We start from the raw sequence: 72,089 nt of genomic DNA, 5'->3' as shown, positions 1-72,089 counted from the left end.
GGGACTTATAAGATTTGGTAAAAGGGGAAAATTAAGTCCAAGGTTTATTGGACCGTTTAAAGTTCTTCAGAGGATTGGGAACCAAGCTTACAAGCTCAAACTACCAGAAGAATTGAATGGAATTCATAACACTTTCCATGTGTGTTATTTGAGGAAGTTCACGGGAGAAGTTCCCGACATGATTCCACTTTCGGAGTTGGGAATCGATGAGAACAAAAGGTTGATTGAAGAACCAGAGGCAATTGTTGACCGAAATACTAAGAAGTTGCGACGCAAGATGGTCGATTTAGTACTTGTCCGATGGAAACACACGAATGGGCCGAATCTCACCTGGGAGACAGAGAGTGACATGATGGGTCGCTATCCGCATTTGTTTGTTAATGTGTGATTCCAGGGACGGAATCATTCTAAGGTGGAGAGAATTGTAACGCCTGTGTTTCTGGTCTTTTCATTAATGTTGATATAATAGTCTAGGTTAACCTTTGTAACCCGTTTTGAAATAATAGAAGTGTATTATTTGAGTATTATGTGTTATGTGCTTAATTGTGTGTCTTAACTTAATTAAGAATAAAAATAAGCGTCAAAATGAAATGTTAGATAAATTCGATATCTATGGATAATGTTGTAGTAGTTGAAACGAGGTTTCCGAATATATAAAGAATGCCGAAATCCGAGTTATAACGAAGAAGTTATGACCTGTCGAAGTTTCGCGACAGAACCGGCAACGCAGAATGACGTAAAAAGTGAAATTTCTGTTAGTGCAATATTTAGCCTTAGTGATCTAAGCGAATGTTGTAGAGTTCCTTAAACCGAGAGCATTCATGAAAAGAACGCCCAAATCTGACTTCGTATGAGGAAGTTATGATTTTTCGAAGTTTCGACTTAGCGGTATGCAGCCCGAATACTCGAAATAGAGATCGAGTGATATTTAGCCAAAAAATTTCTAAATGAGAATTTAAGATCTCATTGATAGTAGTCCAACGATAAAAAGATAGACGAAAACGGAGTTCAGATGAAGGAGTTATGAATTTCGAATAGAGTTTTCCTGTCCCGGCCAACTAAAAATAATATATAAGTAATATACTTATAATATATTAAAATATGAAGTCAAAATTAGCCAATGGAGTCTAAACGAGAGTTGTAGAGCATAATCTCAACTTCGCGTCGATATAAAGAACGTCGAATACGGAGTTCGTATGCGAAAGTTGTGAATTTCTGAAGTTCGGGGCGTGAAACCCCAAAACTGTCAGATACCACGATGTAGCAAGCATTGCCACGACGTGGCAAGTCTTCTAACACCTCCGGGAGTCTCCCAGATGCAACTTGGGATGACGCATGCAGTGACGACCAAGCCCACGACGTGGAAAAAGGGTGCCACGACGTGGCAAGGGCCAATTTTGCCCTATAAATAGATTTAAAGGGCCAGCCGTTTAGGGTTGCTCATTCTCTCATCTCTCTCCCATATTACCTCGATTTACGTGCAAAGAAGTACCCCCGAAGCCCCGGTATCAACCCCAAGACCCAAAGCAAGTCCCGAAGCCCGAAGATCCCGAGAAGAAAAGAGTTTCCGAGCCGAAACTCTGCCCGCGAGAAACCCGGTGTGTGAAGTGATCCCGGTTTCACCGAAGAATACTACTTCTACAAGCCGTAGTGCTGTCCGATCATCTTCTGATCAAGTGAGTGTGTAGTTACTTTCTTCTAACGCATAAATATGAAGTATTTTATACGATATACGTGTTATTTGTATATTTTGTTGTTATATGTGTGAATGTATATTCACTTTATTCTATCTCATAGATATGATTTATTCTCTATGAAATACGTGTTATGTGTATGTGCCTCATCTGTTATGTGGAATATGTATTGAATGAGAATGCTATACAGGTTTTAAACTATGTATAAAATATATATATATATATATATATATATATATATATATATATATATATATATATATATATATATATATATATTTATCTACTAATATGTTGAGTAGAACATAGGTAGATAGTTGGTGTGTAATAAACAGATGAGAGGCCTCGATGTTGTTGTTGTTGATCTAGTTATTCAACGGAGTATGGATAACAACCACAGACTCCTTCTAGATAGTCTTGTGGAACGCTAGCAGGTTCATAACCTGTAGGTGTTGTGAACGATGTGTTCACCGGTGTACCCTATCCCCCTCATGGTTGCCTTTAGGATATCTATTGTTGAGGAAACCCCTTAGCAGTAATGTCCGTCCCGATGAAAATACTAGATTAGGTCCCTTGAAATAGATGTTGTTTTAGGGACGTAAAGTGAGGATAACGGGAACGGGTAATCGGGATAGTGTTGGTTGGTGAAATTAAATATAATTTATTTATTGTGGGTTGAAAACCCTATATGCTCACCAGGCTCCCAAGCCTGACCCACTCAGTTTTATTTGTATTACAGGAAGTGGCGCAAGGGCATAAGATGGATGAATCATCGAGTTGTTTTGTTTACAAGTCTGTATATGTATATATTTGTTGAATGACTTGTAATGTTATCGTTTATGCTTTATGGTCTGTATCGGAACATGACATCCCGAGTTTTGATTATATAATGAAAATACATTTCTTTTATGAAATGCTTTGATAAATATTATTTTACCATGTTTTGTTTTGGGAACAAATTCCGCAACACTTTTAAATCAAAAGGATTTACTCTGAAATTATTTTAAAAAGCATAAATGAAATCGATCTTTTCTGGCCGTGATTTTGGGGATGTCACAATAATGAGCTTAAATAAGGTCTAAGACCCTAAAATAGGGTTCAAGTCTGATTGGCGTACGCCCAGCATACCCCGAAGAACATTCGCTACCATCCTAGTCAGTACGCCCAGCGTACTCTCTGTGTACGCCCAACGTACCCGGCTAAGCTTGAAACCACTAAACTTCCGAAGGCCATAACTTCTTCATTATAAATCCGTTTTCGACGATCCTTATATCCCCGAAAAGGTAACGAGAATCCCTACATGTCTATCAGCTCATATACTCCTTAAGACCTTCCGAACAAAAGTCCATTTTCCCACAAAAGCCCAAAGTATCACTTTACCAAAATACCCCTAGGCTCCAAAACACAAACCGAACATCCGAATCGCTTCTAATACATCACTCGCATCCAAAATGGCCTAGATCTTACCCTTTTCAAAAGCCATAATCCTTATGATGACCAACCTTCAGGCCATAGCCTCGGACTAGGAGTCAATTCAGAACATGGCGTTACAACTTTCCCTCACTTAAACTAGATTTCGTCCTTGAAATCATTCGTTGCCATCCCCGATATACCAGACGACCTGAACAATACGGCCACAAACCTGAAAATACCATAGCCTTCCCAAGGTCTGAGTTCCATGATGGTCTATTTTCCTGACGGACCGCTTATGCCCTAACTACCATGCCAAAACCTCATCGAGTAACTGACCAATGCACATTCCCCATTGCTGAATATCTCAATGCTATCATCAAAAACAAAATCCTTGTCCGTAACTAGTGGTAGTGTACTTGTACTTGACAGAAGACTCATATAATCCTTCGAGTAGACGATTCATCCTTGTAACGGTTAGACTCATACGAGAGCTGCGCAACAGGTTCAAATCAACTACTCTGAGATTATTTAATCCCACTACAAACGACAAGTCACTTCCAAATCATTAAGTTGCTTCACCTGAACCGGAAATCCTAAGACACCAATACTGTCTGATATTCTGAACTACCCGCAACACAGAATTGCCTGAAAACACTGAACTGCTGGAAACACTGAACTGCCTGAAACACTGAACTGCCTGAAAAACGCGTTGCTACATGGCTGCTTCCCCAAGGTCCATCTGGACCTCCCTGGTTCCAGTCTATCTAGAATACGGACGCCCCGTCCGGTTGCTGAGTCAAGAGTAATCTCACAGTCGCCCCACACGACTTCCAAGCGTAATCCTTTTTATCAACAATTGCCATAAGTTCTCTTTCCACTGTGGCTCTAACGACCTGATGATCTATTGATCAATTCCATACGTCGAGTCCTGACATCAACAAATTCCAAAGCTAATAGTGATTGCTACACGACCAATGGTAGCCTTATATCTCAAACGACCTTAAACGGCCCATTACTTCCTTGATCTCATAGTTGTAGTGGTGATCCCATGGTTTCATCACTGGCTCAAACAAGTCTAATTCATCTGGAGAAATCTGTAACCAATTTGTGGATTTGCCACACCCTCACTGCTACACCCGAACCGGTGGGTACTACTATTCTCCTCGTGATTTGCCATCACTACCAGCCAACCTAGTGAAATTCATGCCATCCATCGCAGGTTTACAACACTCTAATTCTATATGACAACTTGGTGAATGCTACGGCTGCACCCGCACACTTACAACATTCTAACACTATTTGGCTGCTAGTGAATGCTACGACTACACCCACAGACTTACAACACTCTAACACTATCTGGCTGCTAGTGAATGTTAAGGCTATACTCGCAGACTTACAACACTCTAAGACTATTTGGCTGCTAGTGAATTCTTCGGCTACAACCGCAGACTTACAACACTCTAACACTATCTGGTTGCTAGTGAATGCTACGACTACACCGGCAGACTTACAACACTCTAACACTGTGTCGAACACACACTAGACCTAACACTCAACTGCACTAGAGTCTTAACTGGGGCTCTAACCTGGTTCCTGAAACCTGCTTCCCAAAGCCAAGGAAAAGCGTAAACCAATTGTTGGAACATTTTTTGAACTCTTAGCTCATCCAATCCTCAATCAAGGCGACCACTTGAACGTCTCCCGTTCTGACAGAGAAATATCTAGCCTGGTTTCCCAACCAGTCATCAGCTAATCGTGCATACACGAACTCAACTTCGGGAAGTTTTCCCCAATTCCCTGCTCACGTGCTCCTCCATCCGAACAGCCACTTGGGCTGCTTTCCTCAACAATGATGCAAACCCAATCCAGTCTCGCACTTACTTCTGCTTCTGACCACTCGGGTGGTTCTCCCCCACTTTGATTCCACTAGCTCCATACAGCTTATAGCTTGAAAAGGATTCTTAATCCTTTTCTCCATCAAATGGTCGATCTGCTGACAACCAATACTTACTATTTCTAGTGCTCCAAAACTAACCAATACCGAATCTGAACCACTCTGAAAGACTAACAAAATACCTCCCGATCCCCTCTCAAACTTGTTACAGTGACTGCATTGTAACATCCGGATTCCCAGGTATATTATTTATTCATTTATTTTAGATTTTGTGGAGGGACTCGACGAGTTGGTGCTTAGACTCGCTGAGTAGGGACGCGAATTCTTATCCGGATAATGACCCGACTCGGCGAGTCCATGCTGTTTAATGAAACCCTAATTTCTGGGGTTTGAGACCTATTTAAAGGCCCTTATGGCCTTCATTTGCGGCTACCAGTTGATTGAGAGAGACCCAAGAGTGTGTGAGTGTTTTGAGAGAGAAAGGAAGCCATTTTTTATCCTTGTGTGGGTGATTTTGCAAGAAGAAGGTGACCAAGGCAAGAGGAAACTGAAGAGGGTGCTAATCTGTGGATTTCAAAGCTTAGGGACTTCATCTTGAGGTATATATTCGATCCCCTTTCAGTTTTGGTGTAAGTTTTGAGACTTAGGGTTTCTAGCCCCTTTTTGAGTAAGATTTGTGAAGAAATTGGTCCCTTCTTGTGTTGAGGCTTCGAATCTGGATCCAAAGAGGTCTAGAGACCTTAACTTCTTGATCTTTATGGGTGTCATGGAGAATTATGAGCTTGGGGTGGCATATTGAGGCCATTTTTACAAATAGAGACATTGGGTCGTTGCATGGGCATCAAGATCCAAACTTTACGTGTTTATATTGCTTAAGGAGGCCAGATCTATGAGTTAGAGGAACGGATCTGACCTCAGGAGCTCATTTGAGCTCGAGCATGGCATGAACTCGCCGAGTACCAAGAGCAGACTCGGCGAGTAGGGTTGGGGTTCCCCATAGTTCACTCAGTGAGTGCTTACTGAGTTGGGAGAATGACTCAGTGAGTCAGAAGGAATTAGAGGACTAGAGTTCAAGGCGGAACTCGTCGAGTTCATAATGGGACTCGGCGAGTTGATTCAGGGTGGCCCCGTGACTCATGCCAGGTGGGACCCGTCGAGCAGGGGAAAGACTCGACGTGTCATGCGGGGCTAGAGGGATAGTGGACACGTGTAGACTCGTCGAGTCGCCCAAGTGCACTCGACGAGTCGGGTCAAAGTTTGAATGTTGACTTTTGTTGACTTTTAGGGTTTGGTCAACAATGGAGCCTTTGAGTTCAGAGAGGGGTAAAATGGTCTTTTACCCTTCCGAGGGTGCCAAGAGAGGGTTGAGTCTAGTCTCGAGAGTTATATTTATGAGAGTATTTACTTTATGTGATTAGGCGGAGGCTAGACCATATTTCTACCGAGTCAGAGATTTACTAAGACATCTAAGGTGAGTCTTCTCACTATACTTTACCTACAGTGGTAACAGAGTTATGCGACAGTGTATTTTAGAGTTATGTGCCAGTGTATTTGTATGCTATTTATGTGTTGAGATTTATTGTGATATGTGATATGCATGATTCAGAGTAGGGATGAGCTTTGGAACCGGACCGGTTCGGAACCGGAACCGGTTTTCCTATATTATAAGAACCGGGAACCGGACCGCCGGTTCTAGTGCCGGTTCCAGTTCCGGTTTCGGTCCCGGTTTTTCGATTATTTTTCAAAATAGAACCAGTTGAAATACTATAGATTATATGCTATCTTCTAGAACTTGTAAATGATTCAATATTTAACCAAATTATGACTTTTTACATTCTAAATTGAAGTACAAACACTAAATTACATGATAAAAAAATGCCGAAACAGAAAAAACGCAACATTGATATGTTGTCTTCCGGGGTCTATAACTGATTCAATATCTAACCAAAATATGTGTTTTTATAGTCTAAAATGAACTACAAACACCAAATTACGTGCTGGAAAAAAATTAAATAATTTCGACGTTATATGAATGAGTTATACACATTTAAAAAATGGGACATATTCAAAAAAACAAAAAAATAATGCTGAAATAAAAAAAAACGCAACATCGATATGTTTTCTTTCGGGGCATGTATCTAATTCCATATCTAACAAAAACATATGTTTGTACCGTCAAAAATGAATTACAAACTCCAAATTACATGTTGGAAAAAAATCAAATAATTTCGACTTCATATGAGCGAGTTATACGCATTTTAAAAAATGAAAAAAAATGTCAAACCGATTCCGGTTTTCATAAAAATGGAGAACCGGTAACCAGACCTATCACCAATTCCGGTTCTGGTTCCGGTTCGGTTCCGGTCCAGTTACGGTTTCGGCGGTTCTAATGCTCATCCCTAATTCAAAGTTTTAAAGTTAGGACCAGTGGGTCCATAGAGTTAGGACCTTTGGGTCCACAGTGTTAGGGCCAGAGGGCCCACAGAGAGTTGGGACTGGAGGGTCCCACTGAGACACACTGACCAGAGGGTCGGCAGAGTTATAGCCTTGAGTGGCTAATATGTGTTAGAGTGGTATTTTGGGGGATTCACTAAGCATTTATGCTTACAGTGTTATGTGTTATGTGTCTCAGGTACCAGCGATGATCGCGGGAAAGCGCCGGCATGATCTGTACACACACCCGCAGAGTTTATTATGATTTGAACTTGGGATTTGTAATGAGATAATGTCGATACAATGTTTTCTTGAAAGTGATTATGAATGAATTTAAATGGTTTTAAAAAGCGAAAAATTGTCTTAATTTTTACGGTGTTACAAGTTGGTATCAGAGCCTTGGTTTGAGGGATTCGGATGCATCTTCGGGCGTATCTAAACTCAAACTGAGGATTTGAGGAAAATTTGATAATAAAACAAATTTTTAAAGAGTAAAAAGAGTTTTGAGACAAACAGAGCAGAGCCGTGTGTACGATTAGCCAGCACCCAAACGGTGATTTCCCAAAATACCCTCGCAATCAGTGTTATAAGATATGTTATGCTACACTATATGATGAGTTATGTTATGCATGCTAGAGTAGACTAGGTATTCTTATTAGGACTAGAGTGGCCTGATATGTGATGCCTTAATCTAGGAGTTTTGCTGCTAGAAATGCTTGAGAATGTTTAGATAGCAGCAAGGAGCTTATGAGAGGTCTGCTAGTGAGTAGCATATGATTAGAAAGAGTAGAGTACTTGGGATTTGGGACTCTGGGAGGAGGACTTGGGATGAATGTTGATGCGGTGTGGTCGATGCGTCCATCTCAGGTTTGGGCGCGGTGTTGATGCAGAGAGGGCATGTCATCGCCTACGCGTCGAAGCAGCTGAAGCCTCACGAGGCGAGTTATCCGACGCATGACTTAGAGCTGGGGGCTGTTGTGTTCGCCCTCAAGATTTGGCGTCATTACCTCTATGGGGTTCGCTGATTTACACGGACCATAAGAGTTTGAGGTACCTCATGGATCAGCCGAATCTAAACATGAGGCAGCGTCGGTAGATGGATGTGGTAAAGGATTACGATTGCGAGATCCTTTATCACCCGGGTAAGGCCAATGTGGTGGCCGATGCGCTTAGCCGCAAGGCGGCGCCGATCAGGGGTATCTGCATGCGGATGATAGTGGTGACTCCGCTATTGGAGCGGATTCGGGAGGTCCAACAGGAGGGCATGAAGGAGGAACATCGGAAGAGTGAGCGCATAGTGGGTCAGGTTTCCTCCTTTGACTATGACAGCAGGGGATTATTGACATTACACCGCAGGGTGTGGGTGCCATACCTCGGAGGCGTGCGCCAGATCTTGATGGAGGAGGCGCACAAATCCCGATTCTCCATTTATCCCAGGGCGACGAAGATGTATAGGGATCTTCGTCTGGACTATTGGTGGCCCTCCATGAAGCGGGATGTGGCATGGTACGTGGAGTGGTGCTTGACCTGCAGGAAGGTCAAGGCCGAGCATCAAAAACCTCACGGCAAGATGCAGCCGTTGGATATACCGCTGTGGAAATGGGAAGATATTACAATGGATTTTATCATGAAGCTTCCCAGGACCGCGTGAGGAGTGGATTCGATATGGGTCATCGTCGATCGATTGACCAAGAGCGCCCACTTTATCCCGATTCATGAGAGCATCTCGGCCGAGAAATTGGCCGATATATATCAGAGAGGTGGTGGCCCGGCATGGAGTGCCAGTTTCGGTGATTTCGGATAGGGATGTGTGGTTCACATCCAGGTTTGGGAAGAAATTCCACGACGAGTTGGGTACTCGTCTGCATTTCAGCACCGCCTTTCACCCGCAGACGGATGGCCAGAGTGAGCGGACTATCCAGACTTTGGAGGACATGTTGCGGGCTTGTGTTTTAGACTTTAGAGGTAGCTGGGATACCTACCTTCCGTTGGCGGAGTTCTCGTATAAAGTCTATACCTTGCTTTCTCTTTTGATAGATCCCATTTTGTGGAGTTTTAGAGCTTTTCTAAGCCATTTTGGTCACCAACCATGATTGCAAGCATGGTTTGAGGTTGATGTTTCGGATCTAGGTCCTTTGAGGGGTTACAAGGCAGAAAGGAGTGGCTTTTGCACTCAAGGAAGGCCCCATGCATTGTGAGAGCTTGTTTTAGGACCTTTTAAGCTTAAAGTCCCATGCAAGCATGTAAAGGTTGTAACTTTACGTGCTAGATCGATTGTAGAAGCATAGATCTATATTTTGATCAAGTGTTGTACATCAGAAAGCGAAGATTCAGTGAGTGGTTGTGACCAACTCGACGAGTCCGTTCTTGGACTCGGCGAGTCCAAGGTTCTGTCCCATATCAGTTAAGGGTCATAAGGACCCAGTTGAGTGTGGAAAGGTTTTAAGGGGGTCCCAAGGAGTGACCCAACGTTCTGGACTAAGCCATTGTTCTGGAAATTCATGGGACTCGACGAGTGCATGAACAGACTCGGCGAGTCCAAGGCAATCTTCTTAAGGATGAAGATGGACTCGACGAGTTGTTCATACAACTCGACGAGTCAAGGGCAGGACCTGAGTATCAGATGATGATGAACTCGACGAGTTGTTCATACAACTCGGCGAGTCGGATGAGGATTCAGTCGATGTTCATTTAGAAGGAAAACTCGTCGAGTCATCGCCTAACTCGACGAGTAGAGACGGGTTTGAGGTCTAATGGAAGGATAGGGACTCGGAGAGTTGGCGAGCCAACTAGGCGAGTCAGGTCAACTAGAAGTTGACTTTGACTTTGACTTGGTCAGGGGTAAAATGGTCATTTTACCCTAAGAGTAGATATCGGTTTCTGACTAAGAGTTTTGTGGGAATTATAGCCGGAGGATTTCTGGAGCAGCAACGACAGCAGTCAGAGGATTCCCGCACAGTTCAGCAGCTACTACGAGGTGAGTTACCTTCCAGTAGCGGTGGGTCTAAGGCCACAATGTCGGCCCACCAGTAGGAGACGTATGATAGATGATTGTCTTTGTGATATCATCTAGGTTTGCTACTACCTGATATGTTATATGCTAGCATGATATGTTGTATGTGATAGTAGTAGAGTTCGGTTGTTAGGACCGAAGGGTAGTCAGACACCCCAGATACGTCTGACAGTATGTGATGATATGTTTGCATGCTGGCTTGTTATGTTATATGCGATAGAGGTAGTAGGAGGGGACCAGTCCCCGAGTTCGGTTGTTAGGACCGAAGGGTAGTTCAGGCACCCCAGATATGTCTGATAATATGTTTATGTTATGATATATGTGATAGTAGTAGTAGGGGGTGAAATAGTCCCAGAGGTTCGGTTGTTAGGACCGAAGGGTAGTCAGCACCCCAGAATGGCTCGACATGGTAGGTCAGAGCCCCAAAATGGCTTGACACGGGAAGGACGGCACCCCAGGATGGTCGCATGGGTAGGTCGGCACCCCAGAATGGTCGTACGGGTAGGTCGGCACCCCATAATGGCCGTACCGGGTAGGTCGGGCACCCTAGAAATGTCGGGCAGTATGTATGTGATATGATTGTATGGTATGTGGTACGATGGGGGAACTCACTAAGCTTTGTGCTTACAGTTTTCAGTTTTGGTTTCAGGTACCTCTTCAGCGAAGGGGAAGGAGCTGGCGCGGTAGCGGCACATCCTTTCTGTCAAGAAAAAGGATGGTTCACACCGGATGTGCATAGATTATCGGGAGTTGAACAAGCTGACGGTCAAGAACCGTTACCCGTTGCCGAGGATCGATGATTTGTTCGATCAGTTACAGGGAGCATCTTGGTTCTCCAAGATCGATTTGAGGTTTGGATATCATCAGGTGAGGGTGCGAGATGAGGACATCCAGAAGACAACGTTCAGGACTCGTTACGGGCATTACGAGTTCGTGGTGATGCCTTTCGAGCTCACCAATGCACCGGCGGTGTTCATGGATCTCATGAAAAGAGTGTGAGCCCGATGTTGGATCGCTCGGTGATCGTGTTCATTGACGACATATTGGTGTATTCGAGATCCAGAGAGCAGCATGAGGAACATTTGAGAGAGATCCTCGGAGTTTTGAGATCGGAGAGGCTTTATGCCAAATTCTCCAAGTGTGATTTATGGTTAAGAGAGGTCCAGTTCCTAGGGCACCTCGTTAACCAAAAAGGGATATTGGTCGATCCGGCCAAGATTGAGGCAGTGATGAGTTGGGAGGTGCCGAGGTCACCTACCGAGATCAGGAGTTTCCTAGGGTTGGCTGGTTATTATCGGAGATTTATCAGGGATTTCTCCAAGATCGTCGTGCCACTCACCAAGTTGACCCGGAAGGGTGTTGCTTTTTCATGGGGCCCAGAGATGCAGGCCTTCTTCGAGACACTTCGCCAGAAACTATGTGAAGCCCCGGTGTTAGCCCTCCTGGAAGGGATGGAGGACTTCGTAGTGTATTGTGACACGTCGATATCAGGGTTGGGGCGGTGCTTATGCAGAGGGGTCATGTGATAGTGTATGCATCGAGGCAGCTGAAACCTCATGAGTCGAGGTATCCCACCCGCGATCTGGAGTTGGGGGCAGTGGTGTTCGCCCTCAAGATCTGGCGTCACTATATGTATGGGGTTCGATGTACCATATACACGAACCACAAGAGCTTGAAGTACCTGATGGATCAGACCAACCTGAATATGCGTCAGAGGAGATGGTTGGATGTGGTAAAGGATTACGACTGCAAGATCCTATACTACCCGGGAAGGCTAATGTTGTAGCCGATGCCCTGAGCCGTAGGGCGGAGGACGCCTCGATGCGAGATGTTTGCATGAGATTGACAGTGATGACTCCGGTGTTGGACACCATTCGTGGGGCCCAGGCTGAGGCCGTGAGACCAGAAAACCGTAAGAGAGAGCGGGTTATCGGGCAGGTATCAGAGTTCGTCACCGATAGCCGAGGGCTTATAACCTTTCAGGGACGGATTTGGGTGCCATTTGTGGGCGGAACGCGCACCATCTTGATGGAGGAGGAGCATAGATCGAAGTTTTCGATCCATCCCGGGGCCACTAAGATGTATTTGGACCTGAAGAGAGAGTATTGGTGGACTTGTATGAAGAGGGATGTCGCATGGTTTGTAGAGAGATGCTTAACCTGTCGCAGGGTTAAGGCCGAGCACCAGCGTCCACATGGTAAGCTGCAGCCTTTAGAGATTCCCGAGTGGAAATGGGAACAAATTACCATGGATTTCTTCACCAAATTGTCGAGGACTGCGAGGGGTGTCGATGCAATTTGGGTGATTGTGGACAGGTTGACGAAGAGCGCCCACTTTCTTGCTATTAGTGAGAGCTCTTATGCTGAGAGGCTGGCAGAGTTGTACGTGAGAGAGGTGGTATCGCGGCATGGAGTACCAGTCTCGATTGTTTCAGATCGAGATGTGTGTTTCACTTCCAGGTTCTAGAAGAAATTTCATGAGGAATTGGGTACGAGGCTACATTTTAGTACCGCATACCACCCACAGACTGACGGACAGAGTGAGCGGACGATTCAGACGCTCGAGGATATGCTTCGGGCATGTGTATTAGACTTTGGAGGGAGTTGGGACACATACTTACCCTTGGCTGAATTTTCCTATAACAACAGCCATCATTCGAGCATCGGTATGCCACCCTTTGAGCTTTTGTATGGGAGGAGGTGTCGGACTCCCATTTGCTGGGGAGAGGTAGGGCAACGTGTGATGGGTAGTACAGAGATTGTGCTTCAGACGACCGAGAAGATTCCGCAGGTCAGACAGAGGTTGCTGGCGGCCTAGAACCGTCAGAAGAGTTATGCGGATAGACGACGGTCAGAGCTCAAGTTCCAGGTCGGTGATTTCGTACTCCTAAAGGTATCTCCTTGGAAAGGAGTGATCCGGTTAAGGAAGAGGGGCAAGCTGGGGCCCCGATATATTGGTCCTTTCAAGGTGATCGCGAGAGTAGGCAAGGTAGCCTACCGGTTGGAGCTACCTGCAGAGTTGGGCCAGATTCATGACACCTTCCATGTATCGCAGCTGAGAAAGTGTATAGCCGACGAGTTGGCAGTGGTACAATTAGAGGATATTCGGGTGGATGCGAGCCTGAACTATGTTGAGAGACCAGTGGCAATTAGGGATCGGAAGATCAAGGTTCTGAGGAACAAGGAAGTGCCTCTGGTGCAGGTCCAGTGGCAGCATCGAAAAGGGTCAGAGTTGACTTGGGAGCCGGAGCGAGAGATGCGTGAGCAGCATCCAGAGTTATTTGCAGAGTGAGACTTCGAGGACGAAGTCTGATTCTAATGGGGGAGAATTGTAACATCCGGATTCCCAGGTATATTATTTATTCATATATTTTGGAGTTTGTGGAGGGACTCGGCGAGTTGGTGCTTAGACTCGCCGAGTAGGGTCACAAATTCTTATCCGGTTAATGACCGGACTCAGCGAGTTGACTAATGGACTCGGCGAGTCCATGCTGTTTAATGAAACCCTAATTTCCGGGGTTTGGGACCTATTTAAAGGCCCTTATGGCCTTCATTTGCGGCTACCAGTTGATTGAGAGAGACCCCAGAGTGTGTGAGCGTTTTGAGAGAGAAAGGAAGCCATTTTTTATCCTTATGTGGGTGATTTTGCAAGAAAAGGTGACCAAGGCAAGAGGAAACTGAAGAGGGTGCTAATCTGTGGATTTCAGAGCTTAGGGACTTCATCCTGAGGTATATATTCAATCCCCTTAACTTCTTGATCTTTATGGGTGTCATGGAGAATTATGAGCTTAGGGTGGCATATTGAGGCCATTTCTCAAATAGAGCCATTGGGTCGTTGCATGGGCATCAAGATCCAAATTTTACGTGTTTATATTGCTTAAGGAGGCCAGATCTATGAGTTAGAGGAACGAATCTGACCTTAGGAGCTCATTTGAGCTCGATCATGGCATGAACTCGCCGAGTACCAAGAGCATACTCGGCGAGTAGGGTTGGGGTTCCCCATAGTTCACTCAGTGAGTGCTTGCCGAGTTGGGAGAATCACTTAGTGAGTCAGAAGGAATTAGAGGGCTGGAGTTCAAGGCGGAACTCGCCGAGTTCATAATGGGACTCGGTGAGTTGAGTCGGGGTGGCCCCGTGACTCATGCCAGGTGGGACCCGTCGAGCAGGGAAAGACTCGACGTGTCATGCGGGGCTAGAGGGATAGTGGACACGTGTAGACTCGCCGAGTCGCCCAAGTGCACTCGACGAGTCGGGTCAAAGTTTGACCATTGACTTTTGTTGACTTTTAGGGTTTGGTCAACAATGGAGCCTTTGAGTTCAGAGAGGGGTAAAATGGTCTTTTACCCTTCCGAGGGTGCCAAGAGAGGGTTGAGTCTAGTCTCGAGAGTTATATTTATGAGAGTATTTAGTTTATGTGATTAGGCGGAGGCTAGACCATATTTCTACCGAGTCAGAGATTTACTGAGACATCTGAGGTGAGTCTTCTCACTATACTTTACCTAGAGTGGTAACCGAGTTATGCGACAGTGTATTTTAGAGTTATGTGCCAGTGTATTTGTATGTTATTTATGTGTTGAGATTTATTGTGATATGTGATATGCATGATTTAGAGTTTTTAGAGTTAGGACTACTGGGTTCATAGAGTTAGGACCTTTGGGTCCACAGTGTTAGGGCCAGAGGGCCCACACAGAGTTTGGACTAGAGGGTCCCACTGAGACACACTGACCAGAGGGTCAGCAAAGTTATGGCCTTGAGTGGCTAATATGTGTTAGAGTGGTATTTTGGGGAATTCACTAAGCATTTATGCTTACAGTGTTATGTGTTATGTGTCTCAGGTACCAGCGATGATCGCGGGAAGGCGCCGACATGATCTGTACACACACCCATAGAGTTTATTATGATTTGATCTTGGGATTTTTAATGAGATAATGTTGATACAATGTTTTCTTGAAAGCGATTATGAATGAATTTAAATGGTTTTAAAAAGCAAAAAATTGTCTTAATTTTTACGGTGTTACATGCATCTTGAGAACCTGCTCAAAAGGGAAACATCTTCGAACTACTACTCTAACATCCAAGGTATGCAGATGGCATATAACTTAATCATAAGCAGGAAACATAATATTCTGAAATACACTTACTAACATCGATGCAGTAGCATAACAACAAAATCATAAACAAAAGCTGAATTTAAAATACATACCAGTGATCTATTGCAGCTCGATCTTAACTTCCTGCGAAACCATGGGCGTTGGAGCCTGAACTCTCTCCACCTCCAAAATAGGACAACGGGACTTGAAATGACCTGGCTGATGACAATGAAAACATATATGATCCTTCTTGCAATCCCGATGTACATGCCCTATTTCTCCACATTTGAAACACCTGAACTTGTGACAAGAAAACCCATGGGATCCCCCACACTTTCCACACACCTCAAGATCTCCTTGACTTCCCACACTCAAGTCAACCGAGACGAAACCTCCATATTCCTTCAATCGTCCTGATGTTAGCGTCCGCTTTCTTTTCCCTAACTGCACATCCAAACCAAACTCTTGTTTCCGAGTTGCCCCGGCTACCCCATCAACCGCCTGAACAGTCATTGTCTGACCCTGAAACCTAGCGGTTACCCTGCCAGTAACACGCTCAATAATGTTGGGTAACTCCTCACGTACGGCCCACGAGACCTCCACAACAATCCAATCCTGAAGTGAACTTTCCTGGAGACAAGGTGCATAACCCACCTCCGATCCCTGATGACAAGAGCTAATAACGGGATCCTCCCTTCCGAGGGACCCCAGATATCCATCAACATTAGGCCGTAGAGGAGCCCCTAACATGGCCACCATCTCAGTGTGAAAGCTCCCAGCCTCTCATCCAATATCTCCAATATGCCCTCATTGACCGTACCAAAGATCATAGAAGTTTGGTCTAGGATGTTGCGTGTAATCTCTACTGATACTAACTGTCTCATCTGCTCCCCGAGCTGCTCGGCTCATAAACTCGAGCCTAACTCCTCACTGGCACCTGAACTGCCCATTGGCCTACCCCGTAGCGTCACCATATTGTATGAGTCATCACATAACTATCATCAAAATACTCATCACTACTGAGGGATCACACACTCACTACAAGTTCCCCGGTTTTATCTTAGCCCTTCTCGAATCGAGTACGGATCCTCTGCTTTCAGTAGTACGGACCCCTAATACCTTCCACATCTATCCGTACTTTCCTCGAGAATTTCCTCAACTTTACCAAGTCCCTTTCACTACTACTATTTCTCCCCATACTACTCTTATCCTAGGCTTGCCCTAGGGTAACCTCCAACCCACACCCAATCCTCAGCTACTGAAGGTATCTTTATAATGCCAATTAGCCACTACCTGAATACCATCACATGTGACGAGGCTCAGATAATCCTTCGAGTAAAGGACTTGTCCCTACAATGATTAGACTCATACTAGAGCTTCGCAATAGGGCCAAACCCAGCACTCTGAGATTATTCAACCCTGATCACATGTGACTTGATGTATTCACCTAATGGCTAACTCCCATCACTCAGAGTCCCACAAAGCACAAAGCAAGTAGCATTCAGAAAAAGGGAAAGTCTAACCACATAATCCAATCATACTGTTCTATCCCCTACTCAGGAATCTGTACATGTAATTCAAAGGCTCATACAATCATGCATAACCTAAACAAGCTATCCTATCATTGACCGATCAGTACTAGCATGCAAGTCTACAAGCACATATAATAGGCATATAAAGCATCTCTTCCTAGATCCTTAGCTTTACTCTTGCATGCAGTTCTCATATTCATAACATAAACTTGTATGGGTAATTTGGGAGTACTTACTTGAGCTCGGCTGATTGCATGCACCACACCCTTTTTCTCTTTTCAAAATTCTTTTCCTTCTTAAAATTTCTTTTCGCTTTTTCTAAAACTCTTTTCTTTTCTCAAAATTCCTTTTTTACCAAAAATTGATTTTCCTTTTGAAAATTTTCTATACCAATTCCTTAGTTTGAGCTCAGACACACCCGAAAGTGTGCCCGAATCCCTCAAACCAAGACTCTGATACTAACTTGAAACATCCCAAAAATATGACCCAAAAATTTTGTTTTGAAAAATATTATAAGAAACTATAATCATCCATAATCAATAAGAAAACCAAGTGTCATGTGTCTCAAAATCTCATATCAAATACTGTATCAAAAACAATTGAGAAAATATATCAGAGTCTCAATAAATCCCAGGCTGAAATCTGTGGTGTGTGACATGCGATCATCATGAGCCCTTTCCTTTGCTAGTTGAAGTACCTGAAACTAAAACTGAAAACCATAAGCACGAAGCTTAGTGAGCTCCCCCAAACTACCACATACCATACAAACACATATATCAAATAACATAACTCTGGGACTACTCCCACTACATCGGGACGAATCCCGACATCGGCTTACCCGGAATCGGACTCCAATCCGGCATTGGGTTCACCCTGACATCCGACCGCATCAGGCATTGGGCTCACCCCGACATCGGACTTACCCCGACACATACATAACATAATCACATAATCTGTATCAGGCTTGCCACGACATCGGACCGAAGCCCGGAACAAACAACATATAACACATAAACTAGCATCCATCGGGCTTGCCCTGAAATACATAATACATGGCATAATGACTAACATACATCGGGCTTGCCCCGACATAGGGCTTACCCCGGATCACATAAAATATAATATAATCACATATACTGCATCGGGCTTGACCGACATCGGACCGGAGTCCGGAACACATAACACATAACATAATCACATATACTGCATCGGGCTTGCCCGACATCGGACCAAAGCCCATAACACATAACACATAAACATGCATGAATCACAAAGACATCAAGCATACATAACTACTTCTCGGGACCGCCCCGACATCGGACCGAAGTCCGGAAACATATATATTGCATCGGGCTAACCCCGACATCGGATCGAACTCCGAAACTACTATCATCTAAACAAACCTACATTGTGGCCGTAGACCCGTTCCTACTAGAGGAAAACTCACCTCGTAAGACTGACTGCTGAAAACGCGAGTGAGAAATCCCTGACTGTTGTTCCGGTTGCTCTACGACTATCATGACCAAATAAACACTTAGTCAGAAATGAGGATTCTTCTATGGGTAAAATGACTATTTTACCCTTCTAATCCAATTTGGGCCATGACCCAGGCCCAATCCTTTCTAATCCTTCTAAACTCACTAAGGCCCATTAAAGTCCTCCAATGGCCTAATTTTCTAAATTGGGATCAAGTCCTCAAATTGGCTTTCCACCCAACCCAAACTAGCCTTTGGGCCCTTAACTGTCTCCTGGTGGCCCATCACGACCCAACATCTGCTAACCCAAGGCCTGCCCCAAACCGAGGCCTAACATCTGCTAACCCAAGGCCTGGCCCTAAACTGAGGCCCAATTCCATAAATACCCAAAATTACCAAAATACCCTTGGAAGTCAAACTGGTCAACTCTTGGTCAAAGTCAAATTCCTTATTCAAAGTCAACCTTCCTGGTTGATTCTACTCGCCGAGTCAACCCGTTGACTCGCCGAGTTCCCATTCCCAAAAAACTCTCATATCACAATGTGTTCCCAAAACAAAATATTATAAAATAACGTTTATCAAAGCATTTCATCAAGAGATGCGTTTTCATTATATAACAATATTTGGGATGTCATGTTCTGATAAACAGACCAAAAGCATAAATAACAAAAGATAGACCATACAACAGTTACATATAACAACTGGTCTAATATCAAAAGATCTTGATAAGTCATCCAACTTATGCTCTCGCGCCACTACCTGTAATACAACAAAACTGAGTGGGTCAGGCTTGGGAGCCTGGTGAGCATATAGGGTTTTCAAACCACAATAAATAATTATATTTAATTTCACCAACCAACAATAACCCGATTACCCATTCCCGTTATCCTCACTTTACGTCCCTAAAACAACATCTATTACCAGGGACCAAATATACAGATTCATTCCAAGTAACAGATAATATATATCTATATACACATAGCACGTATTCACTCGGAGATACTTTATATCTATGTGTTAGAAGAAAAGGAATATACACTCACTTGATCAGAAGATGATCGGACAGCACTACGGCTTGCAAAAGTAGTATTCTTCGGTAGATCTGGAATATCTTCACACACTGGGCTTCTCGCAGGCAGAGCTTCGGCTCGGAAACTCTTTTCTTCTCGGGATCTTCAGGCTTCGGGACTTGCTTCAGGTCTCGGGAACGATACCGGGGTTTCGGGGTATGAGTTGCATGCAAAATGAGGTAATACAGAGGGGGGAGAGTAAGGGAGGAGCAACCAAAATCGGTTGACCCTTGATTTCTATTTATAGGGTTGTTTTCTGGAAATTCACGTTGTGAATAGTACTCCCACATCGTGGGGCTTGATTGTCATTGCATGCGTCATCGTCCACTTGCTCTGTCAGGCTCCAGAAGGCGTCAGAAGTCAGTTCACGTCGTGAACACTGTTTTCACGTCGTGAACTCTGACACAACTTTGGGGTTCGCGCCCCGAACTTCAGAAATTCATAACTTTCGCATACGAACTCCGTTTTCGATGTTATTTATATGCACACGTAGGTAAAAATAAGATCTACAACTTTCATTTAGACTTCGTCGGCTAATTTTGACATTATTTTTATTATATATTTGTTATATTTTTTTAGCAAGCCGAGACAGGAAAACTCCGTTAGAAAATCATAACTCCTTCGTCTGACGTCCGTTTTCGTCTGTCTTTCCGTTGTTGCAATACTATTGATGAGATATTCAATTCTAATTTAGAAGGTCTTGGCTAAATATCGCTCGATCTCATATTCGAACTTTGGACAATCTACTGCTAAGCTGAAACTTCGAAAAATCATAACTTCCTCATACGAAGTCAAATTTGGGCGTTCTTTTTATGTACGCTTTCGGTTTAACGTATTCTACGACTTTCATTTAGATTACTAAGGCTATATATCGCTATATCTTAAATTCGTATTTTACGTCATTCAATGTCGTGCTGGTTCTGTCGCGAAACAGGTCATAATTTCTTCGTTATAACTCGGATTTCAGCATTCTTTATATATTCGGAAACCTCGTCACGACCACTACCACATCCTTCATAGATATCGGGATTATCTAACATTTCATTTTGACGCTTATTTTTATCCTTAATTCATTTAAGTCACACAACTAAGCACAAAACACAATACTAAAATAATACATCTTTATTATTTCAAGACGGGTTACAAAGGTTAGCCTAGAATATTACATCGTTATTAATGACAAGCCCATAAACATGGGTGTTACACACAACTCAACTCGCCGAGTCGCCCCAAGACTCGTCGAGTTGAACGATCTCGGAATTCCATCCTGTCCAACTCACTGAGTCGCAAACCGACTCACTAATCCAAAGCTTTAACCAAAGGAGGTTGGGTTCTGTGACCAGACTCGTCGAGTTCAAGGCAATCTTCAACATACTCGTCGAGTTTTTCTTCCAACTCGTCGAGTCCATGCACATGTTCATACAACTCGTCGAGTACACCCATGTGACTCGCCGAGTCTCTCCAGTTCTCAATCCATTTAGAAAATTTTCGAGCCATGCAGGGGCTCCAATACATAGATCCACCCTTCTACAATCTAACCCTCACATAAAGTTGCAAACTTTACGTGAAACCAAGGAGATATAGGCCCAAAACACACTAGGGCTTGGGTTTTAGACAAAGGGGCTTCACCAACAACTCAAAGACTGAAGCTTTATGACATTCTAGGCCATCATGAGTCTAGATCTGGAGTAGCAACCCCAGATCTAACTCCAAATCCGAGATAGGTCTCAAAACAAGCTAAGGAACTCCCAAAACAACCACCAAGGATGAACCAAAAGGAAATAGCTTAAAATAAGGGCTCCATACCTCAGGGATGTGCCCAAAACTGATGTAAATCCCAGATCTATACAAGCCCCATGATGCTAGCTTCCAATTTCTCAAGCTCCTTCCACCAATTTCCTCTTCCAAGCCCCAATCTTCTCAACAATGAAGCCTCACACGAAATTAGGGTTTTCTGGAACTCTTTGGGGAAATAAGAGGCTGGGAGAAGGACATAACGTCCTTTAAATAGGGTGCAAGCTCTAAGATTAGGGTTTTCTCATTCCAGCACCAACTCGTCGAGTCCAGCTTCCGACTCGACGAGTTGGTCACTTAATTCGCGATGCAAACCCGCTCTGACTCGGCGAGTAAGCGTACCTACCCGTCGAGTCCATTCCATTATTTACGCTTAGCACCCTTCACTTCTTGTTCCGGACTTAGGATGTTACATCTCTTCAATCTCTTGCTTCTTCTCTACACACCTTCTTCTTCAAAAACTCCAAAATACTCCTCTAATGGCCATCCAAGCTCCAAAATCACTCAAATGAGGGCTAAGGTTCGATTTCTAGGGTTTAGAGGGTGGAGGATGAAGATACTAGGGTTAGATTATGAGATAATGAGCTTAAATGGGGTCCAAGACCCTAAAAAAGGGTTCAAGTCTGATTGGCGTACGCCTAACGTACATATGGTACGCCCAACGTACCCAGAAGAACATTCGCGACCATCCTGGTCAGTACGCCCAACGTACTCCAAAAGTACGCCCAGCTAATGTGTATTCATTAAATTTATTTACACATTTACTAGGTTAAAACTTATGTAATACATGAATCGACAAATTAAGATAGTAAAAATAATACATATTAATATTAATAAGAGTAAATTGTTTTGGAGCTAATGTTTATTCATTAAATTAAACCTTAAACTTTTTACTTCAAGATATTTGAAATTGTTTTACACTAAAAAAAACTTAACTATATATATATATATATATATATATATATATATATATATATATATATATATATATAATTAGAGTACTTAAGAAATATTTGGCATTTATATGATTGTTTTTATTAGAAAAGGTAGATGACATAATAAAATTAATTTAAAATTTCGAATTATTTTTCAAAAAGAATATTTTTTGTTTACATTTTATATAACTAATTAAGTTTATCAATTGAAGTACTTTAAAAGTAAAAGCATTCACATTATATCTCTTCAATTTGTATTTTATATAACTAGTTAAGTTTATGAGGTGAAATATTTTAAAAGTAAGAGCATTCATATTATATCTCTTTAATTTGCATTTTATATAACTATTTAAGTTTATCAAGTGAAGTACTTTAAAAGTTTTAAGAGCATTCATATAATAATTTTCGTTTGCACTTTTATATAACTAGTGACTAGTGAAGTACGAAAGCTTGAGCTTTTTATTGGATTATTCTTTAAAACTCATTATATCTATTCAATAATATGAAAGTTTTCAATTTGTTTTACATGATTTGTTTGTATATATAATGTTTAGTTATAGCCAAATAAATACACAAGAAATCAAATATATTGGTATCTTTTATTCATATCTATCTTTCTACTCATTTATCGATGTTAAAATCACTATTAAGAAATAGAATTAAAGGTTTCCACGTATCATTATTTTATATGAATAAGAAAATTAATATAAATAAAATGTGGAAGATACTATTTAACTTCCCTAAAATCATATAACTCACGCAATCATTGAAAAAAATCATGATTAAAGCCTTTTAATTACCAAGCTTAAAAAAAAAAAATAGTTTAAACTCTGGGCTCTATTTGGCAACATTCTCAAAGGAAATGGGTGTAAATGTCATTTTAAAAAGATACAAAGTGCAAAATCAGTAAATAAAGCAATTAGGGTTACAGTATAAAAGAGAAAGAGGGGTCGAAGAAGATCTGTAATGGTTGCGCCATAGGCCGAGCGCTTATCCCGTAAACGAAGGGGTGGCGTGGTATTTTCCACGGAGAAAAAGGTTTTCAATAATCGTGCGATTGGCGTAAATCAACACAAAAACACGCACAATTTTACTACTGCCTGTGCGTGTTTGGGAATCCATGGCTGCTTTCTTGCTTCGATTTGCAATCAAGGCGAGATGATTTCCCTACATTTTCTCTCTTATTTCATCATCATTTTTACTATGATTCTGAGTTTCTTTTACTATTTAAGATGATTTCGTGTTATGTCTGAGTATGCGATGATCAATCTTCATCTGGATCTGTTTACACTTTGTTATTTGATACTTGTTAAGCACAGATTTTTCACCAAAACACTTGGTATCAATTTGAATTTTGAATTGGAGTAGGTTTTCTTTACTACATTTCTAATAATTTTGGGATTCAATTGATGACCCGGATCTGATTTTTTGGCATGAATTCGAGTTTTGGGGATTTAGTTTTTTGATTATACTACTAAAAAGAAGAACATTTTTGTATCTTCTTTCTCTCGTTTTTATGTGACGATGTTGTGAAACAAATACAAAATGTTGAATATTTTCGTTGATAAGATCTTAAAGGTTGTTTTTGTTGGGGAGAAATCAGAAATGTAAATAAAATTGGCCTCGTGTTAATATATTAAAAAAATGATAGCAAGTTTTAAATATATTTTTGTTACCAGTAATACCTTTTTAGCTATTTTGAAACTATATTGTAAATAAATCTTTGAGTTAAATAGATTTGGAAATTCTTTTTTTTTTTCTCTGTTAGGCTCAAGGCGTTTGGTGTATACTTTTGTCACATAGATGTCGAGAAATATTTCATGTTCCTTTAAGGGAGCGTATTTATCCATGTCATACATCAATTTTTTTTTAAATCAACTATAATTAAAAACTTAATAGTTCATTAAAAAATAGGAATTCCGTAACTAGAAACATCAAAATACATAACTAGAAAATAAAGACATTTAGAAAATCCACATTATATACAATAAAATAAAAGCATGGAAGTTATATTTGTCTTCAAATTTTGTTTTCACCTTTGTAACCCACTTGAATATATATCCTTTGAAAGGTGATTCATGACTGCAAAAAATATTTGCATTTCCGCTAGTAGTTTGTTCAGGGGTATACAAAAAAACCGCAAAACCGAGCCGATCCGGCAAACCCGAATCCGGAAAAACCAAAACCGAAACCGAAAAAACCGGGTATCTACTCGTCGATTTCGGTTTGAATATTTAGATATCTGCGGATATCAGAACCGAATCGTTATACAGGCCGGCTCAACCAATTTGGGGCTCTAAGCGAACCAAAAATTTTGGGCCTTTTTCATTACTATCAACTTTGAGAAGTAAAGGTTAATTAGTTAACATTTAAAAAATCACAGCAATGATCCACAAACAAATGAAATATATAGTTTTTGGTTTCATTAACCCTATGATCAAATTTTCATATATGTGAGTTACTGTTATATGTGAGTTACAACAGTTTGATCATCGAATTATAGTTTAATCTAAAAATATTATTAATGTAAATCTAAGGTATTGTCTTCTCTTGCTTTAAATGGCGTAAATGCTTCGCCTAATTAAGGTGGTTATTTGATGTAAAAATACGTTGTCATAATAAAAAAGTTCTTAAATTATCTTGTTATTGTGTACATTCCACATGTATTCTTGTTATTGTCATAATAATTAAGGCTGATTTACCCTAATGCTTTATAATATATTATATTGTATAAACAAATTTTTAAAATTAAACCCCATTTATTAATTTAATTACATTCCACATGCATCCTTTCATTAAGTAATAACTATTAACCCTAACAAGTCTACACTCTAGAGTCTACAATACAAATATACAATCAATATCAATATATCATATGACATGAAGACAAGCTAACAAGATTAGAAGAAGAACAGATGGATCATAGAACTTGCAAGTAGTTTATTACCTTTTATGGAGATTGGAGAATGCAGGCTTCAATGGAGAAGGAAGAAACCTGAAACCGTATGCAGTGGAGAAGGAAGAAACAATAAGTGTATGCAGTTGATGCAGTTGTGCTATGAATCAGAACTCAAAAGTCAGAAGTCAAAAGAAGAAGATTAGAAGATGATTGAGCAGATCAGCAGAGCAGGCGATGAGGGATTGAGGGCGCAAACACAGAAATTGTATACAGTGGAACTATGGAAGAAGAAACGTTGTTTTTTTAGCCGTTTAGAGTCTTAGCCGATTAGGGCTATAATACATGGACTCCTTGGTTTATGGGGCCCTTTTGATGTGGGGGCTCTAAGCGCTAACTTTGATATACATTGCATTAAGCTGCCCTGCCGTCATATATATATATATATATATATATATATATATATATATATATATATATATATATATATATATATATATATATATATATATATATATATATATATATATATATATATATAATCCGAATATACTCTGTTTTGTTACGTGTAAATCCAGAAAATCTAAAAGTGTAGTTGGTTTTATGATATCAAATTAATTATCCTTCGTAAATACAAATAAACAAGTATTAATAAATATTATATATCAATATATCAAAGAATTGATGATTAGTTTTATAATATTAAAAAGTTGGTTTATTAGCAAGCATTGTTTTTTTTTTCTTAATTTTGTGAGTTTATTTTTTGAAAAGAATTGTTTAAAATGGAGTTTGTAGTTTTGATTGATTATTATTTTTATATTTAACGGATACCTGTGAATCGAACCATGGTTACCTGCCTTTATACGGTTCGGTTCGGTTTTTTTAGCAATTCGGTTCGGTTACGGTTAGTGCTAGCAAGGTACCCGCCCCATTGTCACAGTTTATAATTTTTTACTATCCGATCCGAAACGCCCCGTAAACACCCCTAAGTTTGGTTTCACGGTCTGCATGTTGAGAACTTCGTTTGTTTTTCCAAATTCATATGTGAGCTTGCAAACTTCATCCTTGTATCTTTAATTTCTTTGAAACAGTATATATATATATATATATATATATATATATATATATATATATATATATATATATATATATATATATATATATATATATATATATATATATATAATCCGAATATACTCTGTTTTGTTACGTGTAAATCCAGAAAATCTAAAAGTGTAGTTGGTTTTATGATATCAAATTAATTATCCTTCGTAAATACAAATAAACAAGTATTAATAAATATTATATATCAATATATCAAAGAATTGATGATTAGTTTTATAATATTAAAAAGTTGGTTTATTAGCAAGCATTGTTTTTTTTCTTCTTAATTTTGTGAGTTTATTTTTTGAAAAGAATTGTTTAAAATGGAGTTTGTAGTTTTGATTGATTATTATTTTTATATTTAACGGATACCTGTGAATCGAACCATGGTTACCTGCCTTTATACGGTTCGGTTCGGTTTTTTTAGCAATTCGGTTCGGTTACGGTTAGTGCTAGCAAGGTACCCGCCCCATTGTCACGGTTTATAATTTTTTACTATCCGATCCGAAACGCCCCGTAAACACCCCTAAGTTTGGTTTCACGGTCTGCATGTTGAGAACTTCGTTTGTTTTTCCAAATTCATATGTGAGCTTGCAAACTTCATCCTTGTATCTTTAATTTCTTTGAAACAGGTGGTAATCGATGAGATTGGCAAAGCTTTTTCTCCTTTTCTTTTTGCTTGATCTCTACCCATATGATGAGAATGTGGTTGAACATTGAATATGTCGTTTTTGTCCAATGTGTGGAGAGATAAAGCTAAAAGAATGGAAAAAAACGACTTTTTAAACTCCTTATTTACTTTATGTTCTGATGAAATTCAAGATGTAAGGACGTAGTTTGCAGGTTTATGTATAGTTTGGAAAACATATAACATATAAGAATATTTGATGAGAAGGGTAGGGGTGTTCGTTTGGATGGATCGGTTTGATTCGATCCAATCAAATGAATCCAAATTAATTTCGGTTTTCAAAATATGGATCCGAATAATTTAAACCAAAATTCAAATCTGATCCGATCCAATTATAATTCAGTTGGATCGGTTTTTATAATTCGGTTTTTAAAAACCGAAACATTTTAAAACGACATATAATTATAATATTACATAAGCAGCAAAAACAAATTATTTAGTTGTGATTTGAAATTTATAAACAATTAATTAGAAGATATATTATATTTAAATATTTTATATGTAGAAATTTTTTGAAAGAAAATGCATTTTAATGTTTTTTTTTATCGAATGAAACGTTTTGAACTTATTTGAAAAAATAAATTACAAAATTAATAAATAACTATAGATATATATTATAAATAGATAAATAATAAATGTTTATTCGGTTTTTTTGGACTATTCGGTTTTTATTTTTATAAACCAAAACTAATCCAAAATCCAAAATAATAATCTGGTTTTATTGAAAATCAATCAAAACATCCGAATATCTGAATCAAATAGTCCAATTCGATAATTCAGTTTTATCCGAAAAGTGAATAGCCCTAGAGAAGGGATCGGGAAGCCTACCACCTGTGGAAATGCAATTGTTCTTTGTCGAGCGAGTTACAAAATTTACGAAAAATATATTTTGTAGGTTTCATATTTTCTAGTATGTCATGTTATTTTTTAAATGTAAAATGACATAAAAGTCCTTAAAGTCGGAATTTTGTGCTTTTCAGGTTCTTCATTAAAGTCGGAATTTTGCAATTTTTTTTTTTACAAATTTACATTTTTTGTAGGTTTACAACATTTATGCAAAATTTAAGACTTTTAATGAACAATAATATATCCAAATTACCCAAATATGCATATTTCTACCAAACAATTTAGGGTTTTCATGTCATTTGATTTTTTTTAAATGACATTTTTTATTTCCGTAGTTATGTATTTTTATTTTCCTAACTATGTAATATCATTTTAAATTAATGAAATATTTTGTTTTAAAATCTTAAAAAGTACATTTAGATGTATGGCGCCACTCTTTAACATAGATATAAAATCACCACTATTCCTTTTAGACTAATAAAGTTCAAGAAGATAAGCAAGATAAGCTGGGTATCATAAATTCAAGTTCAAAAATTTTATTGTATCATTGTCCAGAACATTCTAATGTTCCATTACGAAAATAGACATTATATTTAGATGATGAATTGATGATATGACAAAAGTTTATAGATGGCTTATATAGGACCAAAATTTAACAAAGTACACCTCTTTCTTACATGATAACACAAAAGGTTAATGTCATAATATGGCAATCAAGAATATCTAGTTTGCTATCTTGATTATTTATCTCTTAATTCTATTCAAATAGGCAATCAAATTCATACATGTTGTCCACTATGACATTTAATATGGCCCATCTAGCGTTAACATTTTGTCTATTTTGGAATTTGGCGTTAACATTTTTTCTATCTTGGAAATATGAAATGCACTCTTGTAATGAAATCCTAGAAAAACATTTAGAGACCTACCGAACACAATTTAAAGATAAGTCGCATAAACAACAACTTGTGTGTTATTAATTGATTGTTGTTTTATGACATTAACCCTCATGGCATCAGTACTCTCGTAACAAAGAGAAAAGGGTTGTGGAGTTTGAAGAACCCATAAATAAGTTGCGTGAACACGTGACATCTAAATATGGTCTTATTCATTGTGCATGTGGATTTTCACTCTAATTGTAAAATTTAACAATTCTTTTGAAAGAAACAAATCGCATTTGGTGTGTAATGATAAATCTTGACAGATTGAGACATTTTAGCTTGGTTGTAAAGCCGACTACACTGTGACTAGTTTATTTTCATTTTCTATATCAAAGAAATGGACCTACATCAATATGATGAGAAGAATTTGCTTCTTCATTTTCATTTTCAAGAGACTGTTTATAGGCACATATGTCTTTAGGGATCTTCGTTTGTATGAATCGGTTTGATTCGATCCAATCAAGTGAATCCAAATTGATTTTGGTTTTCAAAACATGGATTCAAGTAGTCCAAATTAAATTCAAATCCGATCTAATTACAATTCGGTTGGATCGGTTTTATAATCCAATTACAGTTCGGTTGGATCGGTTTTTATAATTTGGTTTTCAATAACTGAAACATTTTAAAATTGCATATTAATTATAATATTACATAATTTTACATAAGAATTAAAAACAAATTATTTAGTTGTGATTTGAAATTTATAAATAACTATTAAGAAGATATATTATAGTTAAATATTTCTATAGTTAGAAAACGTTTGAGAGAGAAAATGCATATTAATGTTTTTTTATATTACAAAATTAATAAAAAAAACTATAGATATATATTATAAATAAATAAATAAATAATAAATGTTTATTAGGTTTTTTTGGACTATTCGGTTCTTATTTTATAAACAAAACTAATCCGAAATCAAAAATAATAATTCGGTTTTGTTGAAAACCAATCCAGAAATCAGAATATTTAAACCAAATAATCCAATTCAAATTGTCTAATTAGACGATTCGGTTTTATCCAAATAGTTCAATTGGACAATCCGGTTCTTATTACATATGGATGTCAAAAGAGGGTTTAACATCAAATAACCATACATATTGATTAAATATAAATGTTAAAAAAAATTGGTGTGTCCTGTGTAGCCAAGTATTCATTCTTGATATTTTATCTCAATATCAATATGTATATATTTTCACCAAATATCTCCTGACTTCCAACCTAAGGGTGTTTGACACGGAGTTTTTGGAAGTGTTTGAGAGCTTCTAGCTTTTAGTTTTTGACAAAACGTTCCAAATCTAAAAGCTACTTCATGTAGCGTTTAACAAAATGCTACTGAGCTTTTGAAATCAATTTCCATAATCACCCTTAAAAATATATTTATATATTTATTTAATTTTAATCAGTTGTCTTTTTATGTAATTTTATATATTTTAAAAACTTCAGCTATTTTTGCCAAACACTCATATAACAAATAAAAGTTACAGTTTCCCGCTACCAGCTACCCGCTACAAGCTATCCGTTTCAGCTAACAACTATTTTTGTAAACAAGCCCTTAGTCATGTTGGTTTCTCCCATTATATATATATATATATATATATATATATATATATATATATATATATATATATATATATATATATATATATATATATATATATATATATATATATTAAAGCACATGGAAGGTTTCAACAGGAAACTTTTCATGTTTATACTTTTAACATTATATTTTTATTTTTTTTTTAATTTTGCCACTAAAATTTCAACAAACTTTTCATTTTTATAATTTTGCCACTTTATTTTTATTTCTTTATATTTTTGTCACTAAACTTTCATTTTTACTTCTTTAAAACCCTTTTTCTTTATTCTTTTATAATTTTACCATTTTATTTTTACTTTTTTACTAATTTTGCCACTAAAATTTCAACAAACTTTTCCTCTTTATAATTTCGACACTTTATTTTTAATTCTTTATATTTTTGTCACTAAACTTTCACCCGTGCAACGCACGAACCTTTTCCTAGTTTCAATTAAGGGGGAACAATATATAACCTTTCTATCCTTTGTAAATTTAATCGAGTAAGTATAAATGTCCTTTGCATTTTATTTCCTTGTAAATGTTCTCGATCTTTGCTAGTGTTTTAGTGAGCTATTTGGCTTTTTAAAAAAATGAATTACTTTTCGTAGATATAAATTTTTACGCTTTACCAAAATTTATATTTTTTGTATTTATATTACAAAAAGTTTGTCAAATATTTTAAATTGATATTAATATTTAATATATTTGACTAGTCTATTTTTTCATCAATTTCTCTAAGATTATCTATCATGTTTAAGTTATGTTTTTTTTTTTTTTTTTAATCATGATAGGTATTTTACATAAAACATTAATTTTTGTAAAACATTTTTATATACATTGTTCTAGTATTTTGCACCAACTCAGTTTCCTCTATATTTAATTATAAATATTTAGATAATAATTAGAAATAACATATAATTATAAAGTAATTATTATTGTTAATCCGTTGATAATTACATAAAACATTAATTTTTGCACCACGTTTTTATATACATTGTTCTAGTAATTTGCCACAACTCAGTTTTCTCTATATTTAATTATAAATATTTAGATAATAATTAGAAATAACATATAACTATAAAGTATATAAAGTAAATATTATTGTTAATCCGTTTATAATTATATTGCTTCAGGAACTTTAATTATAGTTATAAAAAATATATTTTTGTCATAAATTTAGTTGATTTGATATTTGGATTTCAATTTTATTTTTATATTTTACATTATAGTTATTTGTTGGTTATCTATAAAAGTAGTCTTTCGGCATATATATTGTAATTCTATTTATGGTTTAAAATTTAACATCATGTTTATATTAACAAAAAATTAATGGATTAATAATTTAAAAGTTTAGCATACAAAAAATAATGGTTTATATAAAACAATATATTTATACAAAGAGAAATTTAATATCTTCCTATTTTTGTTCCTACAAGTCTTCCTACCCAATTAAATGAAGACATATGTCATATTTAAAAGTTAACTAATATAGTCGTCAATTCTTGACTTGACTCATGACTCGAAGTCCTAAATTTTGAATCGTAACTCGACTCGTAAGAATCAAAACTCAGGACTCTAAAAATTATATACAAAATATTATATATAACATCATGTATAAACAAAATATAGTTTAACTATGGGAAAACTGCAATAAAGTCCCTACATATTGGTCTCATAATCGATTTAGCCCTTATATATTTTTTTTATTCAATTAAGTCCCAAATACCGGTAATCGTATTCAATTTAACCCTTTGATCCGGTCAACAGGTCATCCAACTTTCAAAAATTACATTTTCGGCCCAGATTTCAAAATTTATTACAAATTTGGTCAACAATTTACACTTTTGGCCCAGATTTTAATTTTTTTTATAGATTTGGTCCAAAATTTACCCTTTTTGCTCAAATTTTAGAATTTTATTATGAACTCATCCTAACTTTAGTTTTCTTTACAACTTTTTTTCTCAAAAGTTTGTTTCTAATATGTTTTTTCTTTAAAACTCATATTTATACAAAAAAAAATATTTTCACATAAAAATCTTATTTTTTCTATATAAAAACTTTTTTGTATAGGAAATATCTAATTATAAAAATAGGTTTGGATTATTTGTGAGATTTCTCTTAAAAAATCAATTAAGAAATTAAAAGTAACCCTAAATTATTCTATTAAATTATAGTTTGTCTAAAACTAGTTACACTCATTTTAATATTATTTATTTGTTCTTTAATCACATGTATAGGAAAAGTTTAAATAATAGAAGATGCTACATATTGAAAACTTCATATTTTTTGTTTATCGCTGAATACATGTCCATACATATAGTTCATCATCACTTTGGATTTCTTTATTTAAACTTCTTTGTAAAATCGAAATCATGTGTCAATTTTGTTTGTTGTAATAACAAAAAATAACTATCTAGAATAGAGCAATTGTCATTTGTCGATAAAGAGGTGTTTGGCACTAAAGGGCATTTAACAAATGTAAAAAAGTATTACAAACGTTGATAATTACAACTCCTACTGAAATCAATATGGATTGTCATATATGAGATTAGAACAACTTTACATACCTTTTGTCATATATATGTGATCGAAGATATGATTTAATTTACGAAGATACAAAAATACATATAAACAAGTATATTAATATCTCATAGAAAAATGAATACACACTAAATAGAACACATATTAAAATCTCTATATTAATAGTATAATTTAGGGTAACTAGTTTTTGACAAACTATAAATAGTATAATTTAGGGTTACTTTTAATTTATTAATTGATTTTTTAAGAGAAATCACACAAATAATCCAAACCTATTTTTATAATTAGATATTTCATATACAAAAAGTTTTTAAAAAAAGTTTTTATATAGAAAAAATAAGATTTTTATGTGAAAATATGTTTTTTTTGTATAAATATGAGTTTTAAAGAACAAACATATTAGAAACAAACTTTTGAGAATAAAAGTTGTAAAATAAACTAAAGTTAGGATGAATTCATAATAAAATTCTAAAATTTGGGCAAAAATGTAAATTGTGGACCAAATTTGTAAAAAAATTTAAAATCTGGGCTAAAAATGTAAATTTTGGACCAAATTTGTAATAAATTTTGAAATCTGGGCCGAAAATGTAATTTTTGAAAGTTGGATGACCTGTTGACCGGGTCAAAGGGTTAAATTGAATACGATTACCGGTATTTGAGACTTAATTGAATAAAAAAAAATATAATGGTTAAATCGATTATGAGGCCAATATATAGAGATTTTATTGTAGTTTTCCCTTTAACTATTTAAGTCGATAACCTTCCATTTTTTAGGTGTGTCAATTCTCATGCTCACATAAATAAAAGAACAATAAAAAACTAAGAAAAATAATAATAATAAAATAATAAAAAACACCAATTGTCTAGCTGAAAAAGTTTTCCCCTCTTTTGGCTTCCCAACGAAGATACCAAAATCTTTTCTTGACTTGACTTTCCATATCTAATAGAAACTCAGCAAACAAAAAAAATTAAATGGAAAATAGAGAAAAGCATGAACAAAGAAAACTCTCTTTCTCAACAAGAATTTCTCAACAAAAAAACTCGTTGTCACTCTCTCCCTCCCTCCCTCCCTCCTAGCCCTAGTCTCAAATGTCCATTTTTTGTTAGCTAAAACCCACCATACTCCAAAAGATGAAGTTATTAACCATTGGATAACCCGATTACCTGTTGAATCATGACATTACCCGGATGAGGCATGATTCATCCGACTCACAAGTTGACTACGAGTCAGGCAGTGAATTGGAAATTTTAACTGAGTCAGACCCAAATCCAAGTCACACTGCCAGTCGCCACGTTTTAGGTTACAAATGGCTCGACAAAAAGGTGATTGATAAAATAAAGTCATGGCCTATAGCTTGAATGACATCACCAACTTCCCTTATACAAAATTTTGTATGAACTTTTTTCCAATGACACATAAGTCACAAACTCCACTTTTCATCAAATTTACAAAATACGTTCTTACTCAATTTTGATGAGAAATAGAAGCTTTCCAATATGATATTGTTAGGGAATATAAAAATATATTCTTTCTTAAAATTTTCAACGAATATAGTCACCTTCTATCCTTGTGTCATATATATCCTCTCAAATCGAAAGGCATACTGATTTTTTTAACCTTATACAATATGATAAACTATTATTTCTCATGGTTATCTTTTTATATCATTTTGGCCTTATTTGATACATAAATATATGGAAACATATTTATATAACATTCTACCATATAAAGTTCTCATTTCTCATCCCCAACATCACGACTATATCACAGAATTTGTTGGATTCTCATATTTAGATGTTATTTTCTTTTCACATAACTCATCTCAATAACAAAAAGTCGAACATAAATCAACACCATGTGTATTTCTCAGATACCCTTCACACCACCGTTGATACTTATGTTATGACATCTCTTTCAACCATTTTATACTCTCATGTTAAACCCATCACATGACTACCCGAAGGCAACACAATATTGTTAAAACTATTCTGAAGTATGCTTGCTTTACCACTTCGACCACGATATCCCCTCTTCCTAAACCACATGTTGATGCACTATCAGACCCTAATTAGCACAAATCTATGGTTGATGAGTTTGATGTGTTGATAAAAAAATGTTACACAAGAGCTTGCTGTAAAGCCTTTAGATGTTAATGTTATTCATTGTGCTTGTGGATTTTCGCTTTAAAAGTGATGTAGAACGGGTAGCCCTTGAATTTGAAGAAAGCTTGGATAGGAAAAGGAGTGCTCGTTTGTAGAAGATAAGGATGACCCTTTTAGGTGTTTGAAAGTTTCTTTTTGAAATTTGATATTATCTAGTTATTTATTTATTTATTTATTAGGAGTTATTGTTTCTTTTTCTTGATTTAAGACCTGGTATATATTTAGATCGTTAGAGTTTAAATGGGTTTTTTTTTTCATGACTTTTGTTTTTGAAATTCATTCAATAAATTAGAATTATCCCTATAGTGGATTCCAACGTTCCATTCAAGAACACATTGGTGTTCTAGTGTAGTTGTCTTTTTATGCTGCGTCAAAAAGTTAACTTTAACTATTATTTGGAAAGAATGAAAGTGCATTTGGAGTGTAATGATAAATCTCGACAGGGTTGGGTCGAATGTGTTGGGAAGGAAAACGGTCTCAATATTCCTAACAACCTTCCAATAACAATAATAGAGAAAAATAACTGGACACAAGAATATACGTGAAAACTTGAAAACCAAAGAAAAACCATGGCCTCAAGAGACAACAATCCATTATTTGATAAATTGTTACAATCACATAAACTAATCTCTCAAACCTCTCCAAAAATACTCACACTTTATCAAAGAGTTAACAAAGACTTTCTATACTCTAATACAAGAGAATAAACTCTAAAATAAGGGAAGAAAGAAAGAACCGAACACTTCAAGTGTATTTTTGATTAGGGTGCTTTGAACCCAAAGCCTTGGTCTTCTTTTATAAAATTGGAGACCTCCCAAGTTTTCATCCTTCTAGCAATGTGGGATGACTATTGTGACAACCCGAAATTTTTATTTGTATAATTTCCCCATTCAAACACTCCAAATATTAGTCAAAAATATTTCAATACGTTTTTGGCTGGGTTAAGTCCGTTTGATGTTTTATTTTAGATTTCGTCAAACGATTAAATAAAAGGAAGGGTCGTAATTAGTTAAGTGTAACGAGTAAAACAACCTGACACCTTAGCTAGGTGTTCACAGCCAAACAAGGGGTGTAAGTTTTCTTCCCTAAATTCGTTCATACAACACTATATCTAGTGTTATTACATCATATCATCCTTGGATTTTCGAATTTTACATAGATATTCAAGCAATCTTCAAGCACCAAAAACATCCTAGTGTTTTTGGGTCCTTAAACACCCTTGCAAGTTTCCTATAAGTAAGTATACCCTTCCTAACTAGTTATCTACTTAGTGTGCTTGCAAATCCTTGGAATGAACACCAAAAATCCCCCAAGAACATGGGTTTATAGTTTGGGAATCTCCCAAAACCATAAACACCTCTAAAAGGGGTTTTGATGCCCCAAACTCCTTCCAATGACTGACTCTGAACTAGGAACTTGCATGAATGACCTAGAAGTACCCAAATCACGAAATGGTTGGAGTAACCATGAGTTTACGGCCGTAAACTCATGGTTTTACGGTAGTAAACTCCCAATAATGGTCCAAGGACCGTAAACTCTATAAAGCGTGCCATTTCGAGCCCTAACCACTTCCTAAGCCTTTGATTCAACCCTAGGACCTTCTTTTGTGAAGCATAAGACCTTGTAGCACCCAAACACACCCTTCTCATGAGTTTACGACCGTAAACTCATGGGGGAAATGGTTCAAAAACCGTAAACCCCTTTAAGGCTTCCATTTGAGGAGTAAACTCCAATGTGAGGCCATATCCTCCTTAGATGCAACCCGTAGCACTCCTAGCACTTGAAGCAAAGTGTTTTCATGCATTAGAGTGTCTTTACTTACTAAATTATTGATTAAATAACGAATTGGATACAATGATGTATCACTATATGTTACATAGGATCCGGGTGTGTGTTCAAGTCCTCACTCGACACTTAGCCTCCTACTTGACACTTCCATCAATCCGCTCACTACAGGTGAGTTCATACCCCTAAATCAACCATTCTAAATAATTTTAAATGCTGTTATGGGGGGGGGGGGGAATACAAGTTGAACCAAACAAGTTATAGTACTAATCATATGTGATTTATAACTTGTTACCAAAAGGATTTTTCTATACTTTCAAATTACATTGCCAACAAAGTTGTTTTAAATGTTTATCAAACTTATTTACATGTTTAATTGTTCTAAAACTGTTTTTCAATGCTTTTAAACTTATTTTATTTCCAAATCATATCTACACCAATATATTTATATAAGTAAGGATTGAAGGACTTAGAACTGATAGCTCACCTTATTTCCTGTTCTTGTTTGATTGTGGACTTAGGGTACTCTGTTATCTGTCCGACTGTCGTTGAATTCTTAGTTATATATCATATATATTTGTGTTGGATATAGAAGTCTTCACTCCAGTTCAACACCTTTGTGTATCAAAGGCATTCAACTAACATCTCTATTTAACTATAATAGGTATAGTTAAGGATTACCGCTCATTACTATTGTTACTATGATACTCACTATAGTTAGTATAGTTATGACATTATACATACTAAATACTATATGACGAGAACCCTATACACTATATGACGAGAACCCTATACACTAAATGAAGAGAATACTATACATTATACGAAGAGAACCCTATACACTATACGAAGAGAACCCTATACACTATACGAAGAGAATACTATATACTATACAAGAGAACAAACACTCAATACATTATACTAAGAAATACATTATACTCTAATTATGAGACAACATACTAAAATAGAATGTGATACACTACTTCTCGATACAACACTCCACTATGCGATCACCGTGTAACCAGAGCCTCCTGGAGGGAGAGCGAACACTATGTGTATAGATCTATACGGGACGGACACTCCCACATCCCGACTGCTAGCTACAGTCCGAGCCGACTAGGCTCAGGGGTGACAAAACATCACTACACTACGTGTGACCTGGAGGGTCAACTGTTACTCTATTATCACTCAGCATGGTTACATACGAGTTCACATTCAGACCTTAAGTAACACATTAAGAATTAAAGGTAAAACGGACTCCATGAAGTGTATATATATTTAATACTATCTGGAGTTTGCATCTCTACTATAGTCAGCCGGCAGTGACACTGCTGGGGTAAAACTCTATTTTTCCCAATTTCTTTATATGAACGAAATTTAAAACTATATTTTCACACTGGTAGTTCTACTGGGAAAACTTCTACATTTTCAGAGAATCAAACTTATAAATAACCGAGTCTTGGTAGAAGACTACTTTTACTGGAAAATATAGGATTTTCTAAGGATCATACTATTTTCAAAACTTGATAACTGTTATTATATTACATGATTGTAAACACTTTTATACAAGCAATGACACTAAATACTTATGAACTCACCAACTTTATGCTGATACTCATTTTCAAAATAACTTGTATTCTCATGTCATTAGTAGACAGGTACATATGCAACTTTTGAGAAGATGGAGCATATACAAGACTCATCTTTTATTTTGATTACACTTTTGGTGTCTATCAAATTGTATAGAACACACTTGTAATACAATTATTATACTAATTCAAGGATGTTGTTGCTTGTCTTACTATTATGCATTGTTATGATATTGTACATGACGTCCTCCACCCCAGAACGTATTCCGCCGTTCTCGGTTTTGGGGTGTGACAGATTGGTATCAGAGCATTGTTTATAGTGAATCAAGTATATCAACCCATAAAAGATATACGAACTATAAACACTTCGGGATTAAAACACTGTGACCAAGAATATATACTTTTAAGTAATAAAATATTTAACTAAGTGTATATATATATATATATATATATATATATTTGTGTGTGTGTGTGTGTGTATGTATATATATATATATATATATATCCATTCATATAAAGGGTCAGTATCATACTAGAACAGAACAAAAGTATTAAGATTGTTGAACAAAACAATTGGGCTTAGAGACATATAGTCAAATTTGGGGGGATGTAGCCTGATCAACTACATTTTCCTAGGAGTGACTAGCATGTGCCTAAGAATGGTTGTGGTGTTGCAACAAGTCTAAAAGCTTACCAACACTACTACAAGAACATTAGAACAAGAATACTATAGGAGTATTCTGTGAAAACTAAAAAGGTCGTTACTGCTAGAGAAATAGTTGATACTCTACGGTTACATGTGACTAAGGCGCTATAGACTCAGAATCTGTGACCTTTGCTTTACTTCCTGTTCCTTGTTTGGTTGTGGATTTAGCGTTAGGGCCACTTATTCGAAGGTCTATTTTGTTTCGGTCGCATGTAATTAGTATGCACTATGCAAGTCTTGGCCTAATTAATAATGATCCTCTTATAAGTATCTTAGATTAGAATGTCTATTAACTATTTTTTCCTTATTCTTGTGTAGATAACATGGCTGGTTTCCACCTTCCCAGTGATCCGTACTATCCGAACCAAGGCAATGGAGGATGGCTCGATGAGGAGTCAGAAGATGATCACCCGATTCCTTTGGATGATCACAATGCAGAAGGCTTTTCGGATAGCTCCGACTCCGAACCAGAAGTCAACAACCTACCCCCAGTGGCTCCAGACCCCAACCCCCGTCCAACATTTCAAGGTCCCACTCCCATGTAGGCAACAACCTTGAATCAATGGAGCGATGAGCAGAGTCAGACTTTACCTTCCAATGGAGACCGAAGCTTTTACAACATAAGTGAGGGTGGCTCGGCTGATCAAGCCCTACCCGTCATGGTCCGGAGGATTTCTAGGAACGTCGAACAAGGTCATGCAGCCATCGGCAGAGTTCTGGAAATTGATGCCAACTCTAACCTTAATGTTGTCCGGATCCGCCAACTGGAAGAAGCCATGGATAGGACTAGGAGGACCAATGAGGCTCTGCAGCAACAACTAACTGCATCCCGAGCTGAAGTCTGGGAACTCCGAGTGCGTCAGAGAACTCAGGAACGACATCTCCAGGAAGTTGTACGCCAACTGGCTGATCTTAGGGTTCGCCCAAGGGATACCCGCCGCCGTTAAAAAGATGTCTAGCACATCTTTTCTTTGACTAAGGATTAGCCTATAGCATCTGCGCTTGAATGAAACACTTTTCTGTAGAATATTTCTATCTTTCAGTATGTTTTGTGTTTCTTCTAAAACTGTCAATCATTTTCCCTCATATGGTTTGATGTAAGGTCTACTGTTAGACCGCTTTTCCCGAACTTATTTACATAAGTAATACCAGTAGTATTGACAGTTATATAATCTAGTGGAAAAAGTCTATACTCTTATGCTTCCCTTTATCTATGGTGATTTAATCCATGAAACACTCTCATCATACTCACAATTGTTTCTCACTAATGTCATCATCTTTATAAACTTTCAGTAAAAGATGCCTCCCCGCAAGCGTCCGAACTGAGGCAGACCTGCAACTCAAACTCCACCTCCACCACCTCCTCCTCCACAGTTCGATCCGGTGATGTTTGAGACAGCTGTAACCGCAGCTATGACTACAGCTATGGCCTAAATGAATTCTGGCGATGCAAGTGGAGCCGGAATGGGCACCAACTCTAGACATGGTGAAATCCATGCACGTACGCAAGGGTGCACCTATAAGGATTTCATGAGCTGCAAACCAACATTCTTCAATGGAACCGGAGGGATCATTGCACTGTCCCAATGGATCGAAAGAACTGAAGCCGTCTTCGAGATGTGCTCGTGCCCCGAGGAAAGAAAGATTAAGTTCGCTGCTTGCATCTTCACCGAAAGGGCCTTGACATGGTGGAATGGCCATGTCAAATCACTCTCCTTGGTAACAGCCAACGCCATGGGCTGGGATACGCTAAAAGACCTTCTGACAAGGGAACCTTCTGTGCAAAGGTCATGCCATTCGGCTCGGCCTAAAGAATGCGCCCTAGGGGTGAAATCCAGAAACTTGAGGAGGAACTATGGAACCTCAAGATTAAAGGGACCGACGTGGTGGCTTATACGGCCACGTTCTGCGACCTGGTAACTATGTGTCCTAACATGATCCCCACTGAGGGCAAAAAGATTGAACGATACATCTGGGGTTTAGTACCCCCGTATCGAGGGAACGTTTTAGCATCACGCCCTACGACCTTTGACAACACCAAGGAATTGGCCCAAAGGTTGATTGATCATGAAGCTCCCTCTACTCCATCAACAACTACGACGATTGCCACTGCACCGCCCAAAACGACCGACAACAAGAGGAAGTGTTAGGACCGAAAGAAGGGTAAGTCAACTCAATCCTCTTCCAAAAACCAACAGATTGTGGCTGTCCATGCTGCCACTACTCCTGCTGCCCCTGCACTAGCCAAAACATATGCAGGGAACCTACCCAAGTGCACCAAGTCCCCTTGCCATCATAACGGCCCCTGCCGTGAATTGCACTGTGCTAACTGCAACCGGAAAGGCCATACCGCCCGGTTTTGCAAGTCTCAACCTAAACCCATTTCTCAGGTCCCCAGCACGGGAGTAAGCTAGGCCTATTATGGTTGTGGCGAAGTAGGGCATTTCAAAAGAAACTGTCCGAAAGCTGGGAATACTGGAGAAACAGGAAGACTACTTGCTATTGGCCACAATGAAACAGTAGCAGACCCCACAGTTGTCACAGGTACGTTCCTTCTTGATAACTCTTATGCTTGTATCCTATTCGATAGCGGAGTAGAAAGAAGCTTCGTAAACCAAAACTTTAAACACTTACTTAAACAATCCCTGCAACCATTAAAAGAAACCTTCATCGTAGAAATGGCTAACGGAAAGACAGAGAGTTCTAACGAGATCTACATGGGTTGTACCCTCGCGCTAGATAATCACTCATTCCCAATCGACCTCATATCAGTATCTATCAAAAGTTTTGATGTCATCGTGGGCACGGACTGGTTGAGTCTCCATCATGCCGATATCCCATGCTTCGACAAAGCCATCCGTCTAAATCTACCGAATAACGAAACCTTGCTGATCTACGAAGACAAACCCAGTACGAGCCTTCGTATCATCTCAAGTATTCAAGCCCAGAAGTACTTGTGTAAAGAATATCGTGCATTCCTTGCACACGTCGTCGATACGAGACAGAAAACGAAAGATCTAAAAGACTTCCGCATAGTAAGCGACTTCCCCGACATTTTTCTAGAAGAGCTACCAGGTTTACCTCCCCAACGTCAGGTTGAGTTCAGGATCGACTTAATTCCAGGAGCTACCCCCGTAGCCAAATTGCTCTATCGTCTAGCGCCTGCTGAGATGTAAGAACTGTCCGGTCAACTTAACGAGTTGCTCAGCAAGGGCTTTATAAGACCAAGCTTCTCACCCTGGGGAGCACCGGTCTTGTTCGTAAAGAAGAAAGACGGATCGTTCCGTATGTGCATCGATTATAGAGAACTCAACAAGCTGACGGTCAAAAATCGTTACCCTCTCCCTCGTATAGACGATTTATTTGACCATCTGCAAGGGGCGAGTCACTTCTCCAAGATTGATCTGAGGTCCGGGTATCACCAGTTACAAGTGCTTGAGGAGGATGTCCCGAAAATAGCCTTCCGAACTCGTTATGGACACTACGAGTTCATAGTGATGCCATTCGGACTGACCAACACGCCAGCAATATTCATGGACTTGATGAATAGGGTGTGCCGCCCTTACTTAGATTAGTTCGTCATCGTCTTCATTGATGACATACTCGTCTACTCTCAAAGCAAGGAGGAGCATAACGATCATCTACGACAAGTCCTGGAAACCCTACGATTAGAGAAGCTTTACGTGAATTTCTCTAAGTGCGAATTTTGGATCCGAAGAGTCGAATTCTTAGGACACGTGGTTAGCGAAGAAGGAATCCACGTGGACCCATCCAAGATTAAAGCTATCGAGAACTGGTCAGCACCGAAGACGCCTACGGAAATTCGCCAATTTCTAGGCCTCGCTAGCTACTACCGCAGATTCATACAGAACTTCTCCTGAACTGTGAAACCCCTTACAATATTGACCCAGAAAGGCATGGCCTTTGACTGGGGAGAGAAACAAGAGAAGGCATTCCAAACCCTGAAACGAGCCTTATGCACCGCACCGATACTATCCCTCACCGAAGGGATAGAAGATTTCGTAGTATACTGTGATGCATCCAATCAAGGGCTCGGTTGTGTTCTGATGTAATGAGGTAAGGTCATCGCCTACGCCTCAAGAAAATTGAAGACACACAAGGTCAACTACACCACACACGACCTCGAACTAAGAGCGGTTGTGTTCGCCCTAAAGATCTGGAGACACTACCTGTACGGTACGAAGAGCACGATATACATCGACCACAAAAGCCTACAACACATATTCAACCAGAAGGAGCTCAATATGAGACAACGACAGTGGGCCAAGCTACTCAATGACTACGAATGAGAAATTCGTTATCATCCGGGTAAAGCCAATGTAGTAGCAGACGCCCTAAGTCGGAAAGAATATTCTGGTCGAAGAGTCAAGTTATTAACAATGGGTATCCATTCACATCTATCCACACAGATTAAGGAGGCTCAGCTCGAAGCCTTGAAACCTGAAAATGTGGCGGGAGAATCCCTGCTAGGAATGGATAAGAATTTGGAAGTCAAGGGTGACAGAGCCTTATATCTCATGGATCGAATTTGGACACCACGACATGGTGGTTTCAGAGACTTGGTCATGAAGGAAGCCCACAACACTCGATACTCCGTTCACCCAGGTTCAGATAAGATGTATCTGGATCTTAAAAGGTCATACTGGTGGCCTAACATGAAAGTAGAGATTGCTACCTTCGTGACTAAATGCCTTACTTGCGCCAAGGTCAAGGTCGAATACCAGAAACCATCAGGTCTACTACAGCAATCGGAGATACCTGAATGGAAGTGGGAGCAGATCACTATGGACTTCATAACCAAGCTACCCAAGACAACGGGTGGACTGGATACCATATGGGTCATCGTCGACAGATTGACCAAGTCTGCACACTTCCTGCCTATCAAGGAAACAGACAAGATGGAGAAGCTCACAAGAACATACATTAGGGAGATCATACGACTACATGGTGTTCCTATATCTATTATCTTCAATAGAGATAGTAGGTTCACTTCGAGATTTTGGCAGTCACTGCAAAGCTCCTTAGGAACGAGGTTGGATATGAGTACAGCCTACCATCTGCAGACCGACGGAAAAAGTGAGAGAACTATCCAAACTTGGGAAGATATGCTGCAAGCCTATGTGATCGACTTTGGTAAGACAAGGGATACCCACTTACCCCTTGTCGAGTTTTCCTACAACAGTTATCACACGAGCATCAAGGCTGCTCCATTCGAAGCCCTCTACGGCCGAAAGTACAAATCCCCTCTGTGCTGGGCCGAGGTGGGTGACACTCAGTTAGCTAAAGGACAAGTTCCTGACAGCGCTCTCACGGTGTGACAACCTGAAATTTATTCCGTCGTTGTAACCCATTTCCGTTAATAAAATTTATTTTTATTGAAATTTTCTGTTAACTTTTGGGTTAGGAAAATCAATTAATGTTTTTATTTTATTTTCATAAGTGTCAAAACGAAATAAAAGCACGTGAAACACCCTCGAATTAATTTGGAAAATTTTTTAGTTTACGACCAAGTCGGGTTACGACCAATTAGTCGCGTACGACCATAAACTCCGTTTAACGTCGGTATTGGGTGGATCCCCACCTGGCCGCAAACTTAAACCCTATATAAGGGTTGAGTGGCCTTCATTTGAGCCTTTTGCACACCCTTATAGCTCTCTCTACTCTCTCTCTACAAGTTGGATTTTGGTCAAGAAACACCCCATTCAAGCTCCAAAATCGTAAGTAATCCTTCCTAGCTTGTTGTTTAGCTTTGTATTCATTCAAATTCGTGGTTGAATAATCCAAATACCCCAAAAACCTTGTGTTTACGGTTGAGGAACCCCTCCAAAACCATAAACACCCATAAAGGGGTTTTGAAGCCCCAAAACCCTTCCAAAACACTTCTAATGCTTAGCTATGACTTAGGAACTTGCATGAATGAGCTTAGAACCCCAAAAACATGTCATAAAGGGAGTAAACATGAGTTTACGGCCCATGAACATTCATAAACCCTAAACACCTTTTCTTGGTGTTAAAATGCCTTTAAACACCTCCTATAGCTTGGATTAATGTCTAGAACCTTGTATCCCTTCATTTGAAGCACCAAACTATGAAAAAATGAGCCACACATGAGTTTACAGTCGTAAACCCATGTGTTTACGGCATTAAACTCACCAAGGATCATTCATAAGCCGTAAACTCCATTTTCAAGGTCATTTCAAGTCCCAATTCCTTCCTAAGCCCTTGAATCAACCCTAGAACCCTTCATTGTGAAGTATGAGACCATTGAACACCCAAAAACACCCCACCCATGAGTTTATGGCCATAAACTCTTGGGGATATGGTCTTTGGGCCGTAAACACCCCTAAGGGTTTACACTTGAGGAGTAAAATCCTTATCAAGGCCCTACACTCCTTAGATGCAACACGTATCACTTCCAACACTTGAGATAAGGTGTTTTCGCGCATCAGAATGTATTATCTTACTTAATTAGTGGTTCAATGTCTAATTAGATACAATTATGTATCACTTCATGTTACATAGGATCCTCGCGTGTGTTCAAGCCCTAAATTGACACCTAGAGTCCTACCCGGCACATCCTCGTCTGGTGAGTTCATACCCCTACCTTTTTATGAGTTTTTCATGTTTTCAGGGGGGGGGGGGGGAATACAAGGAAAGGGGACTTGTACTCAAAACCTATTATTTCGTATGAAATACTTATATGTTCTGTACGCTTTTAACACAGAAAACCGTTTTTACCAACTGATTAAGAGATTAACTTGTAGAGTTAGTTTTCAAAATAAAACAAGGAAATTTGTGAAACTCATTATAAAATGTTATATTTTATATTTCACAAAGGATTCACGCCAATCATAAAATGGGATTTTCCGTATTATTACTTGTAAATTCGTTATTTTTAAGATTGGAGACACGTCCTCGGTAACACTCCACAGAGATACGCGAGTGGAGGACCAACCCTGTAACCAGAATCTCTCGGAGGGAGAACGTGACTTGTGTGTATAGATCTATACGGGGCTGACTACCCCGCTCCTTGCTGCTAGCTACAGTGGGACCAGCAGGTCTACGGGTGACAAAAGTCATAAAGTGATACTGGCCTTCTTACTTGCCATATCTAGTTTATCGTATGGTTATAGAACTCGCAAACTTAGATAATGGAGATTTACTTTTAAGTAATAATGAACCTAGTGAACTAACCTCAAAGTAATAACTGTTTTGATTACTAGAGAGTATCAGTGATACCCTTAGGAATTAGTTCACTACCTACTGATTAGTTTTATATACGTGTTAAAACTAATGTACTTTTCAAGGATAACCAAGCTTTCAGGGAAACTTCACTTAACAATACAAGTATGGTAGATACTTGTACACTTCATTCCGGATCGATAACCAACCACCAACTTTTAAGGAAAATAAGGGTTTTTCCTAGGATATCTTTACTTTTCATTAACAGGCTGTTTACCAAATGAATAACCAAACTTCTTTTATAAGAAAATATGGGATTTTCTTGGGAAACAACTTTTCATAAAACCAAAGGAAACACATTCTTTCACCAGAAACAAACCGCTTATGAACTCACCAGCTTTATGCTGATATTTCTAAAACTGCTTGTATTCTCAGGTTCACGTTAGACAGGTATCTCGCTTACTTTTGGAGAAGACGATGCATATAGAAGTCTCGTCTATACTTTTGTTATACTGATGTATATATAAAATATGTATTTCTCCACTTTCAAACAAATATAAATACTCATATGTAATGTAATGGTTGTGTTTACTAAGCTTACTATGTACAATGGTTGTGATACTACGCATGACGTCCTCCGCCCCGGAACGTTTCCGCCATCGGTTTTGGGGTGTGACACACGGGTCTGAAGATCATTTGAGAAATGACCGAGAAAATCGTTCAGATTCGTGAACGATTGAAAGCCGCTAGAGACCGATAGAAAAGCTACGCAGACAAACGGAGAAAGCCCTTGGAGTTCCAGGTGGGAGACCGAGTCCTTTTGAAAGTCTCACCCTGGAAATGCATGATACGTTTTGGAAAACGCGGAAAGCTAAATCCAAGATACATAGGGCCTTTTGAGATACTCGCTAGAATCGGCCCCGTAGCTTACAAACTCAATCTACCCCGCGAACTCAGTAACATACATCCTACCTTCCACGTCTCGAACCTGAAAAAGTGCCTATCCGACGAGACTCTTGTAATCCCACTCAACGAGATCGAGATCAATGAGAGCCTCAACTTCGTGGAAGAACCTGTGGATATTGTGGACCGAGAAGTCAAACGAATGAAACAAAGCCGCATCCCAATTGTGAAGGTTCGTTGGAACGCCAAGCAAGGACCGGAGTTCACTTGGGAGCGCGAGGATCAGATGAATCTTAAATATCCTCATCTTTTTGCTTAGATATTTTGTAATAACTTAGTTGCTCGAACTCTAATTTCGGGACGAAATTCCCTCTAACAGGGGGATGATGTGACAACCCGAAATTTTCATTTGTATAATTTCCCCATTTAAACACTCCAAATATTAGTCAAAAATATTTCAATACGTTTTTGGCCGGGTTTAAGTCCGTTTGGTGTTTTATTTGAGTTTTCGTCAAACGATTAAATAAAAGGAAGGGTCGTAATTAGTTAAGTGTAACGAGTAAAACAACCCGACACCTTAGCTAGCTGTTCACGACCAAACAAGGGGTGTTTGGGCCGTAAACACCCTTTCCCCCAAGACTCATGCATATAACATGAGTTTACACTCTTGTCCCCATTTACCCACTTCCCACTCTAGAACATAAGAACTTTTCTCTCAACTATCATAAATTCATCCTTCCAAGACCACCAAAAGTGTAAATTTTCTCCCCTAAATTCGTTCATACAACACTAAATCTAGTGTTATTACATCATTTCATCCTTGAATTTTCGAATTTTACATAGATATTCAAGTAATCTTCAAGCACCAAGAACACCCTAGTGTTTTTGGGTCCTTAAACACCCTTGCAAGCTTCCTATAAGTAAGTATACCCTTCCTAACTAGTTATCTACGTAGTGTGCTTACAAATCCTTGGAATGAACACCAAAAAACCCCCCAAGAACATGGGTTTACGGTTTGGGAATCTCCCAAAACTGTAAACACCTCTAAAAGGGGTTTTGATGCCCCAAGCTCCTTCTAATGATTGACTATTGAACTAGGAACTTGCATGAATGACCTAGAAGCACCCAAATAACGAAATGGTTGGAGTAACCATGAGTTTAGGGTCGTAAACTCATGGGTTTACGGTAGTAAACTCTCAATAATGGTCCAAGGACCATAAACTCTATAAAGCGTGCCATTTCGAGCCCTAACCACTTCCCAAGCCTTTGATTCAACCCTAGGACCTTCTTTTGTGAAGCATAAGACCTTGTAGCACCCAAACACACCCTTCCCATGAGTTTACGGGCGTCAAATCATGGGAGAAATGGTTCAAAAACCGTAAACCCCTTTTAGGCTTCCATTTGAGGAGTAAACTCCAATGTGAGGCCATATCCTCCTTAGATGCAACCTGTAGCACTCCTAGCACTTGAAGCAAAGTGTGTTCATGCATTAGAGTGTCTTTACTTACTAAATTATTGATTAAATAACTAATTGGATACAATGATGTATCACTATATGTTACATAGGATCCGGGTGTGTGTTCAAGTCCTCACTCGACACCTAGCCTCCTACTTGACACTTCCATCAATCCGCTCACTACAGGTGAGTTCATACCCCTAAATCAACCTTTCTAAATAATTTTAAATGATTTTATGGGGGGGGGGGAGTAAAAGTTGAACCAGACAAGTTATAGTACTAATCATATGTGATTTATAACTTGTTACCAAAAGGATTTTCTATACTTTCAAATTACCTTGCAAACAAATTTGTTTTAAATGTTTATCAAACTCATTTACATGTTTAATTGTTCTAAAACTGTTTTTCAATGCTTTTAAACTTATTTTATTTCCAAATCATATCTACACCAATATATTTATATAAGTAAGGATTGAAGGACTTAGAACTGATAGCTCACCTTATTTTCTGTTCTTGTTTGATTGTGGACTTAGGGTACTCTGTTATTTGTCCGACTATCATTGAATTCTTAGTTATATATCATATATATTTGTGTTGGATATAGAAGTCTTCACTTCATTTCAACACCTTTGTGTATCAAAGGCATTCAACTAACATCTCTATTTAACTATAATAGGTATAGTTAAGGATTACCGCTCATTACTATTGTTACTATGATACTCACTATAGTTAGTACAGTTATGAAATTATACATACTAAATACTATATGACGAGAACCCTATACACTATACGAAGAGAACCCTATACACTATACGAAGAGAATACTATATACTATACAAGAGAACAAACACTCAATACATTATACTAAGAAATACATTATACTCTAATTATGAGACAACATACTAAAATAGAATGTGATACACTACTTCTCGATACGACACTCCATTATGCGATCACCGTGTAACCAGAGCCTCCTGGATGGAGAGCGAACACTATGTGTATAGATCTATACGGGACGGACACTCCCACATCCCGACTGCTAGCTACAGTCCGAGCCGACTAGGCCCAGGGGTGACAAAACATCACTATGCTACGTGTGACCTGGAGGGTCAACTGTTACTCTATTATCACTCAGCACGGTTACATACGAGTTCACATTCAGACCTTAAGTAACACATTAAGAATTAAAGGTAAAACGGACTCCTCGAAATTTAAAACTCTATTTTTCCTAATTTCTTTATATGAACGAAATTTAAAACTATATTTTCACACTGATAGTTCCACTGGGAAAACTTTAACATTTTCAGAGAATCAAACTTATAAATAACCGAGTCTTGGTAGCAGACTACTTTTACTTGAAAATGTAGGATTTTCTAAGGATCATACTATTTTCCAAACTTGATAACTATTATTATATTACATGATTGTAAACACTTTTATACAAGCAATGACACTAAATACTTATGAACTCACCAGCTTTATGCTGATACTTATTTTCAAAATAACATGTATTCTTAGGTCATCAGTAGACAGGTACAGATGCAACTTTTGAGAAGATGGAGCATATACAAGACTCATCTTTTATTTTGATTATACTTTTTGTGTCTATCCAATTGTATAGAACACACTTGTAATACAATTATTATACTAATACAATGGACGTTGTTACTTGTCTTACTATTATACATTGTTATGATACTGTACATGACGTACTCGGTTTTGGGGTGTGACAACTATTCATTCTTTAGCCAAAACTCAACACATTGTATGGAGACATATAGCTTGGTTGTGAAACTACTACAATATGAATAGTTCTTAGTATTGGTATATCAAAGAAATGGGATTTGCATGAAAAATTTGCTTCTTCATGGTCATTTTAAAAAGGCTATTTGATGGCAAGTTACCACATCTTGTATGTCGCCTAAAGCTCTTATTATTTGGCTTTCAATGAGTTTTATGAGCATGGTACCAATGGTTCACTATATTTATTGCTTCGTTTGGTTCTACTAAAAGCAAAAAGTGGATAACTAGCCTATTTGTATATTAACATGGCCTATGGCATTGCCTAGTTACTAGTATATGTACACAACATTCTGATAATAGTGTCCACCCGACAAGTTGTGTTGTGATATTCTCATTAACTATGGTTTGAATTTGCAATGAAATATTCGGGGAATCTACACTATTTTTTTGAATCTCTCTCTCTCTCTCTCTCTCTCTCTCTCATATTCCAATTGTTTTTATCCCAATAAAAATATGCTCGCAAAATTTTGGTTCAGAAAAATATGATCCCTTGCAATAAAACTTTGGTTAATACCGAGTTAAAGTTAAGTGGTGTGGTTATTTTCATATCAAAAAATCTACATCCAAATATTGGGTTATCCCATCTTGTGGTCTCCAAAAGATATTATTGTAGGATCTGATGTTAAAGCTAAATGAATACTGAAGACGATAAATTTAATTTTGGAAACATGTTGGTTATGAAACCTTTATATTCGAATTTCAATGTCCTTTCACTAAAGCCACACATGTCTTGCTTTCATAATGTAAGTGTGATCTATTATCTATATGTCATGAAACCGGGTTGAACATCAAATAATCGTACATATCGAACTCAACATAAATGTTCGAAAAAAAATGGTGTGTAGCCAAGTATTCATTCTTGATATTCTATCTCAATATCAATATGTATATATTTTTACCAAATCTATAACCTTTCTATGTTTTGTATCTAACCTTTCTATGCTTTGTAAATTTAATCAGTGGCGGAATCAGATGGGACGTTGGAGGTACTATAGCACCCCAAAAAAAATTGTTTTATGTATATAAAAAAAATTATTTGTAAACATGTTCTATGTTATTGTACCCTTAGCTGAAGAGATTATATAGCGTTTTTAATGCATAGAATATAACTATATAGAATATTTATTGATAATGTTTGTACCCGATATAAAAATTTCTAGTTCCGCCACTGAATATAACCGAGTAACTATAAACGCCCTTTCCGTTTTATTTCCTTGTAAATGTTCTCGCTCTTTGCTAGCGTTTTAATGAACCATTTGGTTGTTAAAAATATGAATTATTTTTTGTAGATATAAATTTTTACGCTTTACCAAAATTTATATTTTTTGTTAATAAGTTTACTAATAGAGCAATGGAAAATTTTCTTTTAATTTTTTTTTCCATATAGAAATGGTAAAGAATATACAAACACCCATATTTAGGGATTGAAAGAAGGGTATATTTTGAGATTCAAACAAAATTGAACTCCATAGATATGGAGCATCGTTCCATCTATTCAATCCCATGTTGCCTTCAATTCGAAATGTCTCTTCTACCCTTCTCCTCTGCCTTCCTGTCTTACCCTCCTCTCTTACAATCATTCAAGGACAAGGTACAACCTTTATCTAAACGGCATCACGCTTCCATTAATAAAAGTCTGAATCTATATATCACTCAAAAGGGTACAAGAAAATTAATTTCTATATAAAGAACAAATACATAAGATATAATTAAAATCTGAGTATAGGTTCAAAATCGTTCAAATTGTACTAAAATACTCATAATTTTCAATATGATTTTTCCTTAAAAAATTAATTATTATTTTGCTAATATATTTGTTTATCTTAGTTAGTTCAAGGACTAAATCCTAAAAAAGCACAATACATTTACGTCATTTCACCAAATCAAGAGCATACCTATTTTAACTTACAATTTTATGTAGATGTTTGGATAAATAAAAAAATGATATGTTTGTTACATTCAAATGGTTATATTTATATAAAAAAAGTAGGATATAGTAGTTTGATAAATTAAATATAGATAAAAATATGTTTCATAGAAAGGCTCTAGCATTTTTTGCTAAAATGATGAAATTTTTTTCTTCTTTATTTTTTTAATTTTTTTAGCATCAACCCTTTGGTCCATTTTTCTTAAAGATCAAAATAAAATAAAAAACCCAATATTTTTGTACCTTTAGAAAACTGCGATCTACGAACACTATCACGACTGTAATATTCGTTTTGCTTACGCGATTGAATTAGCATCGGTCCCATGTGTCTAAACCTTTCTTGTTCTTTACGTTCCTATCACATTTAAAGAAAATTCGCGATCAAAATCCAATACCCGTGTGAACTAACAACTTTAAATCCTATAAACATTCAAGTGTTCGAGGCTCAACAGCTGCATTGTGAGAGTTTTAATTCTAATATGGATTGACCTTCATGTGTCAACTAGCCAACTAGTAGGCTAGTGTGTACCTTATTTACCTCTCACATGATGTTTATAGGGCAGTGTGGGCCAACTTAGGGGTTGCTGAATTTTTTTTTTTTTTGTAGAAAACAATTGGAAACATAATGCCAAATTTTCGAAAGATGACTCACGGATGATAATAACTCCTCGGGCTTGTATACTTCACTAGAGTATAAATAATCTATTCCTTGCATAGAATGCCTTTTTTCAAGATTTCTCCTTTTTGTTGCATACATAAAGCTACCATCCGATGCGGTAGATTGAGCCGATTGTGTGCAAATACTATCGTCTTGTAAAGTTTCGGTCATCTGTGATGCTTCCGACAAGGTGTTGTATGATGCTGTAACACCCAAAATCAGAAAGGTCAAGAAAGGAAAGGAAAAACCCTAAGTTGAAGAGGGTTGACTCGTCGAGTCCAGGGAGGAACTCGGCGAGTCGGAGCGGGATCCGGGTGTAAAGCAAGTGACCGAGTCGGCGAGTCGGCGAGTGGACTCGACGAGTCAGGTCTGGGTTTGGAAACCCTAATTTCGGGACTTGGTACCCTATTTAAGCGTCTCATTCTCCTCCCTAGGGTTCCTTTACTGCCTCTCCACCCCAGAACACCAAACCCTAGCCACCATATCTGTTTTTGAGTTAGATCTTGCCTTGAAAAGTGCACTAAAGCTTGGAGAAGGAAGAAAGGCCTTGGAGGTGCAAGAAGGGACTGTAGATTCGGGATTGAGAAGACATTTCAGACCAATTGGAGGTAATAAGTTGTTGCTTGGACTCCCTTTGCACCTAGATCTATTATTATGTGTGGGTTTTGGACATTTTTGGCATGATAAGTAACCATTTCGAGTTAGAGGTCCAGATCTGAGGTTGCTACCTCAGATCCATGCTTGTTTTGGTCTAGAATCCCCTAAAGTATCAGCCCTTGGTATGTTGAAGAAGTATGTTTGCCATAAACCCTAGTTGAATGTGTTTTGAGCCTAGATCTCTTGATCTACACGTAAAGTTTGCCACTTTACGTGGGGGATAGGCCTCAGAAGTATGGATCTATGAGTTGGAAGCCCTGTTTGGCTCGAAAAGCCACTGCATGGATTAAGGACTGGATAGACTCGGCGAGTCCTTCGAGTGGACTCGACGAGTAGCTTGAAGATGAGGAGGAACTCGACGAGTGGGATGAACAGCTCGTCGAGTCGGATGAAGTTAGGCATGAACTCGGCGAGTTGGATGAACAACTCGACGGGTTGGATGAAGATTTCCTTGGGCTCGGCGAGTCTATTCTTGGACTCGGCGAGTCAGGTCGCGAAAACCCCAAACCCTTCGAGTTGAAACTCGAATCAGCGAGTCGGGTGGAGACTCAGCGAGTTGGATAGGTCAGGACTCGGAAATAGTTGACTCGGCGAGTCATGGTCTGACTCGGCGAGTCGAGTCGCGAATAGAAGGACCCTGAGCATATGAACTCGGCGAGTTATTAGGTGGACTCGGCGAGTAGGGTTGACCTGGAAGGTTGACTTTGACCAGGATTTTGACCTTGACTAGAGTTGGCCTAGTTGACCTTTTTGGAGGTCAGTTGGACTAAGTGTTATCTTGGCATTGGTAGCTCGAGGAGCTAGTGGAGCAGCTGTTTGGAGTCGGAGGTCAAGTAGCAGTCAAAGGATTAGCAGCATCAGTTCAACAATCTCAAGTGAGTTTCCTTCCAGTAGGAACGAGTCTAAGGCCACAATGCCGGCCCGTTCAGTTAGTCGTAGTTTCTGGACTTCGGTCCGATGCAGTAGTTAGCATGTTTGATGCCTTCGTGGCTCAGACAGGATGTATGTGTTATGTGAGCCGGGCTACGGCCCGATGTAGTATATGTGTGTTCATGCTAGTGGATATGTTCATGCTATGTTCAGTCAGCTTTGGACTTCGGTACGATGTAGGGACAAGGTCCCAGTCAGCTTCAGACTTCGGTCCGATGTAGGGGACAAGGTCCCAGTCAGCTTCGGACTTCGGTCCGATGTAGGGGACAAGGTCCCAGTCAGCTTTGGACTTCGGTCCGATGTAGGGGACAAGGTTCCAGTCAGCTTCGGACTTCGGTCCGATGTAGGGGACAAGGTCCCAGTCAGCTTCGGACTTCGGTCCGATGTAGGGGGCAAGGCCCCAGTTAGCCCGGACTTCGGTCCGATGCAGTGGGCAAGGCCCACTAAGCTTCGTGCTTACGGTTTTCAGTTTTGGTTTCAGGTACTCGGTTTTCAAAAGAGGAGCTCGGTAAGATTGCAGTGCATACACCATAGTCAGTTAGCCTGGGAACGTTTGACGCTGATAATGATGTTATGTTTTGATTTAATACTCGAGAAATTATGTTATGACTTATGATACGGTTTTTATAAATATGATTTTAGTAATGTTTTAAAAGAAATTTTTAGTCTTGATTTTTGGGTCGTTACAAGTTGGTATCAAAGCCTTGGTTTGAGGGATTTCGGATGCACCTCCGGGTGTATCTGGACTCAAACTAAGGGGAAGATAAAAAGATTTTCAAAAAGGAAAAACGTTTTCAAATGGAATTTTAAAAAGCACTTAGAAAGAAAAGAATTCTTAAACAAGATAAAGGTGTGGTGCATGCAATCAGCCGAGCTCAAGTAAGTACTCCCAATTCACCCATACAAGTTATGTTATGATTATCAGTATCAGTTTTAGTATCAGTTTCAGTTTCAGTTTCAGCTTCAATAGAACAGCATGCTAGAATAGGACTAAGGATCTAGGATGATGCCTTATGTGCCTGCTTTATGTGTTCCAGCTTGATGAGAATTGCATGCTAGTATTGAGTAGACAGTAGTAGGATAGCCTGCGTAGGTTATGCCTAATAGTGTGAGCTTAGCATTGTATGCTAGTGCAGTTTCTTGTTATGAGAATAGTTTTGCCTGAGTATGTTTCCTTTATCTGAATGTTGCTTGCTTTGTGCTTTGTGGGACTCTGAGTGACGGGAGTTAGCCATTAGGTGAATACGTCACATCACATGTGATCAGGCTTGAATAATCTCAGAGTGTTGGATTTGGCCCTACGGCGCAGCTCTTGTCTGAGTCCAACCGTTGTAGGGACAAGACTTTTACTCGAAGGATTATCCGAGCCTCATTACATGTGATGGTGTTCAGGTGGTGGCTAATTGGCATCCCAAGGAGACCTTCAGCAGCTGAGGACTGGTTTTAGGTGGAGTTAGAAGTTCCCTAGGGCAAGCCTAGGATGAGAGTAGCAGAGATCAGTATTAGTAGAAGTGATTTGGTGGAGTTGAGGTAACTCTTGAGGAAAGTACGGATAGATGTGGAAGGTAGTAGGGGCCCATACTACTGAAAGCAGAGGATCCGTACTCGATTCAAGAGGGGCCAAGACGAAACCAGGGTTGGTGGAGTGAGAAATCCCTCAGCAGTAGTGTGTTAATTGATCAGGAATTGTTATATTTTCAGCATGGTGACATTGCGAGAGCTACCAGTTAGCAGTTCAGGCGTCGAGGAGGGATCTGGCTCGGGCTTTAGAGCCGGGCAGCATGATGATCAGATGAGGGATTTCATTTCCGCAGAGATCACACGCAACATCATTGATCAGACTCCAGTGATTTTCGGTTCGGTTAGAGAGGCCATTGTGGAGCTTATGGACCATCATCTTGAGGCCTTTAAGGCCGGGATAGTTTCATGACAGATTGGGGCTCGTCTAGGTCCCGAATCTTATGGAGTTCAGGGATCCATCAGGGAGGGAGATCCCATTTCTAGTTTCTGCCATCAGGGGACAGGAGTGAGTGGGGCACCCTGTCTCCAAGAGAGACCTTTGCATGATTGGATAGTTGAGGAGGTTACGCGAGCCATTCGCGAGGATCTGCCCGACATGGTCGTGTGGATCACTGATAGATTGATCGAGAGGCTCCAGGATCAGATAGCTGTTGTTCAGCCATCGGGCAGGGAGTCGGAAAGGAAGAGGAAAACGGATGAGACTCAGGTAGCCACAGGTTCGGGTAAAAGGCTCAAGGGTTCGGATTTGAGGACGAGGAACTATCAGAACCGCAGTCGATGCGGGAAGTGCGGAAGGACGCACATGGGTGTGTGCAGGCGTAGAAGTCGTGGCGATGCTGGATGTTTCAAGTGCGGCCAGATTGGTCATTTTAGCAGAGACTGTGTTGTTACCATCGCCCAGAGACTTGATTCGTTATGTTTCCATTGCAGTCAGAGGGGCCACAAGAAGGCCCACTGTTCGAGTTTGTATTCAGCAGGGCAGGTGCCAGCTCCTGCCCCTGGGACTTCGAGAGCCAACAGTGGACATCAGGGCCGGGCAAGGGCGCCTACGGCTCGGAGCCGAGTTTTCAGTAGATTTCAGCAGGGATTCGAGCAGCACTGAGTGATGGAGGTATGTATCTTTTGCTTTTCTGTCATCTATTATTGTAATATTATTGTTATGTTGTTGCATTGTTATTAATAAGCTTAAGTATTGGGGTATTGTATTACCTGCTTGTGGTTGAGTTTTATGCCATCTTCATACCTTGGAATTAGAATGGTGAATAGGAGGTCGTTCCCTCCAGATCAGGTTACTTCGGATGCAGTAACTGCAGCATGTATGTGTAAGATGCAGTAGTGCCTTACTACTTGCGGAAGGCGTTAGTCGGGCAATGACCAGTTATATTTTCAGTAGTGATAACCCAGAGTTTTTAGTGGAGTAGCTAGCGTTCAGTAAGGAAGTGGGTTGGGGATGTGCACCCCAAACGCAGACTCTCGGGATGTAGTCCCTAAAGCAAATACAATTAAGGATTAAAGGGTGCTCAGTCAATTAGCAGGAAGGGTGCGGATCTGGTAAGAGTTAGTTGGAGCGCTGGCAAGGGTAACGTCGGCGGACAGCATATCGCCCTTTTAATGGAAGGAAGGTTGGAAATCCTTTCGACCAGTGAGCAGTAAGGATCTAGTCGAATCCAAGTGGGGGAGAACCCTTCGAGTATACAAAGATAAGAGCCACGTAGACTCAAAATGAGTGTGCGTCCTCTGAGAAGAAATGATAGTAGCACAGTGATCGATGGATCGAGAGGTTCAGAACTGGAAGTTCAAGGACCGTCCCAGCAGTTAGTTCATGTAATCGAGATGGTTAGAAGCTGGTGGAGAATCCAGGATTGGAGGACCACCTGTAGAGGCTCAAGTGAGTCGGAATGAGGATCCTGAGAACAGTTAGCAAGAGATGCCTTCGTATTAGTAGCCAGTGGCAGAGTTAGCATGCATGATTGTGTAAATTCAGGAGTTGGGAGTTTGGAAACTTCCCAACAATAGCTTCTTGTATCCGGATTAGTAGACGGTTGGTGTGGGAACCAAGCCGAAGAGTTCCTTGACGAAGCGCTAAGTATATCAAGGATAAAAGATGTCGAGGATGATGCGGTATTCAAAGACTGAGGGCTGGTTTTGAGGAATCAGGATGAGGAATCACTAGCGGGACTAGGGACAGTCAGGATGTCCTCGGGATAGTAGTAGTGTTGTAAGTCTGCGGGGGTAGCCGTAGCATTCACTAGCAGTCAGATAGTAGTAGTAGTGTTGTAAGTCTGCGGGGGTAGCCGTAGCATTCACTAGCAGTCAGATAGTAGTAGTAGTGTTGTAAGTCTGCGGGGGTAGCCGTAGCATTCACTAGCAATCAGATACTAGTAGTAGTGTTGTAAGTCTGCGGGGGTAGCCGTAGCATTCACTAGCAGTCAGATAGTAGTAGTAGTGTTGTAAGTCTGCGGGGGTAGCCGTAGCATTCACTAGCAGTCAGGTAGTAGTAGTAGTGTTGTAAGTCTGCGGGGGTAGCCGTAGCATTCACTAGCATTCATGTAGTAGTAGTAGTGTTGTAAGTCTGCGGGGGTATCCGTAGCATTCACTAGCAGTCAGGTAGTAGTAGTGGTGTTGTAAGTCTGCGGGGGTAGCCGTAGCATTCATTAGCAGCCAGATAGTATTAGAGAGTTGTAAGTCCACGGGTGTAGCTGTGGCCTTTATCAGATTGGTAGGCAGCATGAGCGTGTTGTTGGGCGCGGGAAAGCAGTAGTTCCCACCTGTTCGGGTGCAGCAGTGAGGATATGGGAATCCATGGGTTAGATTTCGGATTCCCAAGTATTTCAGTTATGAGATCAAAGTAGTAGTGGACCGATGGGGTTCGGGCATGTTAAGAGCTACCTTCAGTCTGGGAGCCATCGTGTTGTTAGTCGCGGAATTGACGATGTCAGGATGTGACGTATGGACCCGATCGGTTGGATCGGAAGGATGTTAGAGCCACAGTGACAGGATAACTAGTGGAAACTAGTTCCAGAGAAAGATTTCGTTCAGAAGTCATGGGAGCGACTAAGTGGGGAGTCCTTTGATTCCACAGCTGAGTTGGAACTCAGTGTTTCAGTCAGTTCAGTGTTTCAGTCAGTTCAGTGTTTCAGGCAGCTCAGTGTTTCAGTCAGTTCAGTGTTTCAGGCAGTTCCGTGCTGCGGATAGTTGCAGTGTGAGGGTCAGTGTTAGTATAGTTGGTTGATTTGGTAATGGCAAGTCCCTCTCAGCAGGATCAGTGGAGCCTTCTTCCAAGTATAAGTGATCTGTAAGGATAGCTAGGCAGGCAGTTTTTCCTTAAGGATGGAAGGCTCGAGTTAGTAGGAGTCGAGTAATCAGATGGGAGATAAGCAAGCTGGTTCTAGCAGCATCGTTTCAGTATGAGTAGCAGAGTGGTCAGAACAATTATAAATAGTCAAGGAATCTTGCAGAGTCACTGGGAGCGACTAGGAGATTGCGATGGAGAGTAGTGACCGGTGGGAGTCCGGTAACTCAGTTATCGGCAGACTAGTTAGACCTGGGTAGTCTCAGTGCATCCGGTAGGCGGATGAGGGGCAACAGGATTTTCAGTCGGAGGAAGTAACGTTGAGGAAATTATGGAAAAGAGAAGGATTCAGTATGTACCTACAGTAGTGACTGGCACTGTGAGTGGCTGGAGTGATGGACAAAAGGGTGTTAGTTTCCCAGACAGAGAGTTGGAGGTAGTTCGCCGGACAGTTGGCCATAGCAAACTTCGAGGACGAAGTTTAGTTTAAGTGGGGGAGAGTTGTAACACCCGAAATCAGAAAGGTCAAGAAAGGAAAGGAAAATCCCTAAGTTGAAGAGGGTTGACTCGTCGAGTCCAGGGAGGAACTCGGCGAGTCGGAGCGGGATCCGGGTGTAAAGTAAGTGACCGACTCGGCGAGTCAGGTCTGGGTTTGGAAACCCTAATTTCGGGACTTGGTACCCTATTTAAGCGTCTCATTCTCCTCCCTAGGGTTCCTTTACTGCCTCTCCACCCCAGAACACCAAACCCTAGCCACCATATCTGTTTTTGAGTTAGATCTTGCCTTGAAAAGTGCACTAAAGCTTGGAGAAGGAAGAAAGGCCTTGGAGGTGCAAGAAGGGACTGTAGATTCGGGATTGAGAAGACATTTCAGACCAATTGGAGGTAATAAGTTGTTGCTTGGACTCCCTTTGCACCTAGATCTATTATTATGTGTGGGTTTTGGACATTTTTGGCATGATAAGTAACCATTTCGAGTTAGAGGTCCAGATCTGAGGTTGCTACCTCAGATCCATGCTTGTTTTGGTCTAGAATCCCCTAAAGTATCAGCCCTTGGTATGTTGAAGAAGTATGTTTGCCATAAACCCTAGTTGAATGTGTTTTGAGCCTAGATCTCTTGATCTACACGTAAAGTTTGCCACTTTACGTGGGGGATAGGCCTCAGAAGTATGGATCTATGAGTTGGAAGCCCTGTTTGGCTCGAAAAGCCACTGCATGGATTAAGGACTGGATAGACTCGGCGAGTCCTTCGAGTGGACTCGACGAGTAGCTTGAAGATGAGGAGGAACTCGACGAGTGGGATGAACAGCTCGTCGAGTCGGATGAAGTTAGGCATGAACTTGGCGAGTTGGATGAACAACTCGACGGGTTGGATGAAGATTTCCTTGGGCTCGGCGAGTCTATTCTTGGACTCGGCGAGTCAGGTCGCGAAAACCCCAAACCCTTCAAGTTGAAACTCGAATCAGCGAGTCGGGTGGAGACTCAGCGAGTTGGACAGGTCAGGACTCAGAAATAGTTGACTCGGCGAGTCATGGTCTGACTCGGCGAGTCGAGTCGCGAATAGAAGGACCTTGAGCATATGAACTCGACGAGTTATTAGGTGGACTCGGCGAGTAGGGTTGACCTGGAAGGTTGACTTTGACCAGGATTTTGACCTTGACTAGAGTTGGCCTAGTTGACCTTTTTGGAGGTCAGTTGGACTAAGTGTTATCTTGGCATTGGTAGCTCGAGGAGCTAGTGGAGCAGCTGTTTGGAGTCGGAGGTCAAGTAGCAGTCAAAGGATTAGCAGCATCAGTTCAACAATCTCAAGTGAGTTTCCTTCCAGTAGGAACGAGTCTAAGGCCACAATGCCGGCCCGTTCAGTTAGTCGTAGTTTCTGGACTTCGGTCCGATGCAGTAGTTAGCATGTTTGATGCCTTCGTGGCTCAGACAGGATGTATGTGTTATGTGAGCCGGGCTACGGCCCGATGTAGTATATGTGTGTTCATGCTAGTGGATATGTTCATGCTATGTTCAGTCAGCTTTGGACTTCGGTACGATGTAGGGACAAGGTCCCAGTCAGCTTCAGACTTCGGTCCGATGTAGGGGACAAGGTCCCAGTCAGCTTCGGACTTCGGTCCGATGTAGGGGACAAGGTCCCAGTCAGCTTTGGACTTCGGTCCGATGTAGGGGACAAGGTTCCAGTCAGCTTCGGACTTCGGTCCGATGTAGGGGACAAGGTCCCAGTCAGCTTCGGACTTCGGTCCGATGTAGGGGGCAAGGCCCCAGTTAGCCCGGACTTCGGTCCGATGCAGTGGGCAAGGCCCACTAAGCTTCGTGCTTACGGTTTTCAGTTTTGGTTTCAGGTACTCGGTTTTCAAAAGAGGAGCTCGGTAAGATTGCAGTGCACACACCATAGTCAGTTAGCCTGGGAACGTTTGACGCTGATAATGATGTTATGTTTTGATTTAATACTCGAGAAATTATGTGTGTTCATGCTAGTGGATATGTTCATGCTATGTTCAGTCAGCTTTGGACTTCGGTCTGATGTAGGGGACAAGGTCCCAGTCAGCTTCAGACTTCGGTCCGATGTAGGGGACAAGGTCCCAGTCAGCTTTGGACTTCGGTCCGATGTAGGGGACAAGGTCCCAGTCAGCTTCGGACTTCGGTCCGATGTAGGGGGCAAGGCCCCAGTTAGCCCGGACTTCGGTCCGATGCAGTGGGCAAGGCCCAATATGTGCTTTGTATGTTATTGTGTGGTATGTGGTAGATTGGGGGAGCTCACTAAGCTTCGTGCTTACGGTTTTCAGTTTTGGTTTCCGGTACTCGGTTTTCAAAAGAGGAGCTCGGGAAGATTGCAGTGCACACACCATAGTCAGTTAGCCTGGGAACGTTTGACTCTGATAATGATGTTATGTTTTGATTTAATACTCGAGAAATTATGTTATGACTTATGATACGGTTTTTATAAATATGATTTTAGTAATGTTTTAAAAGAAATTTTTAGTCGTGATTTTTGGGTCGTTACAGATGCGTTTGGACAAACGGATTCTCGTGATCTCATGTGATATGGACCCTCGGGAATGCCTGAGTGGACTTTTCTATGGTTTCTTGAACCCCCAGAAGATCTAACCCTCCCAACCAACTTTCTTCTGAAATCGAGGTTTGTTCAAGTCACGTTAATAATGGCTTAATGCAAGAAATAACAATGTATTTTCGTTTATTTGTCTATTATATCATTCTATTTTCATTTCTTTATATTACAACATTGCAATTTCAACTTTGTTTTTTTTTCTTATTAACTCATGGTACTTTGAAAACTCTACCCAATTATATCATTCAACTTTCGTTTTTTTTCTTCTTATTAGGACATTTTACATTAAACCTTCTATCCAGTTATAGCATTGTACTTTCATCCTTTTAAGTGTGTGTTTGTGTGTGTGTGTGTGTGTGAGTGAAAACATTATATTTTACAAATCTAACGAATTATAACAAGGAAAATTGCTTTGTATTTGGATGACATAGCTATAATTGTTATGATAAACAAATCAATGAAAATATGTTATTATTTCTTGCACCTAACCATATTAATAATGAGAAAGAAAATATTTTATCGGGTTTATACACAAGCGACACAAAGGGAACTAACCTTCGTGTTGTCTCACGGGATTTTGCATCCATTTCTTTGTTAGGCGGGTACTTAGGCATGCTTGCAGGATCACACGCGTAAGGTTTGGTATAGAAATACTAAACAAGAAGAGCACCCAGAAACCCGATTAAAATATACTACCTCCGTCCCAAATTAATTGTCCACATTTGACTTTTCAAGTCTTTATTCTTCAACTTTGACATTAAATATTTTTCTTTTTGATAGATAATACTTGATGCAAAATATATGAATGAATTGTATTTTAAATGTCTTTTCATTGTTATACATTTCATCAAGTAATATAACACAATTAAAAATATTTAAGGTCAAAGTTAAAGAAAAAAGACTTCAAAAGTCAAAAGTGGACAATTAATTTGGGACGGAGGGAGTATCTAATGAGCAACAAATACAACAAATGGAAAATTATTAAACTACAATTTAGTCCATATATATGGTCCGTAATTGTTTCTTTTTTTTTCTTTTTGGTCCAATTTTAGCATTTCATAACATGTGTTGTCTAAGACAATCATGGTTTATAAAAGCGCATTAAGTCCGCAAAAAATTACCATTTTGTCCTCGCATCATGTAAATTTAAAACCAAGAATGGTATACAGCAAGCCTTACCTCGGCTTGGAGGGCGGAGTTGGCAGTGACACGTTTCTCGGGTTCTACACAAAGAAGTTGATCCATAAGGTCGACTACGGTTCTTGGGAGTTCTTTACACCTTTCGCGTAGACTGCTTTCATAAGTGAATTGAGGTTTAAACATTGCTGCAAGAGGATGACGGGTTTTTGTCCAATACTCATCGGGAGGAGTCCCACACAACTTAAATATTTTGTGCAATTGTTCAACCTTACAATTCATAAAATAAACAACTATATTGTTAAAAAAAGGTCTTATTTGGTTTTATACTGCATTTGACATACATTGAACTAGACTGCTATTGATGTCAATGACAAATTTGTCCTACTAATAATCATTGTCTCACTTTTTTGGGACAAAAAATTTGTAACTTTAGTGTATCCAGTACATGCTAAACACAGTACAAAGTTGTCTTAATTTTTGTATCATTCTCACCTCGGTTCTCCCCTTGAGGATTGGTCTACCAACAAAAAGTTCGCCAAAAACACAACCAATGCTCCACATATCAATAAACGGCCCGTAGTTTGCTGACCCTAAGAGAAGTTCGGGAGGACGATACCACAAGGTCACCACACGGCTTGTCAATGGCTGCCTACTCATAGAATCATAGAAATTCGCAAGACCAAAATCTGCAATCTTCAAAACACCTTCATTATTGACCAAAATATTGGAGGATTTGATGTCGCGATGTATTATCCCTCGTGAATGGCAATGATCAATTCCTTTCAATAACTGCATCATATAACATTTAATCTGCAGAAAACGTAAATTCACGTAAAAAACCCTAAACTGAAGTGAAGAAAGTAAAAACCATAAATTTATAGGGAAAATTGGAATAAGAACCTGGGATGCAGTAAACTTGACGTCGGGAGATGATAAGAGTCCGGCGAGATCGTGTTCCATATATTCAAAAACGAGATATATGCTGCATGATAAGCGAGATGTGATTATGCCTTCCAATTTCATGACGTTGGGATGATCAAGCTTTCGAAGAATTTTGATATCTGGTGTGTTAAATTGTTATGTGATTTTCTTATATAGTGACTTGGAAAACTGCGAGACTATACTTGGAACTACGCGTGTCTCGTACGAAGCCATCTGGTAGCCCAATGCGAACTACGCGCAACGTACCTCGGAACTACGCCCAGCGTAACCGAGGCTGCTAAGCTATAAATAGATGCGAAGATTGCCGAGCAAAACACACCATTTCCTTTCTCTCTCTAGATTTCTTTCTCTCTCTAGGGTTTCTAACCCCCCCTAAGCCCTAGTTAAACCCCTTAGCTCACGAGGGAAGCCCCGAGGCTCCCGGAGTCCCAAGAAAAAGAGCCTTTCGGTTTCGAAACGCTGCTCCAATTAAGTTCCGGTTTTCAATATAATTCGCTGTAAGTGTGCTACGCTTACACAATTTTTAATATAGCTTTCAAATAATTATAGGAATGTTATTAGGTCCATAAAATAATTATTTGGGCTATTATTATGAGTTATATTGAGTGTTATTAACGCTTATATAATAATAATAGTCAGACTAATTAATTTGTCGCGGTTATCGTTAGACTAAACCCTAGTGGTATTGGTACTAGGTTTTATCGAAGGAAAGTTGTTTTGAGAGTATCGAAGCGCTGCTCGAGTGCTGAGTCATCACTTTTCAGGTGAGTGCATATTTACTTTCATCTTACACATAGATATGAAGTATTTTATATAAACTACGTGCTATGTGTGCATATTATCTGAATACTTGTTGTCTATACTGGATGAACGTTTTATACATGTTTTAAAGGGTTTAAACTGTATACGTATTTTATATATACGAATATGTTGGGTATGAGATGGGTAGATGAATGATGAGAGATATAAGATGATGAGAGTATACATTGGCAGCTATAGACTTAGTGCCTATGGGACGAACGCCGGTAGCTATGGACTTAGTACCTGTTAGACGTTGGTAGCTATGGATTTAGTACCTGTTAGGAATTGGTAGCTATGGACTTAGTACCTATTAGTTAGACGCTGGTAGCTATGGACTTAGTACCTGTTAGGAATTGGTAGCTATGGACTTAGTACTTATTAAACACTAGTAGCTATGGATTTAATACCCGATGAGTAGAATATAGCAGCTATGGAATTAGTGCTTTACGAACGAACATTGGCAGCTATGGATTTAGTGCCAGTCCTATAACCCTGGAAGTAAGGGACTTCGGAATAAACGAATGCAGGATAGATGACTCTTAGGTTAAATCCTTAAGAGTAAAGAAGATAATGGGGATGGGTAATTGGGTTGATTATTTGATTGTTTAAACATAATAAATATATTATTGTGGGTTGAAAACCCTATGTACTCACCAGGTTTCCCAACCTGACCCACTCAGTTTATTTATATCACAGGTGTTGATATGAAGTCACATTACACTGAGAGATTTAAAGAGATGTAGATCACTAGTGTAAACAAATGTAAGTTCTATTTATGCTTATGTTTCTGTATTAACGATGACATCCCAAACGTTTTAAGATGAATAAAATACGTTTCTTCGAAAATGTTTTAATAACGTATTTATCGTGTTTTTCTGGGAACAAATTCTGCAACATTTTTATTAAAAGAACTCTGATTTTTATAAAGCATAAACAAAATCGGTCTTTTCTGGCCGTGAAAATGGGGATGTCACATATAAATACTCATATGTAACGTAATGGTTGTGTTTACTATGCTTACTATGTACAACGGTTGTGACACTACGCATGACGTCCTCCGCCCCGGAACGTTTCCGCCATCGGTTTCGGGGTGTGACAGATTGGTATCAGAGCCCTTGTTTATAGTGAATTGAGTATACCGAACCTTACATGGTATATAACTATAAACATTAAGGGGCCGAAGCGCTCTGAACTAAAAGTATACTTTAAAATACAAGTATTTTTAAAAAAGTTTACAAGAATCCCTAAACGCCAGAAACCGTAACCACGAGTAGAACAAAATATAAGTAATTGGGTGTTGTACACTGCGGTTAAACCTGGACAGTTATGTAGTTGTGTCTAGGGTCAATATAGCCTGATCAACTATATTCATTCGAGACACGGCCAACATGTGCTTGGGAGTGACTATGGTGTACAATAGGCCTAAAACTTACCAAATATCCAAACAAGGAGTCATCGTCGCAACAAAACATAAAATACTATGGGAGTATTTTCTAGAGTCTAATTCATTTTAGAAATCCTCATTCAAGTGTTTCTACTCATTCCCTTTAGCGATAATTCTCTTGCTTTAGTAGCTTTTCTATATATTATCTCATAGTAGAACACTCTATCTTCCATAATGAGATATCTCTTGTTTCATATCTCTTGATTCTATCCAGAGGACTTACCATCCTCTCTTTCCTGATCATTTTAGATCAAGATGCCTCCAAAGAAAAGACCCAACTCAAAGAAAAACAATCCTCCTCCGCCACCTCCTCCATTTGATCCCGCCATGTTCCAAGCAGCCGTTACTGCTGCTGTGGCGGCTGCAATGTCACAAATGAACCCCGACGACTCTGGCGGGCCAGGAGGTGGTACTCAGCCCCAAAACCAGGAAGGTGGTCAGGGACACCAGAAGGAGTGTTCCTATAAGGACTTCATGAACACAAAACCCACATCCTTCGACGGCACTAGAGGTGTTATTGCCTTGACTCAATGGATTGAGAAAATTGAGTCCATTTTCGAAATCTGTTCCTGTTCCGAAGTTAACAAAGTAAAATTCGCTGCTTGCACTTTCGCCAATAGGGCACTGACCTGGTGGAATGGTCGGGTCAAATCCCTAACCCTACCAGTGGCAAACGCTATGGGTTGGGAGAGCTTGAAGGAGCTCATGCTTGCTGAGTACTGCTCTCGGGGCGAATTGCAGAAACTGGAGCACGAACTCTGGAACCTAAAGATGAAGGGTTCTGATGTTGCCGCCTACACTTCTAGGTTTGAAGACCTAGCGCTCCTTTGTCCGGGAATGGTCACCCTGGAAAGCAAAAAGATTGAAAGATTCATTTGGGAGCTGAACCAGCCAACTAAGGGAAATGTTTTGGCTGCGAAGCCAAACACCTTCGACAACGTTAAATGCCTGGCGCAGACTCTGATTGATCATGGAGACGATTCCTATGAAGTGGCCACCGCTCCTGAACCGGCAAAAAGGAGTGTTGAGAAAAGAAAAATTCTAGAAACAGAAGAAGAGTCAGTCTTCGCAGGAGCCCTCAAAGAAGCAGCAAACTGTGGCAGTCCACGTTGCTACTACCCCTATTGCTACTCCTGCCACTCAAACACCTACCAGTAGATATGCTGGTACCCTCCCTCAGTGCGATAAGTGTAACTACCACCATAACCCCGGTCCATGCCGTGAACTGTCGTGCTCTAACTGTGGTAAAAAGGGGCATACGATTCGATTTTGCAAGGCACCAGCCCAACCAACAAATCAAGCATCCGGAGCAGGTGTCAGTCTAACCTGCTACGGTTGTGGTAAGGTCGGGCATTACAAGCAAAACTACCCCAAAGCAACAACAACCAACAACACCAGGAGAGTTCTAACTATGGGGCAAGAGGAGGTAGTCGCCGATCCCACCGTTGTCACGGGTACGTTCCTTCTCGACAACTCTTATGCATGCATCCTTTTCGATTCTGGTGCGGAAAGAAGTTTTGTTATCCATTCATTCAAACATCTTCTTAAACATAATCCTCAACCATTAATTGAAACGTTTACCGTCGAGATGGCTAACGGCGAAAAAGAGAACGCTAACAATATATTCATAGGCTGCACCCTTACCCTGAACGATTATTCCTTTCCCATCGACCTTATGCCGGTTTCCATAAAGAGCTTCGATGTTATCATTGGTATGGATTGGTTGAGCCCCAATCATGCTGATATTCTTTGTTACGAAAAGCTATCCGTCTCAATCTTCCTTCTGGCCAGACCCTCAAGATCTACGACGATAAACTTAGTTCCAATCTTCGCATCATTTCATGCATCAAAGCCCAAAAACTTCTGCGAAAGGAGTGCCATGCATTCCTAGCTCATGTAATAAACGAGAAACAGGAAGTTAAAGATCTCGAGAGCATCCCCGAAGTCTGCAACTTTCCTGATGTCTTTCATGAAGAGCTCCTGGGAATTCCTCCCGAACGCCAAGTTGAGTTTCGCATCGACCTAATCCCTGGAGCTACCCCCGTAGCCAAGTCTCCATATCGCTTAGTGCCAACAGAAATGCAGGAGTTATCCAGTCAGCTTAATGAGCTACTCAGCAAAGGATTCATCAGACCGAGTTCCTCACCCTAGGGAGCCCCGATGATGTTTGTGAAGAAGAAAGATGGATTCTTTCGGATGTGCATAGACTACCGTGAACTGAAAAAACTGACCGTCAAAAATCGTTATCCTCTTCCTCGAATAGATGACCTCTTCGATCAACTTCAGGGAGCCAGTTACTTCTCGAAAATAGACCTTAGATCAAGGTACCATCAGCTGCGAGTTCATGAGAGTGATGTTTCCAAGACAGCATTCAGGACTTGATATGGACACTACGAGTTTGTAGTGATGCCCTTTGGTCTAACCAACGCACCGACAGTGTTCATGGACCTGATGAACCAGGTGTGTCGTCCTTTTCTTGACAAGTCCGTTATTGTGTTCATTGACGACATACTCGTCTATTCCAAAAGCAAGGAAAAGCACAAACAACACTTGAGATTAGTGTTGGAAACCCTAAGGATGAAGAAGCTGTACGCGAAATTCTCCAAGTGTGAATTCTGGATTCGGAAGGTAACTTTCCTAGGTCACGTGGTAAGCGAGGAAGGCATACACGTGGACTCTTCCAAAATCAAGGAGATAGAGAATTGATCGGCACCGAAGACACCCACATAAATCCGTCAATTCTTGGGTCTCACCGGCTATTACCGTAGATTCATCTAGAATTTTTCTAGAATTGCCAAACCCCTAACTACTCTAACACAGAAAGGTGTACCCTTTTGTTGGAGTTAAAAGCAAGACACTGCATTCCAAACGTTGAAGTGAGCCTTGTGCAGCGCACCTACCCTGTCCATGCCCGAAGGGATGGAGGATTTCGTTGTCTATTGCGATGCGTCCAATCAGGGCTTAGGCTGTGTGCTTATGCAGAGAGGAAAAGTTATCGCTTATGCCTCGAGACAGCTGAAGGCACACGAAGTCAACTATACAACTCACGACCTAGAGTTAGGAGCAGTGGTCTTCGCACTGAAGATTTGGAGACATTATCTCTATGGAACAAAGTGCACGATCTTCACTGACCATAAAATCCTGCAACACATCTTCGATCAGAAAGACTTAAACATGAGACAACGACGAGGGGTAGAGTTGCTCAGTGACTATGAGTGCAAAATTCGCTACCATCCGGGCAAGGCCAATGTGGTGGCAGATGCCCTTAGCCGAAAGGAAAGTTCAAGCCACAAGGTGAAGACACTGACAATGACCATCCATTCCCACTTATCCGTGCAAATCCGAGAAGCTCAGTTGGAAGCCTTAAAACTAGAGAACGTGTCGAACGAAGCTTTGAGGGGAATGGATACGAATCTTGAGATCAGAGGTGACGGAGTCTATTGTTTCATGGATCGAATCTGGACCCCAAAGTTCGAAGGATTCAGGGAGGTTGTCATGAACGAAGCTCACAAGACTAGATATTCTGTGCACCCAGGTTCGGATAAGATGTACCTGGATCTCAAGAAGCTATACTGGTGGCCAAACATGAAAGCCGAAATCGCTACCTTCGTGGGCAAGTTTCTGACTTGTGCCAAGGTGAAGGTCGAATATCAGAAACCCTCGGGTCTGCTCCAGCAACCCGAGATACCGGAGTGCAAATGGGAGATGATTACTATGGATTTCATCACCAAGTTACCCAAATCTCCGAGTGGGTACGATACCATTTGGGTAATTGTCGACCGATTGACAAAATCCGCTCACTTCCTTCCGATTAAAGAAACATTCAAGATGGAAAGACTCACGCGAATCTACATTCAAGAGATAGTCTGACTGCATGGTGTGCCTGTGTCCATTATCTCTGATCGAGATAGCAGGTTTACCTCGAGATTTTGGCAGTCCCTACAGAAGGCTCTCGGAATTAAGCTAGACATGAGCACGACTTATCATCCTCAGACAGATGGGCAAAGTGAGAGAACTATCCAGACCCTGGAAGACATGTTGAGAGAATGTGTCATCGATTTCGGCAAGTTGTGGGACACCCATTTACCCTTGATCGAGTTCTCGTATAACAGTTACTACACCAGTATCAAGGCTGCCGCGTTTGAAGCCCTCTACGGTTGAAAGTGCAGATCCCCTCTGTGCTGGGCCGAGGTAGGGGACACACAGCTAGCTAAGGGTCGAGTCCCCGACAGTGGTCTCACTGGTCCTGAAATCATCCGTGAAACCACCGAAAAGATCATCCAAATCCGAGACCGATTGAAAGTCTCTAGAGACAAACAAAAGAGTTACGCCGATAAGCGACGAAAACCTCTGGAATTCCAGGTTTGAGATTGTGTCCTGTTGAAGGTCTCGCCCTGGAAAGGCATGATACGTTTTGGAAAGCGCGGAAAACTTAACCCGAGGTACATAGGACCTTTCGAGATCCTCGATAGGATCAGTCCCGTAGCCTATAAACTCCGATTACCCCAAGAGCTTAGCAACATCCATCCTATATTCCACGTCTCTAATCTTAAGAAGTGTCTATCCGATGAAACCCTTGTGATCCCTCTTGATGAGATCGAAATCAACGAAAACCTGAACTTCGTGGAAGAACCAATCGAAATCATGGACCGAGAGATCAAACGTACGAAACAAAGCCGCATCCCGATAGTGAAGGTTCGCTGGAATGCTAAGCGGGGACCCGAATTCACTTGGGAGCGCGAAGACTCGATGGAGCAGAAATATCCGCATCTCTTTCCAAATCCATGATTTGTATCTTAATTCTAAATTTCGAGACAAAATTTCCTCTAATGGGGGGATGATGTGACAACCTGAAATTTATTCCGTCGCTGTAACCCATTTCCGTTAATAAAATTTATTTTTATTGAAATTTTCCATTAACTTTTGGGTTAGGAAAATCAATTAATTTTTTTATTTTATTTTCATAAGTGTCGAAACAAAATAAAAACACGTGAAACACCCTTGAATTCATTTGGAAAAGTTTTTAGTTTACGACCAATTAGTCAGGTACGACCATAAACTCTGTTTAACGTCGGTATTGGGTGGATCCCCACCTGGCCGCAAACTCAAACCCAATATAAGGGTTGAGTGGCCTTCATTTGAGCCTTTTGCACACCCTT

At 39.6% G+C, this 72,089-nt stretch overlaps 2 protein-coding genes across 2 annotated transcripts; both read right to left on the bottom strand.

The window, feature by feature from the left end:
* Nucleotides 1-51,951: 51,951 nt before the first annotated feature.
* Nucleotides 51,952-53,325, bottom strand: LOC111909867 (uncharacterized). The gene is made up of 3 exons (XM_052770071.1): nucleotides 53,125-53,325; nucleotides 52,716-52,827; nucleotides 51,952-52,187 (listed from the first exon to the last, which is right to left on the bottom strand). The coding sequence occupies exons 1-3, from the start codon at nucleotides 53,299-53,301 to the stop codon at nucleotides 52,171-52,173; spliced, it is 306 nt and encodes a 101-aa protein (XP_052626031.1). The 5' UTR covers nucleotides 53,302-53,325; the 3' UTR covers nucleotides 51,952-52,170.
* An 8,607-nt stretch (nucleotides 53,326-61,932) lies between these two features.
* On the bottom strand, nucleotides 61,933-64,898 carry LOC111909870 (cyclin-dependent kinase C-2 C). Its single transcript, XM_052769848.1, has 7 exons — nucleotides 64,868-64,898; nucleotides 64,644-64,804; nucleotides 64,236-64,553; nucleotides 63,783-64,010; nucleotides 63,159-63,256; nucleotides 62,538-62,661; nucleotides 61,933-61,953 (listed from the first exon to the last, which is right to left on the bottom strand). Exons 1-7 carry the CDS (start codon nucleotides 64,896-64,898, stop codon nucleotides 61,933-61,935), a joined length of 981 nt encoding a protein of 326 aa, XP_052625808.1.
* Between the last annotated feature and the right edge of the window lie 7,191 nt (nucleotides 64,899-72,089).

This window comes from Lactuca sativa, chromosome 3 (genome assembly GCF_002870075.4).
Source record: "Lactuca sativa cultivar Salinas chromosome 3, Lsat_Salinas_v11, whole genome shotgun sequence".
NCBI classification, from domain to species: domain Eukaryota; kingdom Viridiplantae; phylum Streptophyta; class Magnoliopsida; order Asterales; family Asteraceae; genus Lactuca; species Lactuca sativa.
This window is presented reverse-complemented; position numbering and strand designations above follow the sequence as displayed.

Coding starts and splice junctions, on each gene's coding strand:
- LOC111909867 (XM_052770071.1), bottom strand. CDS start 53,301: ATGACCGAAACTTTACAAGACGATAGTATTTGCACACAATCGGCTCAA. Junction 52,828..53,124: donor CCGAGGAGTTATTATCATCC/GTGAGTCATCTT, acceptor TAAATGTGATAG/GAACGTAAAGAACAAGAAAG.
- LOC111909870 (XM_052769848.1), bottom strand. CDS start 64,898: ATGGCTTCGTACGAGACACGCGTAGTTCCAA. Junction 64,011..64,235: donor TCCTCAAGGGGAGAACCGAG/GTGAGAATGATA, acceptor ATGAATTGTAAG/GTTGAACAATTGCACAAAAT. Junction 63,257..63,782: donor ACTCCGCCCTCCAAGCCGAG/GTAAGGCTTGCT, acceptor CTTCTTGTTTAG/TATTTCTATACCAAACCTTA.